General features: G+C 46.8%; 2 protein-coding genes, 1 long non-coding RNA gene, 1 other non-coding gene and 1 pseudogene across 6 annotated transcripts in view; 2 read left to right on the top strand and 3 right to left on the bottom strand.

Annotated features, from left to right (window-relative positions):
* Window positions 1-12,255: 12,255 nt before the first annotated feature.
* On the bottom strand, window positions 12,256-39,982 carry LOC134365072 (pleckstrin homology domain-containing family M member 1-like; the record flags this gene model as incomplete). The annotated part of the gene is made up of 5 exons (XM_063081263.1): window positions 12,256-13,528; window positions 17,530-17,929; window positions 24,771-25,397; window positions 27,343-27,590; window positions 39,860-39,982. Coding segments are annotated over 5 exons (1,575 nt in total), but the record flags the coding sequence as incomplete, so codon positions are not given.
* LOC134365313 (small nucleolar RNA SNORA70) lies at window positions 32,658-32,789 on the bottom strand. Its single transcript, XR_010022018.1, has one exon. It is a non-coding gene; the product is annotated as a small nucleolar RNA SNORA70 (small nucleolar RNA).
* Window positions 39,983-53,628: 13,646 nt separating the features above from the next.
* LOC134364856 (leucine-rich repeat-containing protein 37B-like) lies at window positions 53,629-65,588 on the bottom strand. Its single transcript, XM_063081032.1, has 3 exons — window positions 64,969-65,588; window positions 58,013-58,311; window positions 53,629-54,162 (listed from the first exon to the last, which is right to left on the bottom strand). The coding sequence occupies exons 1-3, from the start codon at window positions 65,048-65,050 to the stop codon at window positions 54,028-54,030; spliced, it is 516 nt and encodes a 171-aa protein (XP_062937102.1). The 5' UTR covers window positions 65,051-65,588; the 3' UTR covers window positions 53,629-54,027.
* LOC134365024 (vigilin-like) lies at window positions 54,719-57,341 on the top strand (annotated as a pseudogene).
* A 103-nt stretch (window positions 65,589-65,691) lies between the features above and the next one.
* LOC134364857 (uncharacterized) overlaps window positions 65,692-71,477 on the top strand; it is a 12,940-nt gene continuing 7,154 nt past the window's right edge. For 2 of the 3 annotated variants that reach the window (XR_010021904.1, XR_010021903.1), the window contains exons 1-2: window positions 65,692-66,484; window positions 66,701-67,000. This is a non-coding gene — a long non-coding RNA (uncharacterized LOC134364857). The remainder of the gene's footprint in view (window positions 66,485-66,700; window positions 67,001-71,477) is intronic. The other variant, XR_010021902.1, reaches the window with a different exon arrangement.

A 71,477-nucleotide genomic window follows, 5' to 3' on the forward strand; every position in this document is an offset into this window, starting at 1 on the left:
AGGGAACGATGTGAGCAAAAACCTGGATGTTAGAAGAGCACAGGCTGAAGCTGGATGAAGGAAAGGCCTTGAATGCCAGGCTAGGGGCACGGATTGAACTTGGGAGGCATTTGTGGATGGTGCAGAGCCACGGATGGGTCATCAGATTTGAGCTCCTGGGGGCTGATACTACCTGTCACAGGGGCCCTGACCCACTGCTCCCCCCCACCCCATCTCCCTGGCCTGCCCTGGGTGCCCACAGGTCCCTTTTCCTTCGGTTCATTTCAGACAAGGCTGGAGTTTTCCAATAGAAATGCTTACTCAGAAACAGAGGGCAAGTGAACACACAGATGTGATTACAGAGTTTAGCTTTCCCCTGACAAAGTACAGAAAGCTTGGTTACCTCTGACATCCAGGATACTCTGGGCATAACCTCCCCTCTGACAGCTGAGCCTGGGCTGGGGGATGGACAACAGTGTCCACGCTGTGGGACTCGCAGGCCCTCCAGCGTCCATTCCTGCCCTGACCCCTGCCCTGCCCTGACTAGTTCTTGCTCTGCAGCTGCACTGGCTCAGGGCAAGTGGGGTGACACCCTCAAGCCTCACCCCCTAAACTTCTTCACTGTTTCTCAGCCTCTAAAGGGTAGGCTCAGGTGCCGATCAAAGGTGTGGACTCTGAGTTAGCCGCACGTGTGTTTGAACTCCACCTCTGTCCCTGAGCCTTAGTTTCCTCTCTGCAAAAGGGAACTAGTAAGCTCCATCTCAGAGGATCCTGTTTGTGATATACAGGCACAGGGTGTATGCAATAAATGGTGACAATGATGATGACGAAGATGATGATGAAGGAGATGAAAGAACCGATCAGGGAAGGAAGCAATGAGCCAGCAGTCTTTTCCCTTCGATTGCTCTGGCCAGGCTGGGAAGATGCAGGTGAAGGGATGTCACGACAGAGCGTGGAGGTCCCAGGCAGCACCAGTCCCAAACCATGCTCCTGGTCTTTGAGCTCACCTCACCCAGCTGGACCCAGGGCACCCCACCATGGACACTCATGGTGTCATCCGTCTTAGAGTTCCCCAAATTAAGGGTGTGGTGGTCTCTGGGTCATGCCAGAAAGCCCCAGAAAGTCAGACTGTGGCGATAATGCCCTGGGTGGACCCCCTCTGAGCCTCAGTTTCTCCATCAGTTAGGGGATCCTGGTCAGATTCTTGGGGGGGGGGGAGCAGCAGCTACCAGAGAAGCAGCCTCTTAATGTTTCTGCAAAGTTCTGGGTGGCTGGACTAGGTCTGATGAATGGGGCAGGGATGGCGGGGAGGGGTGGGAGTGGGAGGGAGACTCAAGCCAGAGGTCACCAAGCTTAAATGATCCCCTCTCAGCAAAATAATTTGAGGATGTATCTCAATAACTGTATGAAATACTCAGTTTCATTTGTTATTAGGGAAATGCTGATCAAAACCATAATGAAATACCACTTCGTACCCATGAACATGGCTATAATCAAAAAGACAATAACAAGCGTGGTCCAGAATGTAAAGAAATCGGACCCTCATTCATAGCTGGTGGGAATGTAACATGGTGCAGCCACTTTGGAAAACAGTCTTGCAGTTTCTTACAAAGCTAAACATAAACTTATCACACAACCCAGTAATTCCACACAAAGACTTGTAGATGAGTGTTCATAGCAGCATTATTCATAACTTTAAAAACCTAGAAACATCCACATGTTCATCAACTGGTGAACAGATAAACAAGTGTGAAATATCCATACAATGGAATACTACTCAGTAATAAAAGGTGACGAACTACTTAAACATGCTACAACATGGATGAACCTCAAAAACATTATGCTCAGTGAAAGAACCTAGACGCAAAAGATCACATATTGGATGATCCCATTTTTATGAAATTTCCAGAAAAGGCAGAATTCATAAATCCATAAAGACAGAAAACAGATCCGTGGTCAGCTGCGGCTGGGGTAGGAGTGAGGGTGACTGTAATTGGATCCAAAGGAACGTTTGGGGATAATGGAAATCTAAAACTAGATTATGGTAACAATTGTACAACGCTATAAATTTACTAAAAATTGTTGAACAGTACATTTACAATGGCTGAATTTTATGCAGTTATATCTCTTTTAAAAAAAGACAAACGAGGAAGCTTGTTAAGCATTTGTTTAGAAAGGTCTCCAGAAAGTTGTATTAAACGGAAAAAGTGCAGAGAAGTCTACCATTTGCATGTTTTTAAAGAGGAAAAGGTGCGCATATATGAAATTTTACATAGATTTATATTTATACATTTATGCTTACACGGGTACACATGGATTTGCTTGTCTATGCATAGACTCTGGAACGATACTGGTGACACTAGGTGTTTTGGGTGAAGGAATTGGATGGCTCAGAAGACAGTAGTGGGAGAGTGACTTTTATACCTTTACTTTTTAAAAAAATTGTGGTAAAATACACATAGCATAAAATTTACCATCTGAGCCATTTTTAAATGGACAGTTCAGTGATGTTAGATACGTTGTTGTGCAACCATCACCACCGCCCACCTCCAGAGCTCTTTCCATCTTGCAAAAGTGAAACTGTACCCATTAAACAAGTGCTCCCAGTCCCCTTGCCCTCAGCCCCTGGTGACCACTATTCTACTTTCTGTCTCTATGAAGAGGCTACTCTGGGTACCTCATCTCAGTGGACTCACACAGTTCCTGTCTTTTTGTGACTAGCACTATGTCGTCAAGGGTCATCCTTGTAGCATGCCTCAGAGCTGCCTTCCCTTTAAGGCTGAATAATATTCCACGGTAGGTATGTGCCACGCTTTGGTTCTCTATCCATCCCTCCATGGGCACCTGGGTCGCTTCCACCTGTTGGCTAAGGTGAACCCTGCTGTGAATACGGGCATACATATGTCTCTTCGAGATCCTTGTATCTGTACATATTTAAGGCATATGAATACACTACCTATCTGAAACAATAAATTAAAATGTAAAGGGATGAAACACAGCACAAACAGAAATGGAAGTTGTGCTATTTCTTCCCACATCCCCTTTGCAGGCCCCAGGGCGCAGAGCAGATGCGTCCCCTCCCCCGGCGCAGGGGTCGTGCTGAGTCACGCGCCGCGCTCAGGCTGTGCCCTCGCCTGCCCGCCGCCCACCCGCTGTCGGCCCATTGGCCCGGCCGCATTCCTGCGCGCCGCCTGCTGCCGCCCGGGTGACTCACGGCCCAGGCAGCCTAGGAACGCCGCCCGTTCGCAGGATAAGGCTGCGGCTCGCCCCGCCACGTCCCGGGGCTCCTCTCAGCCGCTGGCTTTCCTATTTGGAAACTCCGAAGACGCCTGGTCTCCTCCCTGGTCCCCAGCAGGCCAGGAATCCTAGGGACGAGGCGCCCTGTCTGTGCGGGGACCCGCAGGCCTTAGGAGAGAACGGATCCATACTGCCCTACTCCAGTTCCAGAATCCACAAATGCCTGAAAACCAAACTTCCAGGATGGCAAAGTCTGACTGGAACTAACATGGGACTAAGTTAGAGTCTTTATTTATCCCTCTTAAGGTGAATACTCATATGTTAGCTGCAGCAATGTATATGTTTGATTACAAAATGCTGTCCCGGGCCTCCTGCGGGTCCTATAGGACATACAAGTCACGGGCCAAATTTCCTTTCTAAATCTGAAAAATTCTGAATTCCAAAATATATCTGGCCCCCAGGATTTTAGATAAGTGACTGGATCCGTGTTGTACCCATTTTACAGAGCAGAGTCAAGTCATAGCTGGGAATGGGCTGGTGGGCTGGAAATGGATCTCAGCCTGAGTTCATCTCTCTCCCTGAGGCTGCTGCCCACCAGCTCTGCCCACCCTCTCTGTACTATCCCCTCTTCTGTCCCTCCTCTGGGAAGCTTTTCTTGTGCATCCCAGTCAAAGCTATTGTCTTTCTTGGCAAATGACCTTTCCCTGTTAGGTCCCAGAGCCCAGCCCAGTGCCCACCAGTCACGGGCACTCATTGGAGGAAAGGGATCTCGGTGATTAAGCAAGTCAACTCGGGGCTTCAACTACTGAGGACCTAGTCTTTGTTTAGTCACTGTTCAGTTGTGTGACCTTGGGCAGGTTACTTATCCCTTCTGTGCCTCAGTTTCCTCATCTGTAAAGGGGTACAATAACAATACCCCATCATTGTTGGTGTGAGGATTAGAGAACATGGCTTGCCATAGGGCTTCCAGATAAAATACAGGACACTCATATGGCATGGGACATGCTTACGCTAAAAAGTTATTCATTGTTTACCTGAAATTCAAATGTAACTGGGCATCCTGTATTCTTGTTTGCTAAATCTGCAACTTTAGCCTGGCACAGAGTTAATCCCCAGTATATGTTAGCTGGTATACTTGACTGACATGAAAGGCTTTTTATCATAGTATTTATAAGTGCCTAATCTTCCCCACTAGATTAAAAAATGCCTCGAGAGCATTCATTCATTCACTTAATTATTATTGGGCACCTCCTATATGCAAGTCACAGGTTCAAGTCTTGGGGATATGCCAGTGGACTGGGTCTCTGCCTTCATGGAGCATCCAGTCTGGCCAGGAAGATGAATATTATACACCAGTTCCCCAGAAGGGATAATAACCCTTGATACAAGTCCAGAGGAGAAGTCCGAGCTGCAGTGATGCTCTATGATGGGGCCTGAGCTGGTCTGGGGGTGCCCAGACCTCATGCTGTTCCATCTCTTCCATCACGCCTGCTCTTGGTACCCTCCGAGGGTGCCTGGACAGTGGTGCTGATAGAGAAGGTCTCGGCAAGGATGCTCCAATCCTGGGAAGGGTCGATGTGTCCAGTGGGGTCCTCAGCAGTGGAGCAGGTTGTGAGGTGGCAGGTCTAGCTGAGGAGAGGCCCAGCGTGAGATCAAGGTGGATCTGGGCTGAATCACTGCCGTCATCTCAGGAACAGTTCCTGTAGATGCGTCCAGCCAGCAGGCTCTGGGTGGGACCAAGAGCAGGGGTTTGGGGTGAATGGCTTATCTGGTGATGTTGGGGGAGAAGAGGGTCTTAAAGATCAGCTGACTTGACATTTGATGGATGAGGAAACTGAGCGCTTGAGAGGGAAGTGACTTGTGAAGGTCACACAGATCTTTCCTGGTGGTGCTGCCACTAAAACCCAGGCTGACTCAGGCCAGAGTCCCTGCCCCACCCCCTCCCCCGGGGATCGTGTTAAAGGAGAAGGGCTCTGTGAGTTCACGGCCCTTCCCTCAAACTGGGAATCCCCACAGTGGGGTCACCTGGGATCCCACGTCCCCCTCTCTCCCACATCCCCTAGGCAAGTTTCAGTGTGTTTCAGGCTTTCGCTCAGGGCCCCCAGGCCTCTATCTGCCTCTCCAAGCATGGGAGTCACTAAAAGCCAACCTCAAATGACAAGTGAGAAAGTTGGCCTTGAAAAAGTTTCACTTCCCAAGGGCTGTGGTGGCTGCAATATGGGCAGCGGGATCTGACCTCCCTAATGCCTCCTCCCAGCTCCTTGAGAACCCTGTCCAGGCTCACTGAGTGCAGGACCCCCTCCTCCCTGGCCCAAGGTGCTGATTCAGGCCCGAGCCATGGAGAAGGGGCTCCCCGAGCATGCACAGACCAGCCCCCAGAACCACCTCTCCAGCCCAGCAGTCCCTGACCCTCTGTGTGACCAGGCTGCAGTATACGACCAACAGGACAGCACTTTTACCTTCCTAGCATGACTCCTCCCTGTCCCATCTCCATGCCTACATCCACTGCTTTAATGATGACCCTCCCCTCCCTCTCCTGGCAGCCTGGTGTCATGTGAAGTCCTATGACCTAATGCCATCAGACATCCTGAGTTCACCTTCCTTTTTTTTTTTTTAAAGATGACTGGTAAGGGGATCTTAACCCTTGACTTGGTATTGTCAGCACTGCGCTCTCCCAAGTGAGCCAACCGGCCATCCCTATATAGGGACCTGAACCCGTGGCCTTGGTGTCGTCAGCATCACACTCTCCCAAGTGAGCCACGGGCCGGCCCTCTGAGTTCATCTTCTGAGGCCGCCACTCCTAGCTGTGTTTGGCAATTCTAAAATATGCCCACAAATTCTTTGGCACTCCTCCCATTGAGAAGTAGGGTCTATGTTTTCTCTCCTTGCAGTGGAGCCCACCTTATAGAGGACAATGACAATAGGGTAGGGCAGAGGAAATGCTGTGTGACTTCCAAGGCTAGGTCTTAAGGACAATTCGGCTCCCTTCAAGTTCTTCAGGGACACCCATCACTGGAGCCCTAAACTGCCATGTTGCGAGCAAGCCCGGGCCAGTGCAGGTGTCTGGCCAGCACTCCCAGCCAGGACCCCTGCCGGCAGCCAGCGTCAATGGCAGACGGTGAGGGGAGCTGTGCTTAGAGAGAAAGCATGAGCCAGAGGAGCCTGCCAGGAATGCTGGGAGCTTGTTGGTCAGGACCTACTAAGGGCTGGGACCCCGACTTGACCCAAGTCTGGTTTGCAGGTCCAGGAACTCAACACTGTCAGGGTCTCCAGAGATGAATGAGCTCGGGGCACCAGACCACCCCTTATCTCCCGACCTGGGCTCACAAATAATGACAGTGACCCTAGCCCTAGGGGCTGGTCCAGCTCTTCAGCCAGCATCCTCCCTCTCTCCCCACAGCCTCCAGCCCAGGCAAAGTGCTCTCACCAGCCGTGGGTTGGAAGGGACCAGTGGTCTGGGCTGTTAAACTATACCAGCTCTCTAATCTCATTTGTGTTTCCTTGATTTGTTTATAAATCAGATCTCTCCACAGTAGAGTGTGAGCTCCACGACAATATGAAGACAGGGATGTCTATCTTTGTCGTAATCTGCTGCGTCCTCAGCACCTACAGCATAGTAGGTGGGTGGACAGTGTGCCAGCACTGTGGGGCCAGACCAGCTACACACTGGGTGCTGCCTCCTCCTCTGTGAGATAAGAGCTGAGCCACTGCCTACCCATCAGGTGTGTGGTGAGCATGACTTGAGAGGAAAGAACCCACTTCTAGGGCCCATGCCTAGTACATCACGGATGCGCAAGTGGGGACTGCTGGGACTGTTACCTTTATCGGTGTCACAGAGCCACAGGGTGAGTACCCACCAACCAAGAAGATAAATTCAGTCTTCCTAATGCCCCTTGGCTCTGGCTTGGTGAAGATTCCTGACCTGGGAGCACTGTGATCCTCCAAGCAGATGAGGAACCTCCTTGCGTCTCCCATCTCCTCTTGCGTGTACCCACTGCCAGCCCTGGCACATTGACTGCTTGTTGGTCTGTGAAATTCCAGGGTCTAGCCCCACTCCTGCCCAGTGCCGGGGAATGGATAATGAGGGGACTGAGTTGCTCAGAGCTTCCTCTGAGATCACCTGATACCCTCCCATCCATCAGACTTTGTCCTGAAATGCCACCGCCTCCCCCATCACATGGTAAGGATGAATGTTCTGTAACAGCCAAGATGGTGGATCATAGGGCCAGTTTCTTCTCCTTTCCCTCCCAGGGGGTGGGAGTCTCATGCTGAACTTATTAGGACAAAGGAGACTGTAGTGTTAACGGGGTCCCTCCTGCACACCCGGATAAGGTAGCAGTGGCCTTCTGGGAGGTACCTGCTTTCTCCACAGCAAACACAGCAGAGAGACCATGGGGGTGCCTGGCGGCTAATCCGGCACCCCAGGTTCCCCACAACCCTCCTGGTGGTTGAAGGGCAATGTTGGTGCTGTTGGGGAGGGCCTCTCTGATGCCCGCAGAGATTATCTACTGAGGAGCAGGGATGAGGAGGTGGGCACCTGCCCCCTGTGCCTGTCAGCTGCTCATGGCTGGGTCCGCCCAGCCTCGGGCCCTGGGCTGCGAAGGGATCCCTCCCTCCAAGTGAGGGAAGGAGGGAGTGGGTGGGGGGTGCCTAGTGCTGCTGGCTGGAAAGAGCTGGGCAAAAACCCTCCATTTGGGCAGTTTGGGGGTTCAAGGAAGTTCCAGAAAAGCTAGTTGACTTCTCACCCTCCTTGGGGCCCTCTCTCCCTCCAGAATGTCGTCCACCACCCACACCCCACGGTCTCCACACCCTTCTTAAGGTTAAGCCCACCCAACCCCCCAGCCGGTCCGTCCTTCCACCTCAGCCAGTTGGAACGTCTGCCAGGTGTGGCCTCAGCTTGGCCACCTCCCCATCCAGGCTTCCCTCTGAACTCCTTTGCAGCCCTTTCTGGGGGCCTTGGGGTTCTCAGCATGTCCCCTCCCTCCTGGCCCTGGTTGAGACTTCCCAGCAGCCCTTTACAGAGGAAGCACTTCAGGGCAGGGACGAGGAGGTGGGCATCCTTCTTGTTCCCTTCTGCAGCTTCCTAACCATTCCCCCTTCTTCCTCCTTCAACCCTCGGCTCCTTTGAACACACACCAACCTCCTCTGTCCCACCAGTGCTGGCGTCCACCACTTCCCCGCCACTCCACCTCACTGGGGGGCGTTAGCTCCCGGCTTGCTGCCTGCTCCAGCACCCATGCGATGCCCGTCGGCGCCTGACCTCCTCTCCTCCAGACATCCCTTTCTCCACTCCGCCCGGCTGCCCACTGCCATGGCCACACCCTAGACCTTGTCCTCATTGCTACCAGTGCCGTCCCTGAGTATCCGCCCTGACCATGCCTCTTACCCTCCCAGTTCACTTTCTCAGGTGCAGACTCCTTTTCCTAAAGTCCCACTTTCTCATGGGCCATCATGCTGCCCTTTTTCTCTTCCCTGCCTTCCCACCTTGCAGTTTAGGGTTGATTATTCTCTTGCAACAACCCCAGTTCTTGTTTCCTGCTCCCTTTGTCCTCTTTGCCTGGCAGAACCTCACTGTGGCTGAAGCCAATTGTCCCCTTTCTCTCCACCTGCACCATCCCACAGCTGTGCTGCCTGGGTGCACCTTAATCTCAAATGTGCACTTGACACTGCCTGGAAATGGTTCCATGTTCCTGGTGTGGGCACTGACAGAGCTGGTTGGATACGGGTGGTGGGGGTGAAAGGAAGAAAGGACACAGGAAGGACTTAGAAATTTCGGGCTGGAGCAACAGGGTGCATGGTGGTGTGGTTTTCGAGAGAGAGGGGGAGGAACAGGTTCCGAAGAGAAACTAAGGCTTCGGCAGTTGATCCTGACGGATTTACTTCCCACATAGATCTCAAGCCAATGCCGATCTTTCCATCTCCGCTGCCTCTAGTGTGGCCCAGTGGTCTTGTTAAAACTTCAGTCACAATACATTGTAAAACCTTCCAATGGATTCACATCTCACTGTAGAATTAATCCAAATGTCTACGAGCCTCGCCCAGTCTGGCTTGTGGCTTCCTCTTCTACCTCGTGCCTTCCACTCCCCACTTCACCCCCACTGAACATTCCAGTTCTCCAGCAACACTGATGGCCTTTCTTCTGTTTCTCCAGTGCCCAGGCCCTGTCCCACCCCAGCCCCTTAGCACTTGCTTTGTACCCTGCCTATCGTGCTCTTTCCATGGCTGGTGCTTTCTCAGCTGTCACCTTCACAGACAGCCTTCCCTGACCAGCCATCCAGTGCAGCTCCACCAGTCATCCCCGTCACTCACCACTGCATCACTCTGTTATGTTTTTTACCGAATTTAGCATAATGTCAGATTACGTTGTTGGTTTCTTTATGAGTTTATTTCTCCCTTCTCCCCGATGAAAGGGGCCTTGTTTGTCTTGCTTTATATTCCTGCACTTGGCACATACTAAGCACCCAATATATATTTGTTAAATGTATGAATGAATGAAAGAATGGATGGATGGATGGATTCCTTTCTCAAGGGTTGCTGTGAGGATGAGGTGTGATACTGGGTGGGAGATCACCATGGAAACTGGCCCGCCCGAGCTGCATATGGCAGGTGTTTTGCTCCAGCACCACACCTGGTGCATAGTAGGTACTCAGTAAGTGCTGATGAATGAATTCATGCCACACGAGGCAGGACTGAATGTGAAGGAATTACAGACAAAGCACCAGGGGCAGTGGGGTCTCACAACAGGAAAGGCATCAGGGAGGATGAGGGCTCCACTGCCCTCCCTGCCCTGTCCTGCCCTGCTGGCCTCATCCCCTGAGTCCTTGCCTGTCCACTCCACTGCATCCCATCTCCCCCCGTATCCTGCTGTCTCCCACCTCCAGGCCTTTCTTCACCAGGTACCTGCCTCCTAGACTGCCTTTGAAGGGCCAGCTTCCACTTAGCCCTCATGTCTCAGCTCAGCTATTACCCAATGTTTGTGCAGATGTTGGGCAGGCACCGGGAAAACAGCTGAGGAGAAGGCAGAGGTCCCTGCCCTTATGGAGCTCACGTTCTAGTGGGACAGAGAGCAAACTGATGTCCTCTGGTCTCCCACAGGCCTCTGTGGCCCTCCCCCACCACATGCACCACTCTGCATTGTGAATTTCTATCTGTATCTGCCTCCTTATAAAAGATAGGAAGGCCAGGATTCCTGTCTTTTCCATCTTCGTCTGACCAGCACCAGGCCGGCACTGGGTGGTAATGTGCCTGTGGATTGAATTCCCTAGGTGCAAAGGTGAGGCTGAGGGATGGCATGGGCCAAGGCACGGAGCTGAGTAAGTGGCTGCATATTTGGGGAGAGCATGGGGTATGGGGGGGTGAAGGGACACATTTGCCATGCCACATCTTGGAGGGCAGTACAGGTTTCAAACAGGGTTCTGTAGTACTTTTCTTGCTAAGGGCATATGATCTGATTTACAGATCACAAAGGGAGCCATAGCCTCAGTAGCACATGAAGTCACATCACAACAAGTTGATCCCCTCCCCCTGCCCTGCTGACCACTTGTCAAAGTTTAAAACAGTGTCCCTTTCTCATCCAGCAAGTGACTAGCTTAGGGAACCTGTTATGCTACCAAGAGATTAAGTAGAAGTTGGAGGTGCTCTTATGGGTGACCTATCCATATAGGGTGGTAGAAGGAACTGGGATGACTTGGGGACATCCCTAACCTTTGAGGCTGACGTCATGGTGATAACCACTCACCCACAACACATCTTGTCGTGCCAGTTCTCCATAAAGATGGATGAGGTCCCCAACATAGGGTTGCATGTCTGATGTTCTTACGAGCATGCAAAAGGAACTAGGCCTTCCCAGGAAACTGCAGAGAAACAGAATTATTTAGAGAGCTGTTCAGTCTTTCATTCAGCCAGTAAGTAGACAGGAAGAGCCTCCTCCTATGAGCCAAGTACAGTGCCAGTCACTAAAGGAATAACTAACCATATAAATAGCCAAAATAGGATATAATTAGCATTGGACGTGTGAGTGTTCATGAGTGGGATGGTGCAGAAGGGGTGGAGTTAACCTCGCCTGGAGCGTGGCATCACATACGAGGAGGTGTTTGAGCTGGGCACTGAAGGAGGGCAGTGTGATCATCAGGTGGAAGGGAATTCCAGGGAACAGCGTGTACAGACACCTGGGGGTACAAAAAGGTGTGTGTGCAATGGCAGGACTTGTTCAGGGAGCAGCAGGCAGCTGAGTGTGGCTCCATTTGTCACACTCACTCAGCATGTCCATGCTGGGCCACTTCATCCCACTGACCAAGCCCATCATCTGCTTAGGTGATTTATGGAGGAGGAAGCTGATGCTGAGAGGCTCGGTAACTTGCCTTAAGACCCACAGCCAGTGGCAGAGCTCAGATTCAGACTCAAGTTGATTAGCCTCCCAAATCTGTGCTGCTAACCCCCAAGCTGAACTGCCTCTGTAACATGATGCAGGACCTACTGAGCCAGCCATGGCAATCTGGACTTGATCCCAGAGGGCAGAGTTCTCCCAAATGCCTGCCATTTGCACTGTGCCTTCAAGATACCTGTCATAGCCTCAAACTTTCATTTTCTTAATGTCTTCTTTAAATGTTTCACTTTTTACACACTTAAATTTAACTAATTTTTATTTTTAAATTTTTTTTAAAGGTGACCAGTGCACACTGAAAAATATAAAACATTGCTGAGAGAAATTAAGGAAGACCTAAGTAAATAGAGAGATATAATGTCTTCATGGATCAGAAGATTCAATATGAGGATACTTCAAAAAGTCTGTGGAAAATAGAATTAAAAGATAACATGGGGGCTGGATGATTAGCTCAGCTAGTTAGAGCACAGCCTTATCAACATTCATGGATTTGGATCCCCATACTGGCCAGCCACCAAAAAAAAAAAAAAAAAAAAGATAATATGAAAATATGAATCTTTTTTTTTTTTTTAAAGATGACCAGTAAAGGGATCTTAACCCTTGACTTGGTGTTGTCAGCACCACGCTCTCCCAAGTAAGCCACGGGCCAGCCCAAATTTAAGTAATTTTTAATTGATGTATTATATACATATGAAGAATTACGCACATCAATTACTTTTCTCAAGTGTGAAAAACTAATTTTTCACCCAGATCAAAAACAGAATATTATGAGCCCTCAGCAACCTCCTCCCAGGCACAACCCTGAAGGGTTATCACTCTCTGAGTTTTAAAAGCATGGACTAGTTTTGTCTGCTTTTGCATTTTATATAAATGGAACCATACAGATGGTTCTTTTTTTGTGTCTAGTTTCTTTAGCTCTACATTTATATAGTTTAATTAGTTCATTCTGACTTTCATACAGTATTCCATTATGTGAATATACCACAATGTATTTATCCATTCTACTGCTGATGGACATATAGTGTTTTCAATTTTGGGCTATTATGAATAAAGCTGCTGTGAACACTCTTGTGCATGACTTTTGGCGAACGCCATGTACTCGTTTCTACTGGGATTATACCTAGGAGTTGGATTCCTGGGTTATAGGGTGGTATGGCTATGTTTAGCTTCAGCAGACATGGCCAGTTTCCCAAAGCAGTTGTTGCAGTTTACATCCTCACTAGCAGTAAATGAGAGTTCCAGTCACTTTACATCCTTGCCAACACTTAATACTGTAATCTTTCATTTTAGCCCTGGTGGGCATATAGTGATATTACCTTGCGGTTTTAAATTGCATTTCTCTGATGACTAATGAAATTACATACTTTTCATATATTTATTGTCCACTGACATATCCTTTTTTGTGAAGTATTAAGTCTTTTGCCCATTTTTCTATTTTTTATTTTTATTGATGTTTTTAAAGTTCTTTATATATGCTGGATGTTAGTCCTTTGATGAATATATGATTTGCAATATATTCTCCAAAATAAATTTATTTTATGGAACATTATTACCATAACTAGAAACTCACTATCATGTCACAGGTAGTAGGTAACTGTAAAATAAATAAAATAAAAATAAGATCATGTTTTTTGTACATTCTAGCTAGATATCTTACTGGCTGGCAGCTGTGGCTGGAGTCCTGACCCATGCTAATAGGAGAGATTAGCAAGTGAAAAAGAGGTGTTAAGGACCACATGCAGACTTTCTCCTTTATGTAATCAGAAGGCTGCACAAAGTTAGAAAAGACACAACTTTCTCTTCTTGCAACTGCATGTTAATTATCACCTCAGTGTACCTTTGGTACACTGTATAGACGGTCCCTAAATGCCCTATAATTAGTCGGTTCTCCACATCCGAGGGTTCCACATCCATGGATTCAACCAAGTGCTGCAAAAAAAATATTAAAAAAAAAAAAAAGACAACAATAAAAAATAATACAATTAAAAAATAATTCAAAAGAAAACAATACAGTATAACTATTTACATAGCATTTACATTGTATTAGGTACTATAAGTAATCTAGTGATGATTTAAAATATACAAGAGGCTGTGCGTAGGTGATATGCAAAACTACGCCATATTATATCAGGGATTTGAGCATCCACAGGTTTTGGTATACATAGGGGGTCCTGGAACCAGTCTCCCTCAGATACTGAGTGACAACTATGTGTCATGTGCCCACTTAGTCTTAGATTTTGGGAAACACAGCTGTATGGGATGTGGATGCAATGAGGGTTTTAACGTGGGGTTGATATAACGAGAGTGACTTTTTAGAGACATCATTTAGGAGGCAGTGTGGACAGAAGCACAAGTGAAGGTGGGGAACTCAACACTAGAACAGTTGAGAAGGTCCAGGCGGTAAGTGTCGAGGGTCCAAACTAGGGTGAGCCAGGGACTGGGATGGGATGGGGATTGGAAAGACAGGAGATAGAATCCTGGCAATGAAGTGACTGGTTGATGTGTAAGAGAAGAAAGGGAGCCATCTAGGGTGACTCTGGGATTCCTTTTTTTTTTTTTTTTAAAGATGACGGGTAAGGGGATCCCAACCCTTGACTTGGTGTTGTCAGCACCACGCTCTCCCAAGTGAGCTAACCAACCATCCCTATATAGGGATCTGAACCCGTGGCCTTGGTGTTATCAGCACTGCACTCTCCCGAGTGAGCCATGGGCTGGCCCTGACTCTGGGATTTCTAAGTTGGGGGATTGGGAGGAAAGAGGTGGCAAAGACAGGAGAAGGAAATTGTGGGAAGGAAGGAGATGATGAAATCAGTCTGGGGTAAGTTGAATTTGCAGTGTTCACAGGACCTCAGAGTGAGAGTCTTTCATTCTTTCATTCATTCATTCCACACATATTTACCAAGCATGTACAGGTGCCGGGGTTGCAGCATTCCACCAGACAGGCAAGACTCCTGCTCCGATGGAGCTTAGCGTTTGTGGGAAAGACAGACAATGGGAAGGACAGACAAAGACAAGCAAGCAGAAAGGAAGCGGTGGGAGGTGTGCACGGGCTCAGGGCTCCAGGCTGAGGGTGGATGTGGGGCGCGGCAGCGCAGGGCAGCAGTTAAAGCTGTCTGGGAGTGAACTGAGCAGAGGGGAGAGCAGCATGCCCTCGTCCAGGAGCAGCAGGGGAAGGAGCGCCAGCAAAGAGACACTGAGGAGAACCAGAGGGGAAGGGCAGTCACAGGTCTCAGGAAGTGTTTCAAAGATAGGGACAGCTGACACATCCATTCATCTACTCAATCACTTCAATTGGCCCCTTCCGTGTGCCAGGCTCCCGCAATCAGCTTGATGAGAAGTCTCTGTGGGGGACAGGTGTGCGGCCTACAAATTAGGCAAGGCTGCATGAGAAAGAGTCTATTACGAAGCACACACAACATGCATTGTGGGGCACAGAGGATGGTGACTCACATTTTTTGAAACTACTATGTGCTGGGTCCTGGGGAAGCCTCCATGGAGGAGCAAGCACAGAGGTCAAGAATGGGGGCAAGGGCAGGTGACACGGAGGGAATAGCTCCAGCAAGGCATGGAGGTGGGAACCTGTGGGCGTGGCCGGCAGCCGTGGAGCGCGAAGAGGGGCTGAATTCTGAAGGTGATGGGGCCAGTGCAGGTTCTGAGGAGAGCACCTGCTACTCAGCACGTGCCACCGAGCGGGCGAGAGCCACAGGGGCTGAATCCCAGGGCCCCTGGGAATGCCACGGGCGGGGCTGCCTTGCCTGCTCCCAGCCGTTAGCAGGTGCCCACCCTGCACCCTTCACAAATGCCGGATCCACACAGCAGAGGGCATGCTGGATAAGGGCATGCTGGATAAGGGCATGCTGGATAAGGGCATGCTGGATAAGGCCCTGAGTGAAGCCAGGGGCGCAGTGGGGAGGGCGTCTGGCAAGGAGACCTGTGAGAGAGGAATATAGAGTACAGGGGCAAAGAGGGCTTAGCACAAGCTCCAGGGTCTGGGGGAGTTCTCTTGGACAAAGGGGAGGGGAACTGAGGGCAACTGTTGGGGATGAGGAAGAGGCGCGGGGCAGGGGTGCCAAGGCCTAGTCCTACAGCCTGAGCTCAGAGCCACCTTCTGAGTGGGAGCCCCAGGCTGACCGAGGGCCACCCTCTGCCGACCCCAGCCCACCTCTTCTGTGTCCAGGCCTCACCTTGCCTCCTCCTCGACTACACGTCATCGGCCTCATCCTGTAGCCTCGGAGCTGAGGGCTGAACTGAAACCTGGGGGTTGGGGTCCAGAGAGGGACAAGACTTCAGGGTTCTCTTTGCCCTAGGCACAGTGTAACCCAAAGCTCCGTCTACCTGTCCTTGGGGTTCTGTTTGGAATCACCCCTTGGCAAAAGGCCTCTGGCGCCCCCTCCTGGCAGCTCTATTTAGAGAATCCCAATCCCTTCAAGGCAGACACCCACCAGTAAGGCCTGAAAATATCTAGGACTAGCTCCAGGTTTCAGAGAGGTGGCAGAGCCTGGTCCGGGCGGAGGTCTGGCTTGTGATATTTACCTGGACCTCAGAAGCTTCCTAATCAGTCCCCTCCCTTCATTCTTCACCCACAACTGGGAGAATCTCTTTAAAAGCATATCCGTGGAACACTACTTAGCAATAACAATGAACTAGTGATACCCACAAAAGCTGGAGTGGACCTTAAGGGTATCATGAAATTTTATTCTCTCTCCCCTCAGTTTGGCACCAACCCTGACCCACACTCTCACCTTCCCTCCTGTGCACTTTCTCTGTAGGTCCCCCTGCCCTGGCTGGGCAGCTGGGGCTTCAGTTACAGAAGGGGTGGATACCGCACATGTACCTTTCCTACCGACACTCAATAAAAGTCAATAACTTTGTCGGAGAAACTTCAAAGGCCACACAAGCATAAATGAAAAAGGTAAAGAGCTGGAGTTCACAGCCTTTGACTGCCACTTCATTGGCCTAAGAGTTCTCAAGCCTCTCCAACCATGGCTCTCTCAAGGAGATGCCCAGGACTGGCTCCCCTCCAGTTTTCAACAGACTGTATTGTCCAACAGAAATGCAATGCCAGCCACATATGTAACTTTTAATGTTCTAGTAGCCATATTAAAAAAACTAAAAAGATGGGCTTGCTGGTTAGCTCAGATAGAGCACTGTGTTGGTAACACCAAGGTCAAGGGTTCAGATTCTGGTACCAGCCAGTGACCAAAAAAAAAAAAAAAAAAAAAGTAAAAAGAAACAGGTGAAATTAGTTTTAATAATACATTTTATCTAACTCAATATATCCAAAATATTTTCATTTTAACATGTGATCAATAAAAAATTATTAATGAGATTTAACATTCTTTTTTTCACACTAAGTTGTCAAAACCCAGTGCTTATTTTACACAGCACATCTCAATTAATTTGGACTAGCCACATTTTAATTGCTCAATAGCCAAGTGTAGCTAGTAGCTGCCACACCAGACAGAGCAGTTCTAAAACCCAGTTCATGTCATAAAGTGAGTATTTTCAAAGCCTGGTATTTTTTGAAAATATTAATTTAATAATAAGTACTAAGGAGGAAACTGAGGCAGAGAGAGGTGAAGTGACTTGCCTAAGGCCTTATATGTTGGTAACTGAGATTAGTTAAGGGCCAAGACTGCGGTCAGATGGGACTGACCTTCTTCACAGGGTCAAGAGTCTCCTGTTGTCCTGTGAAGACAACAGGAGACTCTATGGGAAGTGACCAGCCCAGTGCCTGGCTTGTGTCCACTACTCACCCACCAAGACACATCAGCACCATCGTTTCAATGCTATTAACACTCCCCCACACAAGGATGGGGAGGCTATGGGGAGAAGGCAAGAGACCACTCGGGGTCACTAGCTGGAGAAACCCTGCATCAGCTCGGAGACATTTCCCCATGACCTTCTCCCGAACAGCTTGCCCCACTCACCGGGCTGGTGGGTGAGGAAACCACAAGCTTCGGCCCAGCTCTGTCATCCTCCAGGGCCTTCTGCAGGCCACTCCGTTGACTGGCTGCTCTGGTTGCCTCTCCCGGTACTAGAAGGCTGCTGGCATGGCTCTCTGCAGGGACAGCTGGGGCAGTACCTGGCTGCTGCAAATCCAGGGTGCCAGGCACATGGGAAAGCAGCTGCTGCTTGTGGCCACCATCGCGAGGCCCAGAGGATGCTTGGGCAGGAAGGAGCTCTGCCGGCACATCAAAGTGTAGGTGTGTGTTGGTGTCGAGGCCGTGGCGGGACAGCGAGGTTTGGAGCGTGGGAATCTCCAATTCTTGGCTCAGTCTGTTGGTTGGCACAGAGTTTACCTGGGCTTTGCTGAATTCTGAGAACACTCTGGAAGTTTTTAAATAAAGAAACTTGTGTGACAGGATGTCAGGCTACAATGTCCAAGGCAATTGGGGCAGGAGTAAGAATAGAAAACTGCTGTTTTATGATTTAAAACAAACAAACACCACCCTCTTAATGCACACACAGCTCTCCTCTAACACTCCCACCAGCGGTTCTTCCTGGTCAGGACTTGCACAGATTGTGAACAGTGAACAGTGAGTTGCAGAGCCCAGGATGTCAGGTGGAAAAGCTCACAAAGCAGAGACAGAGGACTTGGTGTGAATGGGAACTGAATGCCATTCTGAACAGGTTAACTGTGGGCTGGGAGAGTCTACTCAGCCAAAAAAAATGGTTGTGTGGGCAATATTTCCCCAAATACCATCTACAGCAGAGCCTCCGTGAACAGAGCATCTCAGGCCGGGGCTCCCCAACAGCATAAGCAAGGTGTGCAAGGGTGTATACAAGTAAACATGGGGTGTCCACCTTCTCCTCCCAGTGGGACTGTCACTCCTTGTCTCCTCTGGTGCTTCCTGGGGCCACAGGGAGACAATGTTACTGCCTTTGTACACATACATGCTGCACACACACACCGCACAGAAACATATCTCTGGGCTTTCTGGAATATGCACTGGCTAGTGACTGCTCCTCCATCTCCTGAGGCTTTTGAGAATCCACGTTCCATTTCTAAAATAAACCCATTTGCTGTTTCCTCTCCTGCTTATAAGTGAAGTCTGTCATGGACAAATGCAGGTGCAGGCGGCAATAAAGCTGTCTGAAGCCTAAGAGACTGCACACATCTGCCCTAAAGGCTTAAAGTAGGTCCAGGAGATACACAAGTTCCCCTTAATTTGGGTTTATGGAAATGAGGATTTTAGAACTCAAGTTGCTAACCTGATTGTCTTCTCACTGAGCTCTGCTCTTACTCATAACCCCAAACATTTCAAGATATTAATTACAGTAAAAAATAACCCATAAAATTATGAGCAATTAATTTTCAACATGGACACCAAGACATTTCAATGGAGAAAGAATAGTCTTTTCAACGAACATTGCTGGGATAAGTGCATAGTCACATGCAAAAGAATAAAGTTGGACCGCTGTCTCACACCATATACAAAAATTAACTCAAAATGGATCAAAGACACAAATACAAGTGCAAAAACTACAAAACTTTTAGAACAAAATATAGGTATAGATTTCATGTCTTTGGATTAGGCAATGGTTTCCTAGATATAACATCTAAACCATAAGCAACCAATTAAAAAATAGATAAATTGAACTTCATCAAAATTAAAAACTTTTGTGCTTCAAAGGACACTATCAAGAAAGTGAAAAGACAACCCACAGAATGGGGGGAAATATTTGTAAATCACATATAAAGGTCTAGTATCCAGAATATATAAAGAACTCTTACAACTCAATAATAAAAAAGACAAATAACAAATTTTAAAATGGGCAAAGGATTTGAATAGACATTTCTCCAAAGAACATACACAAATGGCCAGTAAGCACTTCAAAAAATGCCCAACATCAACAGTCATCAGGGAAATGCGAATCAACTGCAGTGAGACATCGCTAACCCACCAGGATGGCTGTAATAAAAAGACAGAGAGTGACAGCTGTTGGCACATTTTTATGTGGAGAAGTTAAATCTCTTATACAACACATTAGAGATGGGAACATAAAATGGCACAGCTGCTGTGGAGAACAGTTTGGTAGTTCCTCAAGAAGTTAAACATAGTACACTAGGGTCAAAGGTTCAGATCCCTACACCTGCCAGCCATCAAAAAAAAAAAAAAGTTAGTTAAACATAGTTAACAGATGACCCAGCAATTCTACCTCTACCTGTACACTTAAGAGAATTAAAAACATGTGTCCACACAAAAATTTGTTCGTGAATGTTCATAGCAAAATTACTCATAATGGACAAAAAGTGGTGGGAAATAGTCCATTAACTGATGAATGGAGAAACAAATTGTGGAATACCCATACAACGAAATATTACTCAGCCACGATACATGCTACAACATGAATGAACCTTGAAAATATTATACTAGGTGAAGGAAACCAGTCACAAAAAGCCATGTACTGTATCATTCCATTTATATGAAATGTCCCGAATAGGCAAATCCATAGCTAAAAGTAAGGGTTTCCTTATAGGGTGATAAAAATGTTCTTAAATTAGATAGTAGCAATGTTGCACAACCTCGTGCATGTACTAAATACCACTGAATTATACACTTTAAGATGGTGAATTTTAGGATATATGAATCCTACCTTGATAAAAAAAAAAGAAATAGGTAACCAATCAGAAAAGGTGGAAAGGTGTTTGTGGAATAGTTATGGGGGGCAGCAGGCCCATGCTGGTTCTTGCTGAAAGGTCTCACTCTAAACACAGACCGATGAATACGCAAGAGTGCAACTTTCAGGGAGTGAGCAACGTTGAATTCTAGAAACAAAGGGGTTGTTTTCACAGGCAGAGAAGGAAAGGACATTTGCTAACCAATTGGATGTGTCCAAACCACTGTGACGGAATGCGGCCACTTTCAGAAATAAACTAGGGAGGCAGATTTTTGACAAATGTTCTGTGAGGTCCCAGTTCCTCAAGGGCATCAGGGAGGCAGTGTAGTGAATGATTAAGAGCCAGGGCTCCTGAGTCCATCTAGGTTCTTAAAGATCATGGACTTTGATTCTCTTATCTATAAAACAGGAATAGTAATAGCACCCACCTTTTATGGCTGTGACAGAGACCTAATGAGATAATATAGGCAAAATGCTTAGTAGAGTGGCACAAAATAAGTAATAAATGTTAACCTCAACTTGTTAAGGTAGCTGTTTTTATTATCATTGATAACATTGCTTAGTTTTGTACACAAGTATAAAACTTTAGGTAAAAAAGCCAAATTTATAGAAATGCTCATTAGCATTATCAAAATAATGATCAATTATAAATGAATCCTAATCTATAAGAAAGATCTTAATATCAAAGTAGACTGGGTGTTAGAATAGGTGAGTGACACTGCCTAAAGAAATGCCCCCAAGCAGCAAGAAGCTTGTGTGATAACTTGGAGCTTCCACCAAATCAGAATTCAGGTCAAGGTGAAATCAAGTTCATAAAGCTTCACCAGAATCAGTACTGGTCTTTAGGGCCCGATGAAAATAAGAGACATGTGCATCAAGTGGAAAAAAGTACAAGAGACGAGATTCTGAATGAAAAGCAAAAGAAAGAAAAGTCAGGAGACAATGCAACATAGAAATGAAACTGTGAAATGGCTGCAATCCTCCCTCTTCTGTTTGGCTCAGGGCAGTGTTTTTCAAAAACTTTCTATTCAAAAATTTTAAAACACTGTGTTTTCATTTAGAAAACAATCTGAGAAAAAGTATATGTCCTATAGACACATGTGTATATGTGTACATACATGGGTGTGCAATAACTAAAAAGCTTGGCCTGGAGAATCTGGAGGCCACTTTATAAAGTAGTCATGCCAAGTGAGTTGGAGCCTGCAGTTTTCCCGAACAACTATTTTGGCACACAAGGGCCACTGCAAAAAGCACAGAGGTGGGCTACATATGCTAAGAATCATTTTCCCCCAGGGAAGGATTCATGACAATGATATCTGACAAATATTAACAACCAAAGGCTTTGCAGCAGTTCATATAGGGCTGGCTGGTTAGCTCACTTGGATAGAGCATAGTGTTATAACACCAAGGTCAAGAGTTCAGACCCCCTTACCGGCCAGCCCTATACAAACAAAATGGGCAAAAGCAGTTTATATGGAGACAACTAGTAGGAGAACTGATGTCACAGGTACCTAGTAATAAAATGACATTACCACCTATTGAGCACAATTGATACCTACATGCCAGGCACTGGTCTACACACTTTACATATCTTCACTCAATTAATCCTCCCAGCATTACTCTGAAGAATTATCTTATCTCCATCTTACAGATGGGGACATCAGATCAGAAAGGCTGAGCAATTTGCCCAAGGTCGCAAAGCTGGTAAATGGAAGACTCAGGCAGTGCTGGCTCCTGAGTGACTTTTTTTCTTTTTTGATGCTGGCTGGCACTGGGATTGAATTCCAGACCTTGGTGTTATGAACACCACATTCTCACCAACTGATCTAACCAGTCAACTCTGAGTCCACATTCTTAACCACTAGACTCTACCTATGCACCTTGGTGATACTTATAATACAGACCCAATGCATGCAAAAGCAACTACTCAGAATAGCCAATCATCTAGTCACAAGGCAAACTGCAATTTAGTTTCTGCAAAACAGAACCCCTTATATTAATAAATTTCATTTTGAATGTTATGTGTTTTGTACTTTATGCTAATTTGTAGATGTTTTAATTTTATATTTGAAACGATAAGCACAAGGTATTTATGCCTAATTTCAAGCTACAAATATTTAAGCAATATAATAACAACAAGTGAACTTTAAGTGTTAGTGAGAATCTTTTACCCTTAAAATATATGCTCCAAGAAATGCTGGTCTCTGTGGATGCTCAAAGACCAGCTTCGAGGCTCAGCTCTAAGAATGATGGTACTGGACGTGTGGTTGTGCATCTGTGTTTCATGTTTCCCAGTTCCTCACCTCACTGTACAGTATTCATCTATACATCCTGACCCTTGCCCCTTGAGTTCCCCCATAACACCCAGGATAACACTTCCCACACAGGGTGGATGGTTATTGATTTGATGACCCTATGCTGGAATTTCTAGTCACAATACTCATGAGAGATAAAGGCAAGGCACATGACAAAGAGAAGGCTGGCTGGTCTGTGAAGGAGACAGAGATACATTAAGAGCTAAGACAGGTGAGTGAGCCTAAGTTACACCATGCGCCTAAGTCATGCCAGGAGGCAAGGACTGCTCCTCTCCAGTGTGTTCTATCTAAATTCCTCCATTTGACATCTGAAAATTCCATCTAATATGCTCAGTGCTCAGAAGCCATTTCTGGGGCCTACCATTCTCATGTGTGCAACTGACTGACAGGCATCTGATTTGATTCTCAAACAGCCCTATGAGGGTATCTCGATATTAAAGATGAAGAAACAGAGCTTCAGAAAGAGTTAGCAATTTGCCTGACACTACTGGACTTGCAAGTGGTGGAACAGGACTCAAAAACAGGTCTGCTCCAAGCCCAGCCTGTAATAGCACCCAATCCTGGTGCTATTCTCACGCTGCGTGGGAAACCTGGAAGGAACTGAACGTGGGCGGAGAGGTGAGGGGGGCAGCAGGAATGGAAAAGAAGGTCTTAAACTCAGGCTGATGGAACATGGGCCTGACTGAAGGAGGCTCTTAATAAAAGGTTATCATTTTTCACCTATCAGATAAGCAAATATCCAAAAGTCTGATAATACCTTCTGTTGGCAAGGCTGAGAGGACATAGGTATATTCCCGTGGAGTGTGAATAGGCAGCACAGGTTGAATATCCCTTATCACAAATGCTTGGGACCAGAAGTGTTTTCAGATTTTTATTTATTTTGGACTTTGGAATATTTGCAAATCCTTAATGGTAGAGCATCTGTAATCCAAAAATCTGAAATCTGAAATGCTCCAATGAGCATTTTGTCTGAGTGTCATATTGGCACTCAAAAAGTTTCGGATTTTGGAACATTGCAGATTTTGGATTTTTGGGTTAGGGATGCTCAACCTACGTCTGTGAAAATTACAAATTAATTTATCCTTTGGCTCAGCAATTCTGTTTCAGGGAGTTTAATGAACAGAGATACTTGCACAGAACTAGGAGACCATATACATGAGATTATTTAGGGAAACACTGAACTCCACTGTCCATTAAATACAGGGCCAATTAAAAAAACTAAGGTACAGCACCCAGCTGCAAACCAAAAACTAAGGTACATTCATACAATGAAACAATGTGCAATGGAAAAAAAAAAAAAAGAATGAAGAAGCTGTGATATGAATAGATCTCCAAATAAGCTACAGAACAGTGTATAGATACTACTTTTTGTGGAAAAGATGGGTGGGGGAATAAGAAATAAGGAAGAAATATTTAAATCTGTATATTGGTATTTGTTCCAGATGCACTTAGAAACTTTGGAAGAATATGTAAGAAATTAATAATTACAGTCACAGGGATGGAAAGGAAAAAGAACAGGGTGGATAGGGGACATGGATGGGAAAGACCTCTCACTGTACATGTTTTAGTTTTTTTAACCATAAAAATAGATTACCTATTTAAAAATTAATTATTATTTTTTAAATTTGGTGGCAGGCCTGTACCTTTGACCTTGGTGTCACCAGCACCATGCTGTATCAAGTGACCTAACTGGCCGGCCACCAAAAATTAATTTTTGAGGAAGGCTGTGTATAGAAGGCTCTGCCCAGCCTCCCTGTCCAGTCGAGTTAGTCTGCTGCACATACTCTTGCACACACTCGCTTGTCCCCAGTATATACCACCCCTCTAAGCATCACTCAGGTTTTAGCTATCCCAGGTCTTCTGTGAAGTCACACCTGCATGCATTATGCTTTACTGCATTTGTCAGAAGTTGTACATATGCTCTGAACCATTAGTCTCCTTCCCCCTGGATGAAGAAGACAGTAGTATCTTCTTCAGAGACTAAGTGGCTTGTCAAAGGCCACCCAGGGGCAGAGCTGCAGCGTGAGCCAGCTTGAGCCCTTCTAAATCCTTCCTTCCTGCTGTGTCCATGCTGCCTCCATTGCAGCTCCCAGCAACTCCAGTCTCCAAAGAGAAACACAGTCTGCTTTGACTTTCTTTATACGCTGATGGAGTTCAGTGGCAGACAATCATGTGCAACAGAAAGGAAGGGAGTAGAGAGGGAGGGCAGGGGGGGTGGGAGGAACACTCACTCTTGAAGAGATCGGTCTGAATCATCAGCATTGGCTATACCCAGGTCTGAGTCATAGGACATGGGCTCCTCGGAATGGTCTGGACTCTTGGAGCCATTCTCTTGGAGTAGGCAGCTATCAGAGTTTAGGCTGCAGAACAGCTGTGACAAACCGGCTGTGTCCAGGCTGAGCGAGGAGGCAGTGAGCTTCCTACTCTGCTGGATCTTATGGCCTGAGTGCTGGACTTCAATGTCCTCTAAACCTGAGGAATGGGAAACTGAATCCAGAGACTCCTTTCGCTGTAGTTCTGCGCCAGAGGTAGTGAGAGGGTCAAGCTCAGAGAGTGGGCAAAGCCCAGAGAGGGCCAATGGGGTGAGCGTCCACTCATTTAAGATGGCAGACTTGTAGGAGAGTTCAAAGGACAAGGACGTCAGCCCCTGCAGGAAGCTGAGGAGGAACTCGCCCTCCTCGGCGTCTCGAAGCAGGGCTGTGGGCTGATAGTACTCGCACAGCCGGGCCTGCTCCTGGAGGAGCAGTTTCAGGTAGCACTCCATCAGGCCGTCGTTGAGGGCCAGCCGCAGCCACGCCCGGCAGCGGCCCACGTCTGTGTTGACAAAGATCAGATGCTCCAATTCTGAGATGATGTGTCTGGGAAGGCAAAGAACAGACTCGTTTCAAAAAACTACCTCAAATCACTGAAATCACTGAGATATTGTTTTAGCCACTGGGTAGCAAGAACCAATAATAATGACTACAAATATATATACAGGCATGAAAAATTCTTGGATGATAGTGTAAGGGGAATACAGAAATATTAAACTATAACTCCCAATTTTTGAGGTTATGTCATGAAGGATAATTTCCGTATTCATTAAAACTACCCCTTGCTGGGCCGGCCCGTGGCTCACTCGGGAGAGTGCGGTGCTGATAAGACCAAGGCCATGGGTTCGGATCCTATATAGGGATGGCCGGTTAGCTCACTGGCTGAGCGTGGTGCTGACAACACCAAGTCAGGGGTTAAGATCCCCTTACCGGTCATCTTGGGAAAAAACAAACAAACAACAACAACAAAAAAACTACCCCTTGGACCCCTGCCATCACCTGCTCATTCAATACATGTTTGCTGAACCCCTAGGTACAAGCTCCTGAGAGCTGTGATAAAGACATGGTCCCTGCCCTCAGTCCAAGTAACTGCCTTTCAAGGACACATTGAGGCGAGCCCTTCTGTTGGTAGAGACGGAGTGGCAGGTTGGGTAATCATTCCTGGGTGGGAATAAGAAAAATGCCATAGAAAGGGCAATATCTGAGCCAGGCCCTGAGGGATTTCAAGAGGCAAAGATGGAAGGAGATCCTGCTAGGCATAAGAAACAGACAGAAAAAAGGCATAAAGGGTAGGAGAACAACTGGCCTGCAGCAGGAGTGGGGAGCACTCCAATTACCACATGTGGAGGAAGAGTGGGTGATTCGGTTGCAAGATCAGGTAATGGAGGGTCTCGAATATCAACAGCTGGGGCAACGCACGACAATGGTTCCCACGCCTGGCTGTGCATGAATCCCCTGGGGAACTTGATCAGGATACAGATTCTGGGGAATCAGACCCCAGGCTAGCATTTGGGAGCCTGTGGGCTGGAGGTTTTTGCACAGAACCACAACTATGTACACTTGAGGTTGGATTACTCTGGATAAGGAGATCAGACCCCAGGTGCACCAAACTCGGTTCCTGAATCCCTCAGTCTGATGTAAATGCCCCTCTGAACTACCAGAGTCCTCTGTGCCTGTTCCTCCGTGGGAGTACAGACCACACTCTACTGGACTTGGGCTGAGCTCCAGGTAGCTTAAACTCAGTAAATGTTGACTAGCTGACTGACCTAAGGAAAGACAGAGTGAGATAAGGGGAACAATAAGAAAGCCACTGTCACCCAGGAGAGACGTATGAACCTGAGACAGGGCAGTGGCAGTAGGCATGGAAAGGAAGACCAGAGACTGACAAGGCACCGTTGGGATGAGGGTGGCATTTATTAGCTCTTAGAGACACAGTGCCAGGTACTTGCTCAAAAGCCTGGGTAATTAGGGGCAAGGCCAAAAAGACAAGTGTCCCAGGGTGAGTATTCAGATGCTCTACCAAAATCCCACTTTTACTTAAAAACAAAAACAAAAACCCATACCTCATTATGAATACAATATTTAGAACACAGATGTTCAAATATTCTAGGGCAGGGCAAGCAAACTTTTTCTGTAAAGAGCCAGATAGCAAATATTTTAGGCTCTGCAGGCCATACAACCTCTGTTGCAACACCTAACTCTACCACAGTGTGGTAAGAAAGGCTGCTCCTACTAAAGGCAACCCAGCCCAGGGGCTGAAAGCAGCCACAAGCTCTTGCCTGAGGACCGAGGGTCTCAAGATCTGCACGCACAGCAGCTGGGAAGCCTGGGCTAGAGGTGCACCTTTCTATGAGACACTCTCCACCCCACCTCAGCCTGTGTCTGCACTAGAACACAGGGTGTGTCTGCTGGCTTCCCACACAGCTGGAGAGGAATAGCCAACTGTCCCACACCCTGAAACTCCTCCCAATATTTCTCCAGGTGATCTCACTTGTGGGTGACAGCTTTCAGAAGGGGCCAGAAGACAGGCTGAGGCAGAGGTTTCTGGTGGGCACATTTCTTCTTCTTTCCTCCAGCTGCAGCTCGGATGTGCTTGGCATGAAGGCCGTGGATAAACACGGCCTCCAGGGCACTGCACATGGTGTTGGCGTCTCCGTCTTCACTAGTGACCACCGTGTCCAGGGACACATACTGCTTCTGCAATGACTTCACGGATCCCACTAGCTTCTTCTTGATGACCTAGGCAGTGTCAAACAGAACACAGGCTTTAGAGGAAAATCTTACGGAGAGACCCTGGAATGTGATTCTGCCTATTGCCAAATATATGTGCAACCACAAGAGCACACACATCTATGTATGCATCTATAGATGCCTTCTGCAAAATTAGCACGTTAATTATAGCAAATAGAGACAAAGCATAGAGAAGAAAAGGAAAATCACACACTTACACCACCCAGAGATAAACACTGTCTCGCTCTTTTACTGTTGTTTTGCATATGCTTCATTGTGGATCCTTTCTGTTTTCTCAGTGAACTTAGAGCCATATGAACTTGTTTTCAAATACTGGCTCCATCACAGTTACAGCTATGGGAGCTTGGGTAAGTCCATCTAGGACAGGGGTGAGACTTCCCCCCTTATTTACATAATCAAGGTTCTGCAGAGAATAAGCTAAGAGGCAAAAGCTGCTGCTTTAGAACAATAACAACATCAAGAAAACAGGAGCATCATCTACATTAAGAAAGACCCCAGGCCCAGGAGCCACAGGCCTAGGCTCCGTCACAGCTCTGTCAGTAACCTGGGTCGCTTCAGACATTTCACTTAACTTCTCTGAGCCTCAATTTCCTCATCTGTTAAACGGAAATAATACTTCTTGATCTACAGCACTGGGGGGATTGCTCTTATATTTTATTCATCTTTGTGTCATCACTTGGCACTGTGCCTGGCACATATAAGTACTCAATAAATTTTAAATATATACACCACAAAATATACATAAAGTGTTCTAGCTGGTTAGCCCAGTTGGCTAGAGTAGGTGCTGATGACACCAAGGTCCAGGGTTCAATTCCTGTACTGGCCATCTGCCAAAAAAAATTAGATTAAATTAAATTTAAAAACCCTACTTCTTTAGTCCAGGGTTCGATCTTCTATACTGGCCAGCTTCAAAAAAAAAAAAAAGAAAAGAAAAGAAAAGAAAGAGAGAGAAAGAAAGAAAAGTTTTAAAAAGTACATAAAGTCATTAGGAAATACAGAGTAAAAACTGTTCAATAATAATTATAAGTATGTCAAACTTACATAACTGTTTGGAAGAGGACTGAAAGGGTTTGCAGAAAAACTGGTTTGAATTGTTGGGTGATAGGATTATGAATAAATGTTTACTCTTTCATTTTGATTTTAACCAAAACTAAATGTTGATATTCTTTGAAATGTTAAATTTGTTTTTTTAAATAACAGCTTTAATGTCATAAAATTCACCCATTTAAAGTGTACCATTCAGGCTGGCTGGTTAACTCACTCTGTAGAGTGTGGCTCTGATAACACCAAGGTCAAGGGTTCAGATCCCCTTACCAGACAGCAGCAGGAGAAAAAAAAGTATACAGTTCTATAGTTTTAGTATATTCTAAACAGAATTGTGCGAACATCACCATTATCTAATTTTAGAAGATTTTCATCATCTTGAAAAAGAAAACACTGTGTATGAGTGATTGCCAGGGGCTGGGAGAGAGGGGACTAGGGACTGACTGCTATTCACTAGTCTACTTTCTGTCTCTACGGATTTGCCTATTCTGTACATTTCACATAAATGGAATCATGAAACGTGACCTTTTGTTTGGCTCCTCTGATTTATCATAATGTTTTCAAGGTTCATCCACAATGTAGCATGTATCAGAACTTCATTCCTTTTTACTGCCAAATAATATTCCATGCATGGATACACCACATTTTATTTATCTATTCATCAATTAATAGACATTTGAGTTGTTTCCACTCTGGCTATTACAAATAATGCTGCTACAAACATTTAGGTACAAGTTTTTGTGTGGACATATGTTTTTAATTCTCTTGGATGCATAACTAGGAGTAGAATTTTGGATCATATGGTGACTATATTTAACCTGTTGAAGAACTGCCAGACTGTTTTACAAAGCAGCTGCCCCATTTCTCATTCCCACCAGCTATGTATTTCTCCACATCCTCACCAACAGTCATTACTGTCTAGTTTTTTTAAAAAATTACCATAGCCATTCCAGTGGTTGAGAAGTAGTAGCTCATCATGGTCTTGATTGGCATTTCCCTGATAGCTAATGATGTTAAGCATCCTTCCATTTGTTGTCCATTTGTATATCTTCTTTGGAGAGATATCTATTCAAATCCTTTGCCCATTTTATAATTGGATTATTTGTCTTTCTATTGGTGAGTTGTAAGAATTCTTAATATATTAGGATACTAGACCCTTATCAGACATATGATTTGTAAATTTCTTCTCTCATTCTATGAGTTGTCTTTTCACTTTCCTGATAGTGTCCTCTGAAGCTCAAAAGTCTTTAATCTTGAAGAAGTACAATTTTAAGTGTTCTTTTAAGTGCAAGGTATTATTAATATATAAAAGTACAAACACACTTCTTTCAACTGAGTATCTACTATGTGTTGGGCTAGGGGATGCAGAGATAAATATGGCATACCCTCAAGGAGTCAGTCCTTGTTAGAAGGCTGAGCTGGCCCAGGGCTCTGCCCCAGCTATGGAGGGCCCTGGGGTGGGATGGGGGTGTTGTGGCAGGGGGCAGTTTGTATGAAAGCCAGCTGTGAAACAGGTGGAGCTGTACTCTCCAGTGCCAGGAGGGGGAAAGGGACATGTCTGACGGCTACGGTTCCTTTCAAGCAGAAAGTTCTCTGAATGGGGAACAGCAGTGGGAAAAAAGGGAAATACTGGCTTCTCCCCCAAAGCAACCTCAGGATTCCACTGAGGGACAAGCCCAAAAGCTGCCTGAGCTCCTGCCTCTCAAAGGAGGTGACAGAGCTCAGTCCATGGAGTGCCCAAGACAGCCCAGGGCCCAGCAGAGTGCAAAAGGCTCTTCGAGAGGGTCTGAGGGGGCTCTGGTGAACTGGTCACAAACAACTATGTTTGAAAAATCCTGGAAAACAGTAAATGTTCAAAGGTTTGTGTAAGCTACCAACTTATCCCCATTACTGAAACAACAAACCAGTGCCTGGGAGTATCTGTTTCTGACCAATTCAATGCATTGGCCAAACTGTGACCAAATCACAGCCTAAGGGAAGAGAGCTGAAAGGCTGAATGGAAATCCTTGGTCTTCAAGTAAGCTATCTTAAATTTGCAATTTTAAAAAATAAATTCTCAGGACCGGCCCGTGGCTCACTTGGGAGAGTGTGGTGCTGATAACACCAAGGCCACAGGTTCGGATCCCTATATAGGGATGGCCGGTTAGCTCACTTGTGAGAGTGTGGTGCTGACAACACCACGTCAAGGGTTAAGATCCTCTTACCGGTCATCTTTTAAAATAAAACAAACAAACGAACAAACAAATAAATAAATAAAAATAAAAATAAATTCTCATTTTATCACCAATAAGATGATCTAGAAAGGGCAGGATCTCCTCCTGACATATGAGGTGCTCAGTTTCCCTGGGGTTGGGTTTCAGGGACTCCCCTGGGTCTCAAACCATCCCCCTAGGACTCAAACCCCTCCTCTGAGTTCTGAGCAACTGTTGCTTATTGCACCTATTTTCAGCACAAGCACATGGAGACTGAGACTGCAGGAGGCAGATTTATGTAATTCCTGTGGCTGAGCATGCTCAGTAGAAAGAAGCTTATCTTATGAATGACCTTCCACTGGAGGTGCTAGAGAGCACCTAGCATATTTCAACTGTATTTGTTGGAATTTAATCAATGAGCATGCTCCAAAGAGACCACTGAGCATGTGCAAGTCTTTGTTACATAACCTGTTACATAATGGGGAACCACTCCCCCTTAGATGAATATTCATTAGATAGTGTGAATATGTATAGATAGTCAAACTATAAAAGTTAAATCCAGGAAGAAGGCAGGACTGCTGCTCACTCTCTCTGGAGCCAGCCCACACTTCACCTGTGAGGTGTGTGTTTCATGCTTTTTCTGTTAAACCTGCCTTTAGCCGGCTGCTGCTCACTGTCTCAAGCAAGCCTGCACTTTGCCTGTGAAGTGTGTATTTGTTACTTTTGTATCAAACTTGCTGCAGCTGCAGCTCACTCTCTGGAGCCAGCCCACACTTTCCCTATGAAGTGTGTATTTCTTATTCTTCACATTAAACCTGTTTTCACTTTTCACTTTCTGTTCAAACTCTGCTCTTGAATTCTTTTCTATGGCAGAGTCAAGAACCTGGGGAGGACAAGGTAGGTTGAGGTCAGCTATCCGACCTCCCCAAACCCTCTCCTCTGGTATCACTCAGAGTCTGCTTCTGCTATAACTTTCTCAGCCTGAGGCCTGTCTTTCCAAACAGTGACCATTCATTTCAAACTGAGAAAAATCAATTAAATGGCTGTCCTCTGCAGTCCTTCCCAACCCATGATCCTTCCTTGCCCACCTACTGGGATGGCAGGCGGGGATCCAGTCCATTCTCCACCACTGAGAGCATTTCCACTCATGCAGCAGCTCTTGAGGTGAATCACATGACACCCGCAGGGACAGAAGGTGGCCAGATGAGCCAGCTTCCACCTCACTCCCCAGCCAGAGTCCCCTCCCAGTGCTGCAGTGAGCAGGACTGAAGCCATGATGGGACCTAAAGCAGCAAGGGCTATGGGCATATTTTAAAAGGACACAGTTTTCTTCTTGGCATGCACTTCTCTGAGTTCCCTCTTTTCCTATAGTTATTTGATATTTACATATTTTTGGACAGGAAGTAGGATTTATTAGCGGGCACGAGTAAGGAGGAGGCAGCACAGTGGAAGCCCTCAGGAGAGCAGGGCCCGCCTCTTGTCCAGGGGGACATGGTTGGGGATGTAGTTAATCCCACAACCATCTGGGATGAGCTGCTTCTCAATGACCATGTCTTCAGATTCATCCACATTAAACTTGGTAAAGCCCCACTTCTTTGAGAAGTGGATCTTCTGGCAGCCAGGGAACTTGCACTTAGCCCTGTGTAGGGCCTCAATCACATGCTCCTCGTTCTGCAGCTTGGTGTGGATGGACATGATGACTTGGCCAATGTGAACCCTGGCCACTGTGCCCTGCGGCTTTAGAAAGCACTGCACATACCTGTCTGGATTCTAGACTGGGGACAGCTCTAGGTCAGAGACATAAACGTCCATTGGAAAGGGCTGTCTCCAATGTCCCTTAGGGCAACCCATACAAGCAACAGGCTGCATACACTACCGAGGCTGCTATTTGCAGCCATTGCACACTGGATCCACACAAAGAAAGGAGCACAGTCGGCTTGACTGGCTGCTAAGGTTATTTATATTTAGAACCTTGGTTATGGGACAAGGTGACATTATTTACATAAATGTAAAGTTGTTTTCCAGCCAGCCTGGAGTTGCAAACTTGCCAGGAGGCAAGTACCATCTAGACCCTGAGAAACCAAGACAGACATCCATAAAGCTATGCTGATCCCACCCCTCCAGCCGGACCCAGAGATAACAGCAAGGACGGGAGCAGAAACCCAGAGGTAGCCTTTGCGAGACCTTGCACTTGGCTCCTTGCACAAAGCCCCCACAGCTCATGTCCCATACCCTCCTGCTTTTCATTTCCCATGTTCCATTTCCTCAGCCCCCTCTTAAAAAACCCATCAGTGGATCTGAGTCTTGGAGATGGCTTTAGTCTGGCCATTCTCCTTCATGTTTACGAGAGAGGTAGGTTAGCCTCACATCTCTCCTCAGGTCACTGGTATTCCTGAATAAAAGCCAACTCCCATGTTCACCAACATTTGACTTTTGAGTGGTTTGCTTTTGAAAAGGGGGCAGGCAGCCAGACCTGGACCTGGTAACAGGTGGGTCCAGAGTGGGTGGTGAGGGCTGTTTACTCCACACCAAAACCAGCACAGAAAACCAGGGCCCTGTGGGATTAAGAGGGTGGGGGTGTGTGTGAGGGGAGTGGGCATGAATGAAAGGCTGATTCAAATACAGAGCTGAAGTTGTGACAGGGAACACTGCAGCTGAAGGTGCCAAGAACCTGCAGGGACCAGGAAGCAGGAGCTCACAATTCACATTCAGGGCCTCTGCCCCTCTACCCCACTCTCGTCCTAGTCCCTGCTCTACCACCTCAGTGGTGAAAAGTACAACTGGAACAGCTTCAAACGGGGAGGACTCTCCTGCCACACTTGTCCTTCAGGCTGTGAGGGTCTAGCCTGTGCATCACGGGAACATGTCTCCATGGAACCACTGAGGGTTCTAATTGCAATATGCTATTAACCAATGTTAAATAAAAATTATAGAAGGCCGCTGTTTTGGACTAAGTTCCTACAGTAGGCACCAACAGACAAGACTAAAAATCAAAATGAAGTCACCCCTGCTAAATTCCATGTCACTTAGGTTGTGGTCTGACATTCTGAAAAATCAGGAGAAAGAGACAACCGGCAATTTCTTGAACAGGACAGTTTAAATCTGCAATAGGAGGGCCGGCCCGTGGCTCGGGAGAGTGCGGTGCTGATAACACCAAGGCCACGGGTTCGGATCCTATATAGGGATGGCCGGTTAGCTCACAGGCTGAGCGTGGTGCTGACAACACCAAGCAAAGGGTTGAGATCCCCTTACCAGTCATCTTTGTAAAAATAAATAAGTAAATAAATAAATAAATAAATCTGTAATAGGTGAGATAATGAAGTTCATTTTGCTTTAATCCTCACAGAAAAGAGACAGCCAGAAGTATCCTGATGTAAACTAGTCAGTTATTTTTCTATTGTTCTGTCTTCCTGTCCCCACCTCATAAGAAAAGTAACTTTGAAATGACTGAGCTGCTTTCTTGTTTCTGCTGTCTTCAGCCTTTTCCTATCTAAAAAAATCAACCCGTTATGCTCAGCTCACTGGGACATTTATTCTATTTTATGGAATGAAAGGCTGTTTACAATAGAGATCTTTAACTAAATCTTTTGTAATTGTGTCATCTGACACCAGCTAGGCATGCTAGGACATGGTTCCAGATCTCTCGGATGGAGAGTAAGAATGTGTAAAAGGCCTAGCACAAAATGGTATCTGTAACCCCACAATGCCATTGCCTAAATGAGTGTGCAAGAGTAGCTGAAGTCAGTACATTGTTAAATCCCTCAGGGCACCTGGCTTCCTCAACGGGATGGGTGGGGTGGGGGCTTTGGTGCGAGCCTGAGGGGGCTGCTGGTTGGCCTGGCCTCACCCCAGCAACTTGGGCCGACCTGGACTGGGCAGCCACATTTACATTTAAATAAATATCCAGCTCCTGCTGACCATCAGGGAACCGAAAACATACTAACAACAAAAAAATGGTTATGGCTGTCTCTGCTCTCAAATAATTATGGCCCAAAGAAGTTAACACAACCAAGGAAAGTTACATACGTACTGCCTCATTTCTACTCCTCCTCGTCACCCTAGGACTGATAAGGAAATGGACGCTGACCCAGGTCCAGGACCTTCCCAAGATCCCAGGGCTGACAGCGGTCTGGCCCTACCACTGCTCCCAGAGCGATGCCAGCCCCAGCTCCAGGGAAACCCAGACTCCTGAGTGAGTGCCATCACCTCAGAGCTAGGACACAAGGGGTGGACTGGGAGGAGGACACTTCAGCTGGGGACCCAGGGCAGGGGGTGCAGGGGAACATCAAGGCCAGTCTGGCAGGAAAGGTTTCCAGGAAAGCCCTGGAGCATGAGGTTTGGAAAGGGTGGCCCTCAGTGGTGGAAGATGCTGATTCAGTCTCTGACTTGGGGTTGGCAGAGGGTAAATAGGACAGAATCAGGACCCAGAGCTCACCTCCCTAAGTCAGGCCACCCAGAAGGAGGGAGGTATGTTAGTGGAGAGTGGCCCCTGCAGAGCCAGCTCTGGGCAGGGGGCTGAAGACACCAGGAAGAGCCCTTGCCCTTGGCTGCAGCCCAGGCTGCCTTCCTCACCCCTCACTGCATTCTCTGCTCCCACTTCCCTGGGGATTCCAGGGCCCTCCTCTGGAGACCAGCTCCACACTCTGGCCACCAGGGCCACCAGAAAAGGGGTGTGTGCCATGGTCAAACAGACTCACTCTGGGAAACAGCCTGGTCCTGGAAGCTGGGCTGCTTCAAAGCTACCCTTGTGCAGCTCAGCAGGCAAAGTCCAGGCTCCCTGGCTCCAAGACCCTGGGCTCTAATCCCAATCAACAATTCCAGCTCCCTAAGACCTCTCAGGCCTGCTCTTCCAGACAGAGCCCTGAAGCTCCAAAGCTGCCTTTCCCTCAGCCAGCTCCAAGGCCAGGAGCCTAAGGGCTTAGACCCCAGCAATCTGAATAATAGCTTGGGTCCATAAAGGCTCATTATCTAATTAGCTCAGAGTAACAGAGTATTAATGGGGGTTCTGGGATATATCAGGAAGTGTGTGCTCTGGCCAAAGTCTGCTAAAAAAACCAAAGTAAATTGAAGCTAAGAGAAGTCAGAGCAGCGCCAGACAATAGACAAGGAACTGCCACCTAAAACAAAGTATCAGAAAAGACATAAAATGACTGACAACAGCTCAGAGGAATCCAGGAGAAGAGCCACTTGACAATTCACAAAACAGGACCAAGACTTTGGGGTTCAGGCCACAATTCAGGACAGCTTTTTTTGGAGGAAGCCAAAGCACCCTACCTATTCGAGCCTGTTCCATAATGCTCAGGGAGGCAGGAATCTGATGTCCATGATGTAAGAACTCACTGGAGAAGCCTGAACAAGGCTTTGGGTCTCCTGCCCACTGGATGAGCACGCCATCATCCACCTGGCTGGCCCAGACCCCAAATGAACCATCATATGGGACTGGCTTCACTTTCTGTCCTCAGAACACTCTTCATTGACACCAAGAACCAAACCGAAGAGAGGTGTGCCTTCAAGGAGAGCTACGTTAAAGAGTGTAAGAGAGAACTTGGGCAGCACTACCAAAGGGCTCTTCACACATCACTGGTGAAAGTTCAACAGCGGAAACCTGACTTCTGCCATTTAGGAAAGCCCAGCTCACATGTAATTTACCTCACCCCTATGGATTGATTCAACGTTCCACAGCTCTCCAGAGTGAACAAAGCAAGCTACTCGGATCTCATTCTCTAACCTCATTTAATTCTTACAACAATCCTGTGAGAGACAGATGATTATCCCTATTTTACAGAGGAGAAAACTGAGGCACAATAGAAGCAAGTCTCGGCTAAGGCACAGGATTCTCTGGTTTCCTCATTCCAATTCCTGTGCTTTTCACTGGATCAAAATGTCTCAGGTCTTTGGCTTGAAGAATTTCAGGTAAACTATTACTTACAGAGTCTGCAGAGGTACTCAGAAAATCCATTTCATTAAATAAGGTCTAAAACCAGTAAGAAACACTCTTGCCAATCAGACTTATAGCCGCAGCCAGCTGAGTCCGGGTCCTTTCCATGGTACCCAAGTTTCAGAGCTGTCCTTCCTTAAATGCTCCACAGAGTTAGGAAGGAATCGTACTGGTTGTTTTTCTTCATTATACTGCTTGGCCTTCTGTGTATGCCCAATTTTACTTCCTCCAGAGACCAAGGAAGAAAGAAAAGAGAAGAATGAGACTTACATTAAAAGAAGAAATGGATGACCTGGCTTCACCACTCTCAAAACACTCACTCCATCAGTAAACAGCAAACTCTTCTCCTTAGGGACTTGTCAAGCACTCCCAACAGCCTTCCTGCTTCTGCGTGAATCGTGTACCTGGCTGTTCAGAACAGCCTGGCATTTAAGCCATCCAGCTGCTATACCAACTGATGAGTCATGTTTTTTCAGTTGGAAAAGAATGACAAAGTTATCTTCTGATTCAGACAGGCAGCTGATCTTTCAGACATGTGAGTGCTGAATGAGTAAAAAGCACCTCCTTCCACCTGAAGAAAGTTGGGTTTCTAGACAAGTGTCCTGGGAAGGGTAAGACGAGGGGGCAGGTGAGAGGGGAGAGAAAGGAGGCCTTTGAAGCAATTAAATATCAGCTGGAGGATGAGAAACTTCTAGCTTGTGATTCCAAAACCAAGGGCTAGTGGGTGAGGGCAGGATTGTGAAGTCAGTGAAAACTGGGTATCTTTCTTTCTTCTCTCCTTCCTTCTCTCCAATAACACCCATCTGCCCCATATTCTTGTCCCACATTCCATAGGATTCTAAGGACAAAACTCTAAATGAATGAAAATGAGAACTCTGCCTGACTCACTCACTACTCCATTTCTAGTACCTTAGAACAGTGCCTGGCACACAGTGGGACTCAAAAAATACTTGTTGAGTGGATTGATGAATAAAATGAAAACAAGGCACAAGGCAGGTATCTCCATTCACAGACCGTGGGAAGTTGAGGTGTACGACTATTAAGTGGTGGGGCCACTGCGGAACTCCTCCCATGAAACCAAGCTGCCAATACGCTGAAAGCCATTCTCTGAAGAGTAATCGTAAGAGTATCTTACCTTAATGCGAAGGTAGAAAGACATTCAATTTTCAAAGGGATTAGACTATAAATGGCAAGCAAAGACAATGGGTCCACATAGGGGCCCTTCATAACTGCTGTCAAATGGGTGACACTTCTGAAGCCAGGTCATCAGAATTTGGAAGAAATGTACACTAAAAACCCCCAGGAGACTATAAATGCTGAGCATGGGAACTGGGTACCTCAGGAATGTCACCCTACCTCAGCTACTCTGAGATAACTCAGCTCCCTGTGTTCATGGAACCCAAATGCCCAAAACTCAGTGATCCAGCACCCGCAAAAAGAAGGAGCAATTCAACAGCCTCTGTACTCACCCAGGCCTCAGCCTCCCCAGGGCCCATACTCTTCACAACAAGTAACGTCACCTCTGGTACTCATCACAACTGCTGTGTTCAGCGTTGGGACTGATCTACAATCAGCTCTGGCAGGGAGGAGGACCGAGAGAGGGTCATTTACAAGTGCCAGGTCAATACACATGGATAAGGTTCTGCAACCATAGCCAACTCCACACAGAATCTCCTAGAGATTCTCTAGGGCCAGAATACCAACCAAAAGGAAGTAATGGCTTCTACTGCCCCAGGTTGAGTGAGCCAGACAAGTGGCCATGTCTCAATTTCTGGGTATTTGAATGACACCAGGAGCCAGCACAAGTAACTTAATATGAATTCCAGAAACGTGATCCCCAGGCACAGGGGTCAAACACCAGGAAAAACTCCTGACCCAAGAGTGGGGGGCGGAATCTCTAGTTCTCCACACTTATTTACCACCTAAGGCCCTGTACACACCCATCAAGCTGCTCAATCTCTAACTGCCTGGCTCTGACCAAGCACTCTGACCAAATCTGGCTGTTGAGAGGTAGCTGGTGGGGTTGGCAGGGAACTGTACGCTAAGTTCTCAGATTGAATGGGAGCTGTGACAAGGGAAGAATGGGTACAGAGTTGGGGTGAAGAGTTGTGGGGGGACAGCAGAGGTGAAAGGACATAGAGATCTCATTTTTAATAAGATTGGGTGTGGGTGGTAGGAACTGAGGCAGCAAGGGTTGGGGGCGGTTTAGCAAAGACTTAGGGATGGGTGTCCTCAGGATGACAGCAGAGGGAAAGGAAATATGTGGTGGGCTAGGAAGTCAGGGGACCAGTCTGAAGACAGGAAGACACATGTTAAGACTTGAGATGAGAGGGCCGGCCTGTGGCTCACTTGGGAGTGTGGTGCTGATAACACCAAGGCCACGGGTTCGGATCCCTGTGTAGGGATGGCCGGTTAGCTCACTTGGGAGAGCGTGGTGCTGACAACACCAAGTGAAGGGTTACCGGTCAGCTTAAAAAAAAAAGAAAGAAAGACTTGAGATGAGGGTGAAATCAGAGTCATCAAGAAGAAAGGGGAGAGCGTACGAGACACCAGCTTTGGCGGTGGGTCTTAAACGCGAGGGGGCAGAGGTAGGGTGTTTGGGATGAGCAGACCTGGGGGAACTGAGCAGGAAGGTGTGGGCAACTGGGATAAGAAAGCTGAGCCAGAAAAGGGGGACCAGAAGGCTGGGTCTGGGGAAGGTCTGCGTGGAGCACTAGAATCTCCAGAAGAGTCGGGGGCTGAGAATGAGGTGCGTTAGGGGCAGGCGAAGGGACGTGGCTGAAATCGCGGTGGGAGCTGGGGTAACGTGGGGTCACGAGTGAGGCTGCGTTTACGCAAGACCGGGGGTGAGCGGATGGGGGTAAGCGCTGAGGTCGGGTCACGGGTGGGAGAAGATGGAGGGGACGGGCCAGCAGGGTCGGGGTGGCGCGGGCACGGGCTGGGCTGGGGAGGGTCGAGGGCTCTGAACAGTCTCAAGGCACCCAGGGCTCTGGAGCCATCACGGAGAAGGCTGGAGGCCCACCGCCCGCTCGCGTCTCGGCCCCGCGGCCCCAGCGCCTCCCTCCTCGGCCCGCGAAACTCACCGAAGGGAGCGGGGAGCTGGGCGGGGGGCGCTCCGGGCGGCAGCAGCCCCTCAGCCTGCCAGCGGGACGCGGCGGCCTCCAAGCCTCTGACAACAGGAAGCGGAGCGCGCGACGCCGACGCCATCACGTTGGCTCGGCGCTCCTGCCCCGCCCCCGGGCCGCGGAGCCAATCGCAGGGCCCGGAGGAGCCGCGGGGCGGGGCCAACTGCTCTTGGAAGCCCGAGGGGCCGAGTGCCGGGAGCCGTTGACTGGTCCAGGTGGCCCGGGTCCCTAGGACGCCAGCCCGGCGCGAAGAGGCGAGGCCACCAGCGCCGGACAGAGAGCCATCCCGGAGGAAAGCAGAGCTTTTTTATTATATGAGCCAACAGAATGTAAGCCATTTTTTGTTTAAGCATGTTGTAGATGGATTTCTTTCAAATGGAACGTAAAAACCCCTAATATCTCTTTGAACTTGGGCGAGTTATCTATCCCCAGCCTCAGTTTCCTCATCTATTAATTGGGGAGAATAAGAGCTACTTCACAGGTAGTTATAAGATTTAAATGAGATCAAGGCACACACACTCAATATATGATCACTGTTAGTGATATAATAATTATATTTGTGGGAGACACAGGATTTATTTGCTCTGCAAACAGTGCTTGGCGCACACATGCATTCGGAGGCCCGCTGCCGTAACTGGCCCTCCAAGGAGCTGTAGTCACCGGTTGGAAATCACTGCTCGGGGGTTGCTTTTGAGCAGGGCATCTTGTATGCTCCTGTCCCCTTTTGGTCTGTGTATGTTCTTTCTCTAACAGCATAGTTTGGTGTTGCCCAGTTCCTCCCACCCCACACCCACCTTAACTGGCCTGGAGACAGGTTACTTCCAGGCAGGATCCCCGTCCTCTATAACCCTGATTCTCAGACTCGCTCAGGAAGCAGGGTGCTTGGAAGTTGTGCATTCTGCACAACACTTATTTCTTTTAGAGAACCAGGAACAGCCTTACCAAGAGGAACTATGGCTGCTGTTTATTCATGCAGAATAAAATCACAATCATTCACACACATTTCTCAGGGAAAAAAAGATGTTGTATTAGTGAGTTTCGTGTTGCTTATCACAAAATACACAGAACTGGGTAATTATAAAGAAAAACTAAATTTATTGTTTACAGTTTCTGAACCTGGGAAGTCCAAAGTTCACCTGGTGGTTGTGACAGTGACCCAGGGGTCTCACATTGCAAGATGGTGGAAGCAGAGAGAGACAGACTCTCCTCTTAAAGCCCTCAGGACCACACCCCTGACCACCATTTTTAATCCATTCACTATGCATGGTCTTACAGTCCAATCACCTCTTCAAGGCCCCACCTTTCAATTACCATAATAGGATTTCTCACCCTCTTTACATTCACAGTGGGGGCTAAGTTTCTAATACATAAAACTTGGGGGACACAGTTCAAGTTCCAGTGAGGTTTTGGGGGACATAATTCAATCTACTACAGATGTCAACCAGTGCATGACAGCTGGTTGTTTTTCCTTTCACATTCCTCTGCTATTTATTAACTCACTTTGTTGCCTATGAGCTCATAAGAACAGAGATGGTAGCAAGAGCTCAAAAGTGAAGCTGTAAAAAAAACTTAAATGTAAAATTGTTGGGGAAAAATAGGAAAATGTCAGGGCCCCTCGGATGTTCAGAACCTTGCTGAGCATTTGCTGTAAATATCCTCAGGTGTTCCTTGTTACTACTTAATGTAAGTTGTGTATGGGCACCCAGGTGTCCAGGGTTGTGGACTTAAGTATAAAAGACTAACAACTCTGCTCCATAGTGCTTCTCAGAACTCTCAGACAAGCCACTAGGATAGTTGCTCCTAGATCTGAATAAAACCCATTCGGGCCGGCCGCGTGGCTCACTCAGGAGAGTGCGGTGCTAGGAGCGCAGCGGTGGCCCTGTGAGGGCGGAGGCCGCGGGTTCAGATCCTACATAGGGATGGCCAGTGCACTCACTGGCTGAGCAGAGTGTGGGCGACACCAAGCCAAGGGTTACAATCCCCTTACTGGTCCCCCCCCTCAAAAAACCCATTCATTTTTCTATATCTATGGCTCCCAGAACCTTTTTTTTCTATTATCTACCTCACAGACCTGCATGTGGAGGGTTTGTAACTCAATCTGTGCAACAGACTCAAAGGGTCTGTTAGCCCTAGCTTTACAAAAATCATACGTATTAACTTACTTTGTTTCAGGCAAACTGTAAAACAATTTCCTGTGAACCACTGTCTAGGTATAGGGACCCCATTATAGGGAGTCCTAATTCCCAACTTGCTTTTTTATTTCTATGTTTTAGGTGGCTGGCCGGTACAGGGATACAAACCCTTTGACCTTGGTGCTATAACACAATGCTCTAATCAACTAAGCCAACCAGCTAGCCATAAATACTAAATATTTCCTGAATTAAATTGAATGTCACACTGCTGGTTAGTTGTTAGCTTGGGTTTTTTTCTTTACCTTTTTCTTTTTGGTGGCTGGCTGGTACGAGAATCCAAACCCTTCATCCTAGTGTTACAACTTGGCACTCTAAAGAGCTGAGCTAACTGGCTAGCCCTTTCCAATTTGTTTTATAAATTATTTATTTTTATTTTTAACTATTTTTGGTGGCTGGCTGGTAGAGGGAACCAACCCTTGTTCTTAGCAGTATAAGACCATGAATTTAATTTTTAAATATGTAATACAAGCATATGATATAAAATTTAAAAGGTACAAAAGGGTATATGGTGCTGAAACCTCCCATTGTCCTTCCCGAAGGCCACCATTACTACCAGTTTCTTGTGTGTCCTTCCAGAGGTGTTGTACACCAGCATTGTCCAACAGAGCCAAATGATGAAAACAGTTTACCGTGCTGCCTACTATGGTAGCCGTTAGCCACATGTGGCTTGAGCACTTGAAATGTGACTTAGGAGCTGACTTTTACATTTTATTTAATTTGTATTAATTTAAATTTAAGTGTATATTCAAATATAGCCACCTGGGGCTAGTGGCTACTGTATTGGGCCATGCAGCTCTGTATTTCTGTACAGATGATGCACAGCACACAGTCGTATACTATAGACACACTAACTACACTTTACTTTGTTTGCTCAACAAACTGCCTATACGTCTTTGACAAAGATTGTTCGTCAGCCTCATTTCTTTTTTTGGGGGGGCGGCTGGCTTCAGTCTGCCTCATATTGAAAATTCCTGCATAGTATCCTCTTGTAATCCACCAAGGTGATCCCTTACCCAGCCTGGAGAGCCACGGGCCATAACTTTTCCTAACAAGCTCTGCAATCTTCCACGTATGTCATAACCAGGACACCTTGCAACAACCCTAGTTCCCCACCCACTTTTATCCACCCGGGCCTCAGACAGCTTGACATTGAATAGTCCCTTTGGGGGCATGAGGGAAATAATTAACATGAGTCACTGTCCTAAAATACACTCTTCACCCATATGGCCCGTGCCTGGACTTCAGTGGCAATGATAGCGTTCTTCAGGGTTAATCACAGCTCTCCTTAAGTGGTTCTCCTTTAAAGTGCAAAGTCTCCTGGGAAGGGCAGCAATTAAGGTAAAGTATCTGGAGCTGATCTTGCTTTTGCCCTGATGAGAGGGGCAAGAGGCTTTGTGGAGCAGTGGGGGCTCTGATGATGGATCTCACTGCCTCAGAATTGCCCTTCAGTCCATGTGGATCCCTGAGTAGGTTTGTGCCTTTAGACAGCCTTCCTCTTAGGATACTGCAGGTGATGAGAATTCTTCCAGTTGCAATGGCCTCTAGAGAAAACTCACTAATCTTTTTTGGTATTTAGCCCTGAATAAGCCCTTTCTTCTGGAGGTCCCCACGGGGACCAACAGCATCTCAGTTCCTCCGGAATTTCAGGATCCAGAGCCGGTAGAGCCTGTTGCCCCCAGGAGTGAGAGGCCCTGACTCCAGTGTGGGAGGTGGCAGGTGGCAGTGGCAGTGTTACCTGTGTGCAGACTCCGAGGTGAGAATCCAGTCTTCCTTGCACCACCCTGTCCTGCCTCCTCCACCCTCATCTGCCAGAGAACCTCTGCTTCCTCCCTGTCCTAGGCATCATATCTCAGTAGTTTAGTGAGCATAAAATAAAATGGCTTGTTAAAATAGGTCCTTTTTTTCTTGGCGATTGGCTCGGGAGGGGCAGCAGATGGGTAGGAAGAGAGGTTTTGTGGATCAGCCATTTAAATAAGCATCTCAGTGATGTTTGAGGATAGAAGTCCATAGACTATGTTTGCAGAAATTGTATTTCCCGGGCCGAGCCCGTGGTGCACTCGGGAGAGTGCGGCGCTTGGGAGCATGCTGACGCTCCCGCCGCGGGTTCGGATCCTATATAGGGATGGCCGGTGCGCTCACTGGCTGAGTGCCGGTCACGAAAAAAGACAAAAAAATAAAATTTAAAAAATAAAATAAAAAATAAAAAGAAAAAGAAATTGTATTTCCTTCTGGACACCTTGTCTCTGGCAGCCCATTTGAATGGGGGCTACATTTTCTCTGATAGTCTATGGCCTGCAGACCACCTAGATTTTATTCTAGTGATAACATTCCAGAACAAACTAATGATCAATTCCACACATTTCTCCAGTCACCTCTGGGGATGACTGCATGCCATCAGCAACGTGCACCTCACCTGTTGCCCAGCTATAATGACACCTTCCTGGGACTCTGACTTAGCTAGGTCTCTACCATGTCACTCCACAGAGACCCCTCTTCTTGGACACCCATAAGCCTACACCTCCTTGCCACACCTGGATATGGAGGTGTGCTGCAGAGTGTTGGCACCCATTCCCACCCCTGTCTATGAAGGTGCCAGAAGTCCAGGAACCACACTTCAAGACTCCCTTGCCAGCAGGGTGCTACCAATAAAATGTACTAATGTGAAATCTGGGAGGTGGAGAGGGGGTAGAAGTCATCCTCTACAGAAGCAGACATGCATGCTGCAGGGGCTAGCCGGACTCCACATTCGCCACGAGTCACCAGCCTGGGGTTGCTATGGTGTAGCAAGTTTTATCTTTTGTCCAATCTTCAATAAGTTCCTCTTTTCTATCTGAGACCTCATCATCTGCATGTTCTTTACTGTCCACATTTCTATCAACATTCTGGTCACTCTAAAATATTCCAAACTTTCCCTCATCTTTTTATCTTCTTCTAAGTGTTGCTTTGTGTTGCTTCACCTCCTATGGATTTGTCACCCCTCTTCTCCTGGGTGATGGAGACGCAAAGGATTACTCAAAGCCTATCTCTTCTGAGCAGTGAGAGACCCCAAAGTGGTTAATTTCCCTTGGGAATTCTCGAACAAGAGAAATCCCTTCCTTGGGAAATTAACCCCAAATTGGGGTTTTCTTCCTGCATTTATTTTCCAGACCAGGAAGAGACATAGGTGGGGTTATAGTTTAATAATATAGGCTGGTAACTTTCAGTGAAACAAGCCAGATGACATTCCAGTAAGGCTATCAACAAAAGCTTGATCTTAGCAAACATTCCTTCTCCATCCAGCAATTTTCCAGTATCTTTACATTTCAATCAGTAACTAGTCTGTCCTTGAGCCTTGTGCCACAAATTTTTATCTTACACCAGAGACTTTATAGCCTGAGGAAAATTTCCAGTCCTCCACAAGGTCAATATTTGAAACTGCAAGGCTTTGGAAAACCAGGCCTTGTGAAGTATATTTGCTTTAAGAATATTCCACATCTGAGTCCTCCAAACTCCTCCAAATTTTGTCCATTACCCAGTTCCAAACCTGCATCCACATTTTCAGGTATCTGTATAGCAACACCCCACTCCTTGGTACCAATTTTCTGTATTAGTCTGTTTTATGTTGCTATAACAGAAATACTTGAGACTGGGTAATTTATGAACAACAGAGATTTGGCTTATGATTCTCGGACAGCTGCATCTGCCACAGGCCTCAGGCTGCTTCTACTCATGGTGGAGAGTGGCAGGCTGCTGGTGGGTACAAGCAGATCACATGGCGAGAGGAAGCAAGAGAGAGAGGAGGTGCCAGGGTCTTTTTTTTTTTTTTTTAAGATGGCTGGTAAGGGGATCTTAACCATTGACTTGGTATTGTCAGTGCCACGCTCTCCCAAGTGAGCCAACCAGCCATCCCTATATAGGGATCCAAACCCGTGGCCTTGGTGTTATCAGCACCACACCCTCCCAAGTGAGCCATGGGCTGATCCAAGGGTCTTTTAAACAACCAGCTCTTGTGGGAACAAATAGAGCGAGAACTCACTCATTACTCCCCCTACCCAGGGAGAGCATCAATTCATTCATGAGGGATCCACTCCCATGACTCAGTTTCCAACACTGCCACATTGGGGATCAAATTTCCACAAGTTCTGGGAGGACAATACATCCAAACTCTATAACTAAGCCTCAGCTTGTGTACCAACTTTTAAATAGTGTAAATATGCCAAAATAGGAACCTGAAGTTACCTGGAGTCCCAGTCTAGACTTTGGAAAGCCCAGCAATACAGGATCTCTGTTCTTGGTTTCTTGTCAGCTCCATGCTCATGTCCAATACTCATTAAAACCAATACCCAGCCTATTATAGAGTTTGTGCTGGCATGAGAGTTTCTGTCCTTGTGACTTAGTAGAATGAAAGTGCCTAGTACTGTACCTGGCCCAGAGCTGGTTGTCAATAAACAGTAGCTGCCATCCTCCTTACCGTAAGTATTATTGCTGTTGACTCTTTGATGGCAACCACAGTTTATACTTCTTTATGTGCCTATAACCTACAGCAGGGCAGTGTAATGGTTAAGAGGCTTTGGCGTCTAGCAGCCTGTTAGACAGTGAGTTCAAGTCTAACACCCTAACTCATCATGGTGGATGGATGCCCTTAGGCACTTGGGCAGGTGACCTACATTGTTTTAGCCCTGGTTCGTCATCTATCAAATGATGATAAATAATACTATGATTCCATGGGTTTTTTGAGCTAAATGATTTAAGACTGCAAAATGCCTAAGCCAGCCAGGGCTTGGTACCAACTATGCAAATTGTAATTAAGATGCTGCTGCTAATTCCTATTATTATTACTATTTAGTCCTGTGCTTTAAACTCAGTAAGTATTTTTTGGCTCTCTGAAGTCACCATTTAGAGAAATACTGTTTTTCATTCTCAGTAAGACATTTTGGGAGGTAAGTTGGGCAGGCTTCAAGTGAACAGATATCTCTTGCCCAGCATCAGCAAGCTGATCAACCAGATGAGGAGCTGATGGGCTGTCCCCAGTGTGTCTCGCTGCTCCTCGGGGGCTCCACGCCATTCCCCTGTGGCTGGCACCATTCCTCATCCATGTTACTGAACTGCCAACACTGATTTGTGCTCAGATAGGTGGATTCTAGTTCATTCAGATTTTCTTTTACTAATATGTTTAACTTTCACTGACTTTTTCTTTGAAAATGGAGTCAGGAAGCCTTTCAGCTTCTGCAAATTGTACTTGCATTATCACTTCAAATCATGCTGCGATGGGTCTGCATGGGGTGAGACAGGAAGTGGGTAGGTGTGGTGCTGGTGCACATGGAGGGAGCCGGGCAGCACACGCATGACCCGCAATAGGGTCAGGAGAGGCGAGGGCACTGCATGTGACCGGAGAAGTCACCCCACCCAAATGTATGTTGGAATAAAGGCCCACGGAGGGCAATCTTGGGAAATCACTGCTCTCACACACTCTTCTTTATCCCATCCCTCCAGTACCTCCCTGCTAGCTATACAACGGTTGGGATTTTTAAAAGGAGAAATAAAAAACCAATGCGAATTTTCTACCAGCTTGTAAGGGTGGAGAACTCCTTACCAAGGCAGGACACACATTCATGCATGAGTCTGAGGGCTTGGGACAAAAGAAAGGACGTGGCCCCTCAGCACAGGTAGGCTCAGTGATCCGAATACTCTGACAACCTCAAAGACCAAAGACCAAAGAGGGGGGCCAGAAGGCGGCTGATCCCCTGTGGGCAGGAGGTCAAGTATGTTGTAAGTGACTAGTTCTTGATAAACCAGGGGAGAGAGCACAAAGCAACTGGTATCTGATTTAAAAATCTACGCCCCTTGAGGATGACATATTTTTAAGGTTCCAAGAAACTGATTAGATTGGGAAACGAAGGAGAGAAGCCCTGTTCATCCTTTGCCTGCATTGCCTCTGTGGGACCACTGGCTCCCGTGAGAGATCCCACCTTCAATCCTGCTTTGCTTGCCCATGGCCCTGGTTATTTCTATATAAATATTTAACTATTTACATTTTAGTTTCTTACCATATAGCTAGAATTGCTTATGAATTTTATGTTTCAATAAAAAAAGTATTTTACATGCAGTGCTGAAAGGTGAGAAAATAAGATTTGCAGGTGGCCTGAGGCAGGACGGGGTCACTCTGTGTTCCCCTCGGGCACCTCGCTTTCCTCTCCCTCGTCAGGCATATCTATGAACATGGAGTCCTCTGTTCCGGCTGATTCAGGGAGCGCCCTAGGCTAAGAAGAACAATGTGAAGGCTTTTACTCTTGAAAACAGCAACAGGCTGGCCAGTTAACTCAGCTGCTCAGAGCGCAGCCTCACATCACCAAGGTCCTGGGTTCAGATTCCCTTACTGACCAGCCACCAAAAAAATAAAATTAAAATAAAGCTTTTCATTATCTCCTCATTGTAGATACAAATTTTAAATTGTTCCTAATCGTTTACCCTCTATTCTTGTACATTTCATCCTCATCAGAAGATGTCTTTTCATGCAGTTTTTTGGTCATGTTTTTCTGGTGGGTAGCTCTCAGCAGTTTATATATATCCCTAAGCCAAAGAGGCTTCCTTAACTGGAAAAGGCCCTTCTAGAAAATAAAAGGGGAAATATTAATTCTGCATTTCCCCTGCTATCTCTGGGCACAGGAGTGAATCCTTTTCAAATTTACCTGAGAGTGATTTTTCTCTGAGAATTTCCTATGCCGCAGAAATGTGAAACAGCCCCTTGGGAGAAAACACATGCACAAGACAATTAGCCATGCCGTTTTCCATGTCTCTCACAATGTACATCTCTGGTCTTATTAGGACTAAATGTGCACCTCAGTCCATAATCACGAGTAAATCACCACAGACCAGGGAACTTCAAAAAAGTTTCATGCATGCTGGGCTTCCAGAAGCTCTTGTCTGTCCTAAAGGTCCTCACAACGTCTCTGGGGAGAACTGTGTATGCAGCATGGGGTACAGGCAGGACTGTCAGCCCCATATACTCCCTTGACCAAGTGCCCTCGAGCAGTGAACAAAGCGCACAGCCACACTGGGCAGAAGTGTCTGCTGTCTCCAGAAGCATTTTACATCAGTCCCTTTCAGACTGTCTCACAAGCGTCATCTGCTGGGGGGTGGGGGATGAGGTGCCTCTGTCTTCCTAGCTGCTTTATCCTAGAAGTTGAATCACATCAAGCAAATGCCTGGGTTCAACTAGCCAGGTTATCTACTCCATTGATTTTAATACTGCAGGCTGTCACTGATGAGTGAGTGGGTGGTGGAACCAGTTTAAAGGACATGACTAGCACTAAAACACAAGATATTCTTTCTGAGTACAAACAGAATAGGAAAAATCAGAGTGCGTCATTTCAGAAACTACCTGTGTCTATATATGTGTGTACTGATTCGGGACATAAAATGTAGCTCGCAGCCCAAGCACAGTAAAACCAATGGAGAAATCCCCAGCTAGGAAAAGAATCAGCCTCTTCTGATACTCACTACAGTGTGATCACGGGGCAAGATATTTTCCCTTTCTCCTTCTCCATTTCCTTATAATAAAAGGAAGAGACAAACTACTGCCTGAGGTCTCTCCTAGTTAAGCACTGTGAGGTTTGGATAAAAGGAATAGAGAGTGGGGCCCCAAATCCAGTAGGATGAGAAGGTAGGTTTTCCTGCCACTTTAGAAGAAGGACTCATGTATTCTACCTTCTGTGAGCCTTGAATTACCTCCATATCATGTGGCCTTCCCTACCCCTCTCCAGAGCCTCCAAGAAGGCCTCTGGCCTGGCCTGGTGCCCACTCCCCAGCAGAAGGAACAGGCACCACCAAAGCCTCTCCCCCTGATCCTTTCTTGGCAGGACAGCAGGTGCATCCTTACTAGTCACTGCTAACTCAGCTCTGCCTGGGGAACTACTGTTGCTGGGGTCAGGCAGAGCTCTGGGTTAAGGAAGTACTCTTCCTGCCTCTGGCAGTTTTCTCACTGCAATTGAGGGATTGAAACATACATTTTAAGATCTCCTCTAGTTCTAAAATTCTAGTTGAAAGATTTCCAGATTAATACTTACCTTGGGGATCATTCGTTAATATCTTCTTCTTCTTTTTTTTTTTTTAAAGATGACTGGTAAGGGGATCCTAACCCTTGACTTGGTGTTGTCAGCACCACGCTCACCCAGTGTGCCAACCAGCCATCCCTAAATGGGATCCAAACCCATGGCCCTGGTATTATCAGCACCACACCCTCCCGAGTGAGCCAAGGGCTGGCCCTTTAACATCTTCTGATGCTGATTTATGAGAATAAATCTGTTTCAGAAAAAAACAGGATCGTGATTATCCATCACAGTCACCACTATCTCCAAAACTTTGTTCATTCCTTTTATTTATTTTAAGTCTTATCTACCCGGTGAAGTAATTTTTTTGCGACTAGGAACTCTATCCTGTTCAATATTGGAAGTAATAGGAGAATTCAGTAAGGTGGCTAGGTGCAAAATCAAGCCATCAGTGCACAAACCTCAATAGCTTTCCTGTGTACCCCCAATAATTAATTAGAAAATGGAAGAATGATCCCATTTACAGCAACAATAAAAATGTTAAGTACCTAGAAATAAATTTAACAAAAGATGTGTAAGATCTGTGTGATGAAAACACTAAAATTCTTCTCAATGATGTTAAGAAGATATAAATACGTGGCATGAGATACCATGGTCCTAGAATGTTGTAAAGATGTCAATTCTCAAATTAATCTACAAATTCAATGTAATCCTCTTCAAATCCTGAGACAGTTTTTTTTTTTTTTTTAACAAAAATTGACCACTTGACATTTGGTAGAGAAAATGGGCAAGAATAGCTATGAAATGTATGAAAAAGAAGACCAAAGAGCACGAGCTTGCCCTACCAAACATATACCTCAAAATATGTTATAAAGCAACTGGAATTCTGTAGTGTGATCCTGGTACTGGCACAGGAAAAGACAACTGGGTCAACAGAAGAGAAGAGTCCAGGTAAAGATGGTATTTTAGATCACTGAAGAAAGAATGGACTGTACAATATGAATTGTCTTAAAGGAATTGAATATTCATGAAGGGAAAATTAAGTTAGATTCCCTACTATTCCCAACCATACTAAAAAACAAAGAAATAAAACAAATTCCGGATGGATTGAAAAATACCAATAACATAATGCTACAAAAGTACTAAAAGAAAATATCAGAGACTATTCCATCAAGTGACAAAGGCCTCTAATAAGACTCTCACCCTGTAAGCCACAGGCTAGGGCCGCAGATGCGACAGCATAGACGATGAATTCCCTACTCTTCACAGCCTTTGGCCCTTTCTCCACTGGATTGTCTTCTTCTTGCTGGATTGTAAAACTCTTTATATTAAATATATTAATCCTTCCAATGGTTTTCATTGTACTTCCATGTTTCAAATATTTCCTAGTGTTTCTTTTTTGTCTTTAAGGAGGCAAAACAGAGTGGCAGGGAGGTGCGCAGGCTTTGCAGTCAGGGGAATCTGGGTTCTGCTTTTGGTTTTGCAATGGTGGCCTTAAATTGATGTCCTTCCTCTGTAGAGTGGGATGATAATATCCTCCTCACAGGACTGTTGTGAGGATTAAATCATATGATACATGGAAAATTCTTTGTCCTGGGCTCGGCATATTAACTGCTGAGTTTGCTGGTGGTGTCGCAGACAAGGCGGGCAAATCTAGCAAAGGTTTCTGCTGTGATATCAGGCTTAGAAAGCTCTTCTCCACTGCAAGATTATAAATACTACTGCTTCTATTTTCTTCTAATATTTTTACATTTTCTTTTTTTACATTTGCTGAAATATGTTGAAGGTGAGAATAGGGGTCTGCCGTTATTGCTCCTTAAATAGTTAGGTATTCTGTTAGCATTTATTCATTTTCCCCCACTGCTTAGAATATTAAAAGGTGACATTTCAAAAGTCTTAGGAACACACAGGTCTGTCTATTGCTGGACTCTACTTACTACTTCAAAGAAACACTAGGTTGCATTATTCCTCATTGTGGAACTGACATAATGCCTCGTCTCTCTCTTCCTTTGCACACCTCTATTGTCTACTACAGGTGAAACACTGCGTGCTCCCTGTCTGCACATAGCTTACCATCTAAGTGAGGAAAGGAAATAATGACAACGTGTAAATAAACACAGATATAGGTTACATTGTATACAGAAACTAAAAGCAATATAGGAGTTGATAGAAATTTCAAAAACAAAAAAGGCCACATGCCACCAGGACATGCAGAAGGTACTGACTGGGCTGATGGCTAATGACCATCTTCCCAGAGGCCTCTGCAAACTGACCCCAGCTGGCTCCTGCCTCCTAGGCCTTAGGCTCAGAAATCAGACTCTGTCCTCACCAAGAGAGAACTCCCTCCTTCCGCTCAGAGCAGTCTCACCTTATCGATATCACAGGGCTGACTGAAAATGACAATGCTAGATTACAACTTGACAATGAGAAATATATCTTATTTCACAGACAGAACACCTGTGTCTACACAATCAGTGAATCACCCCTCTGGAGACCGGGGCCTCCGCGGCACACCGAAGCAAAACCTGAAGGCTAATGTGAGAACAGAATCAGAAAAGGAACCGGCTGACTCCAGTATTTAATGGAAAGGGCTGAGGTGGCCGGACTCACCCATCCCCCCAGGCGCAGCCTTGCCAGGCCGACCCCACGTCTGCCGCCTGAAGTGCCACCTCAACTCACGCACAATGTCAGGTGGGCACTGCCCTTGCTGGGCTCTTCCTCGCCTTGTCTGTGCTGTCACTACGGACCAGCCCTCTGTACATGGACATGTTTCTCTTTAGATACGTTAATACGTCCTGTGCGGCTCTGCTCACGTCTGTAGACCAGGGACCTTACACCTCTGCTCTGCTCCGCTATGTGTGGACCTTGGTGTTTCTCTCTTGGATAGCCATCTTTTAAAAAAAGTTTTACCACATTTTTAAGTTCTCAGGGGAGGGGGAATGCCTCACTATGGACTCCAAGAAATGGTGACAAATCTCACGGAGGGACTAGGCCCAGGAGGGCTGGAGTATTCAGGGATGGCTTCGTGAAGAAAGAGGAACTTGAGGTGGCTTTTGACAGACTCACAGGACTTCCACAGGCAGAGTGACATGCGGGAATTTTAGATGGGCAAAGGCACAGACACAAGTAGGAATGGGCCTGGTGTGACGGGTGTGGTGGGGGCTGCTTTGGCTGGAATGGAGGCTGCCATGATGGCAGAAAAGGTAAATGAGGTAAATGAGGTTGGGCTGGTAGAGTCAAGATTGTCAGCTTCTTAAATCACTGTTTTCATATGCCAGGACCTGCCTGCTGGGAAAATAAGCTGTTTTATAACTGAACAAAAGGTAAACAGAGGCAAGCTCCAGGAAGGCTCCTGTGAATACGACATGCCTTAGAGTAGCCTAATGCAGGATTTGGCTGCAGGGCTTTACCTGAGCCTATTTAGGCAACGCCTTACACACTGGAGAAGAAGGATGCTGTGTCAATCTGATGAACCTCCAGGACAACACTGCTATCTGTTGGCCCCTTCCTTTCTCCCCAGGATGATGACAGCTCCATGAGGGTTAAGATTATACATCTCTTGTCATTTTAGTAACAGGGAAAGAACTCAGTGGCAGAATGAGGGTGGTTGGTGTGTACATAAAATAGCTGACATACTTTTAAGTTGGCAAAATTTCACTATCGTATCAACTCTGGCTTCTTAAACTTCAGAAAATAGTCTAGTGGCTTGTTATTTTGGTCTTAATTCCACAGAGATCTCCTGGGAGTGGGGTTCCTGTAAGAGTCCCTGGAATAGGCTTTGCAATAAGAGAACAAAGCACACCTCAGTCTCAGTGACTGAAGAGGAATGTCATACAGTAGTAGGTGGGAAAATGGCTTTGATTTTCACTTTGTGGGTTCAGATTCTATTATAAAGACAGGATGTATTCTAGAAACCTGAATCAATTGTTGTTCTTACCACAGTGAGACAGAAAATCATAACAAATATCATCACAATGACAGTCCCAGATATTGCCAAGATGAGTTTGTGGTCATGGCCATATCCTGGAACATATTTAGTGAGCTAAAGAAAAAGAATGAAAATCATCTTTATAAAACAAAGAGATAGGATGAAAGCTGGGATGGCTGGGTAGCTCACTCGGGAGGGCATGGTGCTTATGACACCACGGTGAAGGGTTCAGATCCCTGTACTGGCCACCCACCAAAAAACAAAAAAGAAAGAAAGGGAGGAAAGCTAACTATTCAAAACCCCTGTCTTGGGCTGGCTGGTTAGTTCAAGTTGGTTAGAACATGGTGTTGTTAATGCCAAGGTCAAGGATTCGGACCCCAGTAGGCACCAGCTGCCAAAAAAAAAGAGAAAAACCACCAAACAAACAAACAAAAAATGTAAAACCAACTCTTCCAGATGAGTAGCTTACAGGTTCTTAAAGAACATACTGAGAAGTGTAGCCTCTTCTCATTTACCAAGATGGCAGGTCCTCTCTGTTTTGCCACAGTTCCTACCTTGTGAGCTTGGTTTCCTTGTGCTAGTAAGAGTGGAACAGCAAAAGCGGGCAAGCTGACAGGCGGCCTCGGGACGGACTTCCTGGCTACTGACCGTTTAGCTCTGCTCACCTGGATGGTGTATGGGCGTGAGATCAATCATGAGCTCTGTTGCAGTTTTGACCGGAGAGAATTCTGCTGAACACCGAAGTGGACTGGTTTCGCAACAAATCATAGTTGCCACTTTAAATTCAGAAGAGAATGACCCACCAACCTACAAGGATCCTTCCCTCCACTTTCTGAGAAAGCAGGGTGCTTGGTAAGTGCCCAGGAATCTGCTGGAGCCTAGAGTAACAAGATCCGGCCCATCAAGTCTTCCGTCATCACTTGGGTGTTCCATGTACCTCTGGAAGAGAGGAAATATAAGGACATGAACCAATTTGGAGAAGGTGAACAAGCAAAAATCTGCCTTGAGATCATGCAGAGGACTGGTGCTCACCTGGAGCTGTCTTTGGCCAAAGACCAAGGCCTGTCCATCGTGGTCTCTAGGAAGCTGGATGCCGTCATGAAAGGCTGGAAGGACATAGTTGCTAGACTGCAGACTCAGGCCTCAGCCACTGTTCCCATTCTCAAAGAACACCACCGCTTTGTCATTGGCAAAAACGGAGAGAAATTTCAAGACTTGAAGCTACAAACTGCAACCAAAATCCAGATCCCATGCCCAGATGACCCGAGCAATTATATCAAGATTAATGGCACCAAGGAGGGCATCAAAAAAGCTCGCCATGAAGTCTTACACATCTCTGCTGAGCAGGACAAACATTCTGTGGAGAGGCTAGAAGTGCAGAAGGCCTTCCACTCCTTCATCACTGGGCCGTATGATAGACTCGTCAGCGAGATCATGCAGGAGACAGGGACGCACATCAACATCCCGCCACCCAGCGTCAACCGGACAGAAATTGTCTTCACTGAAGAGAAGGAGCAGTTGGCTCAGGCTGTGGCTGGCATCAGGAAGATTTATGAGGAAAAGAAAACGAAGACCACAAGCATTGTGGTGGAGGTGAAGAAATCCCAGCACAAGTATGTCATTGGGCCCAAGGGCAATTCATTGCAAGAGACCCTGGAAAGAACTGGAGTTTCTGTTGATATCCCACCCTCAGACAGCATTTCCGAGACTGTGATTCTTCAAGGTGAGCCTGAAAAGTGAGGGCAGGCGTTGACTGAAGTCTATGCCAAGGTAAATGGTTTTACGGTCTCCTCTGTCTCTGCTCCTTTCTGGCTTCACCGTTTCATCAGTGGCAAAAAAGGGCAGAACCTGGCCAAAATCACTCAGCAGATGCCAAACGTTCATATCGAGTTCATGGAAGGTGAGGAGAAGATCACCCTGGAAGGCTCCACAGAGAACGTCAGTGTGGCTGAGGAACAGATCGAAGGCATGGTCAAAGATCTGATGAATCAGATGGACTCTGTGGAGATCAGCATTGACCACGAGTTCCACAGGCACCGCTCCAGGCAGAGCGGAGCCAACACAAACAGAATCAAAGACAAGTGCAAGGTGTCCGTGCGCATCCCTCCTGACAGTGAGAAAAGCAACCTGAGCCGCATTGACGGGGACCCACAGGGCGTGCAGCAGGCCAAGCGCGAGCTGCTGGAGCTCGCCTCTTGCATGGAAAATGAGCGTACCAAGGCTCTAATCATTGACCAAAGATTTCATCGCACAATCATTGGGCAGAAGGGTGAATGGATCCGTGAAATTCGTGACAAATTCCCAGAGGTTATCACCAACTTTCCAGACCCAGCACAAAAAAGTGATATTGTCCAACTCAGGGAACCTAAGAATGATGTGGAAAAATGCACAAAATACATGCAGAAGATGGTGGCCGATCTGGTGGAAAGTAGCTATTCAATTTCTGTTCCGATCTTCAAACAGTTTCACAAGAATATCATTGGGAATGTAGGTGAAAGGATCAAAAAGATCCATGAAGAAAGACAGCAACATCAAGATTGCCCTTCCAGCAGAGAACAGCAGTTCAGAGACCACTGTCATCATAGGCAAGCGAGCCAACTGCGAAGTGGCCCAGAGCTGGATTCTGTCCATTTAGAAGGATCCGGCCAACATAGCCAGGGTGGAGGTCTCCATCCCCGCCAAGCTGCACAACTCCCTCATCGGCACCTAGGGCCATCTGATCTGCTCCACCATGGAGGAGTGTGGTGGGGTCCACATTCGCTTCCCCATGGAAGCTTCAGGAAGCGATATCGTTGTCATCAGGGGCCCTTCCTCAGATGTGGAGAAGGCCAGGAAGCAGCTGCTGCACCTGGTGGAGGAGAAGCAAACCAAGAGCTTCACTGCTCCACGCCAAGCCAGAATATTACAAATTCCTCATTGACAAAAGGGGTGGCAAAATCTGCAAGGTGCATGACAACACTGGAGGCCACGTCATATTCCCAGCAGCTGAGGACAAGGACCAGGACTTGATCACCATCATAGGAAAGGAGGATGCTGTCTGCGAGGCACAGAAGGAGCTGGATGCATTGATCCACAACTTGGATAATGTGGTTGAAGACTATATGCTGGTGGACCCCGAGCACCACTGCCATTTTGTCATCAGAAGAGGCCAGGTCTTGCAGGAGATTGCTGAAGAGGATAGTGGGGTGATGGTCAGCTTCCCGCGCTCTGGCACACAGAGTGACAAAGTCACCCTCAAGGGCACCAAGGGTTGCATGGAGGCAGCCAAGAAATGCATTCAGGAGACTTGGTAGGCCCCTGGGAGGCTTGGAGTGGGGTTCTACCCACTGCACCCCCCATGGCAACTCAGCAAAGCAGGTGGGTGAGTGTTGCCTCCTTCCCGCAGGGAGGCCATTCCTTCATGCAGACCCAACAGGTTCAAGAAGTCTTTCTGGTGCCCTGTCTCCCTTTCTCAGCCTTTCGTTTTTTCTGACAGTCTGTGAGAATGCTGCCTTTGAAAGCAGCATTTTTAAAAAATGAAAATACAGTTTACCTAAGGGGTAAGCATGCGTGAAGGGAAGAAAATGGGCTGAGGGAAAGAAGATGCCAAAGTGAATCTGTGGATAAATGGTTGGATGACGGCTGTGCTAACCTTCTGATTGGATCATTATCCAACATATGCATGTATTGAAACAAACTGCAACCTCTAAATGTGTATAATTAAAATAATAAATGAAAAAAAAAGAACATAGTAAATCTATTGTGTTATGTAATCTTACTATTAAGCATTTTCTTCTACAATTTATCTTGTGTGTTAGGTCTGCTTTATTCTCTGAGCAAAGTGGGAGACCACTATCTTGGTCAAAGTTACATGAGCAAGACAAGATATGGACTAGGAGCCTCTGGTCTTCCTGCTTGGGCACTTTAATGGCATATCCTAAATGATGGAAAATTCGGGGTCTCATGTTTCAGCAGTTGTCCTTACCTCAGGTGACTCCTGGTCTTTCTGTTCACCCTGGGCTTCTGGGCTCGCATTGATGTAGTTCTCAGTTTTCCTTTGGTCCGGATCCCATTCTGCCTTGGACGCCTTTGCTTCCTGCTGCTCACTGAGAAGCTTCATCAGGAAGCCTGTTCTGGAGATGAGCTTGGCACAAGCCATTTGTGTGTGGGGCTCAGAGCAGTCTGTTTTCAAAGTCCACATAACATGAGAAATGAACCTTCTCATGTCATTGTTGGAGAAGAAGGATCCTAGCTGCTGGTTTAGCAGAAATTCAAATTGGTCACCTGGGGATGAAAGCGAGGGGTAAGTGAAGACTTTGTGCTTGGGGGTAAGTCAGTCTCCAGTGCTGTTTCACTAAATTGTTTAGTACTTGGCACTGACTTTACTGCAGTCACAGGAGAATCTGCAGCAGAATTCTTGTGGTGCTCTGATCCCTCTTGATGCTCTGACCCCTCAATGATGCTCTGATCCCTCACTTGTTTGACGTGCCTGTTCTCTCTGCCTCTTGGCCCTTTTGAGGACTCTGTACGCTCTCTGCAGCCTTTTCCCTACCCTCTCAAGATTGCCAGGATGTTCTCCTGTGATTGGGCAGTTTCTAACTTCTTTGAAAAGATTTGGCATTTTAATTTGGGACCTAAAAGACTAGACTGCATAAGCAGGGCAGTTTTCTCTTTCTTTTCAACCTCATCAATTTTTTCTTGAATTTCTGTAGCTAACAACGTTTCCAGAAAATAGAGCTTCCTCAGTTTACTTTTGTAGGGTGAATTGTTCAATTCAGGTATAAGAGAGGGTCTATTTTTATTTCTTTTCAAATAACCCATGGGCATATCTTCATCCTGTACATTTGAAAAAAGAATTTTAATGAATGGTAATAATGTTGATTGTATATCTTCTAGGTTTCCCTCTGATAGATAAGATAATAGGTAATTTAGTGCATGTATAATTTCACTTTTATCATTTAGGTCTAGCTGCTCATTCATATTTGCCCAGTTCATGCCAGTTTTGTCTGAGGATGCCTTCTCTGGCTCAATTGTCAGCTCAGTGCTTGTGTTCTTCTTCTGAGCTTTTAATAGTTTCATGAAAGCTCCTTCAGGATTTCTTATAGATGCCTCCTCACCTGCCAAAAGAGAAGAGACTGCTTTTGATAAGGATGATGGAGCAGCTTTTTGTCAGGCCACAGCTATACATCCCAGTCAAATAAATTAGGAGTCAGCAAATATATGAGTGCCATTTAGAGATGAGGAAAATAAACCAACAATTAAATCTATGAAATAGCAACAACAGAAGGACAAAAAGGCATCATTTGAAAAAGTGGCCACCTACTCAGAACATTCCATTTAGATTATTCCATTGGTCCCCAATGGCTAATTGCCCAGTACTCATGCCCAAGGCTGGAAGACAAATATTCTCCAGTCAGCTGGCCTCTCTGCAGACCTTCCATGTCTCCTCACATTCAAGTGCCCCATACTGTCCTGCCTCATGTCCAGATGTAGTGCAAGTCTTCCTCTGTCCCCCTCTTTAGTGTGCTTTTGGTCTCACTACCATCACAGGTGACCATGATGAAAGACAGTCATCTGAGGGGAAAAAGGGCAGAGACGCTAAAGCACAAACCCCATTCCTCCTACTAACAGGCCCTCATCTGGACATCCTTCTCCACCTACCCACCCAGTTCCTTCACTGGGTCCCTGTTCCTGTATAGCATAGCCCCCATCTCAGAAGTCTCACTTTGGGATGAGAGTACACAGGGAGAAGGCAGACTTCTAAGAAGAGTCTGGATAAGCCCCCATTCTAGAGTCCCTTTCTCAATTCTTGTTGGCTGTGGTAAGTATTAGAAATTACTCTGGACATAAAAAAACAGCTTAGTTTAAACCTGCATTATGTGGTGAAACAATAACAGAGATCACCTTGGCCAAATCTGGGCAATTTGAGCATTTAAAAGCATAACGATGATAATAAGGTACAACATAGTGTGAAGGATACATTAGTTCATAATGATAATCAAAGATAAAAGGGTGGGGAGCTCTTCTCTAACAGAATAGTGCCGGCTAGTAAATGTAAAAGGAATGATAGAATTAGAAAAGTGCCATTTTGCAACCACCAATATAACACTTCGTTCACACAAGGATTATCATTGATGCAAAGTTGGGTGAAAAGGCGTTTGACAGTAGGATCGTAACTGATCTCAAAGTATCACCGCACAAACTATTTATTAATTACCAAGGGGGAAAATAACTTTACAATGGAGAGATCTGTAAGATACCACCTTAATCAAGTGATCAACCAGCATTATAGGCCATTTAGAGTCATGAGTTAGGAAGGATACATTGCCTATGTAGTATTCTTACCAAAAATATTTAACCTGAATCTAATCAGGAGGAAACACACAAATCCAGGTTGTGGGACAACTTACAAGACAACTGTCTTAAACTCTTCAAAAGTGCCACTGTCATAAAAGACCAAAAAGAAGTAGGGAAATGCTTTAGACTAAAGGAAACAAAGACATAACATGCAATACCTGATCTTTGATTGGATCCTGGATCAAACAAAACAGATTTAAAGAACATTACTCTTTTCTGACCAAGATGGAGTTACAGAGACCAATTTAACCTCCCACCTGAAAGAACTGAAAAACTAGACAAAATATACAAAACAACAATTCTCAAGACATTAGACATCAGGCAACGACAGACAGTGATCTCAAAGAGATGGGAAATAAACGAAGTAAGCCCTGTGACTGCCTTGAGAGAGTTTCCAGGCTGTGGTGCAAGGGTGGGGGAGACACAGGCAGAGACTTGCGGACTCCTTGATTAAGGAAATGGAGCTGAGAATCCAGGAAAACTGAGGTGACCAGAATTCACAAAGTAGAGTACTAGAGAGAAAAGAAGTGCACAGAGAAGGAACTCTGGAGTTATGCAGAGGGATCTCTTGAGCGTTCAGCAAAGTACTGATCAGTGCATGTGTATGAGGAAACTACTTAAGGCCAGGAAAAGAACCACTTGAAAGCATTAGACAGGCATGGTGCTGATAACACCAAGGTCAAGTGTCCAGATCACCATACTGGCCATCTGTAAAAACAAAACAAAACACAATTAAAAAAGTATAAGGGGCTGGCTCATGGCTCACGTGGGAGAGTGTGGTGCTGATAAAACCAAGGCCATGGGTTCAGATCCATATATAGGGATGGCCAATTAGCTCACTTGGGAGAGCATAGTGCTGACAACACTAAGTTAAGGGTTAGGATCCCCTTACTGGTCATCTTTAAAAAAAATAAAAGTGTAAGAAGAATAATTGAATTATATGCAGGGTTAGGAATAGTGCCTGTTCCCATGACAGGCTGGAAAACCTCATGAGTCAAGGGGCATTGGGTACTGAGAAATGTCTTGCCTTAACAGTTGTGAATAATGAGCTCTACACTAAAGGCTACTATGTGATCCCACCTAATAAATCTTAAAAGTTAGACCCAAAAGGATAAAATTGTTTTGAGTAACCTAACTTTACCCAGAATATGCTCAAGCATATTTACAGGAATATAAAAATATACAGCACCCAACAAACTAAAGTTCACAATGTCTGGAATCAAATTAAAAATTACCAACAGGGTTCAATTCCTGCACCATCCAGCCATGGAGCAGGGGGAGGGAAATTACCAAGCATGCCAAGAAGCAAGAAAATAGGACTCATACCAAGGGGAAAAAATCAATCAAAACTAACCCAGAACCTACAGGTATGTTAGGATGAGCAGACAAAAACTTTAGGACAGTTATTATAAATGTATTTGGCATATGTTAAAAAACTTAAAGACTGAAAAAGTTAAATAAAGACACAGAATATATAAAACAGACTCAAAGTGAACTAGAGACTGAAAACTACAATGTTTAGATGAAAAATCCATGTTATGGGATTAATGGCAGATTAGACATTGCAGAAGAAAAGATCAGTGAACATAAAGGCAAAGCAACAGAAGCTATGTAAAATGGAACACAAAGAGAAAAACCCCAAAACCACCACAACAGAAATGAACAGAGCAGCAGTGAGGTGTGCGTCAATGTCAAGTGGCCCCGCATAAGTATACATGGAGCACATACAGGAGAGGAGACAAACTAGGAACAATAGAAGGGAACTTCTTCAACTTGACAAATGACATCTACAGAAAACCTACAGCTAACATATTTAATAGTGAAAGAAAAATGCTTCCCCCGCCAAGGTCAGGAAAAAGGCGAGGATGTCTGTTCCCACCACTTCCGTTCAATATTGTACTGAAGGTTCATACCAGTGCAATAGGGCAAGAAAAAGAAATAAAAGGTACCCAGAATGGAAAGGAAGAAGTAAAATTGTCTTTCTTCACAGATAACATGCATGTAGAAAACCTGAGGGAATCTATAAGAAGACTACTAGAACTAATAAGTGAGTTTGTAAAGGTTGCAGGTATAAGATCGATACACAGAAAAAACCCCAATTAATCCTTAATATCTAGCAGTGAATAATCAGAAATTGAAATTTTAAAAATACCTTACAAAATAGCAAAAATACTTAGACATAAATCTGACAAAAAAGGTAAGATTTGCACACTGAAAAATATAAAACATTGCTGAGAGAAATTAAGGAAGACCTAAATAAATGGAGAGAGATAATGTGTTCATGGATCAGAAGATTCAATATGAGGATACTTCAAAAAGTTTGTGGAAAAATAGAATTAAAAGATAACATGGGGGGGCTGGATGGTTAGCTCAGCTGTTTAGAGCACAGCCTTATCAACATGCATGGGTTTGGATCCCCATATCGGCCAGCCACCAAAAAAAAAAAAGAAAAGAAAAAAAAGAAAGATAATATGAATCTTTACATGAAATTTTTGAAGCCCCTCATATTAATAAGATGTCAGTTCCCAAATTGCAGGGTTTTCTGTGGAAACTGACAAGCTTATTCTAAAATTCAAATGGAAAAATCTCCTAGAATAACCAAGACAACTTTGAAAACTTGGAGGACTGACACTGTCTGATTTTAAGACTTATTAGGAATCTACACTTTCAATGTATTGTTATATTGCTATAAAGACAAGCAAATAGATCAAAGAACAGAATAGAAAGTCCAGAAGTACATAAGTACATAGATAAGAACAACTTATTTTGGGCCAGCCCCGTGGCTCACTCGGGAGAGTGCAGCGCTGGGAGCGCCGAGGCCACAGGTTCGGATCCTATATAGGGATGGCCAGTGCACTCACTGACTGAGCGCCATGCGGGCGACACCAAGCCAAGGGTTATGATCCCCTTACCAGTCACACACACACAAAAAAGAACAACTTATTTTGAGGTTCAAAGATAGTTCAGTGGAGCAAGAATAGTATTTTCAACAAATGGTGCTGGAAAAATTGAATATTCACATGTAAAGAGTGAACTTCAATCCATACTACATACAAACATGAGCTCAACTCAGTTCATAGACCTAAATATAAAACCTAAAACTATAACACTTATAGAAGAAAACACAGGAGAAAATCTTTGTGACCATGGATTAGATAAGATTTCAGAGACACAAACCCGAAGGCATGGAATACTGTTCAGCAATAAACTACTGATACAGACGACAACATAGATAAATCTTAAAATAATCATGCCAAGTGAAAGAATCCAGTTAAAAAAGAGTACATACTGTATGATTCCATTTATATAAATTCTACAAAATGCAAACTAATCTATAGTAACAGAGAGCAGATAAAAGTTTACATAGGGATTGGTGAGAACAAGGAGGGAGGGGAGGGAGAAATTACAAAGAGACATGAGGAAACTTTGAGATGATGAACATTTGATTTTGGTGACAGCTTAATGGTGCATACATATATCTATACAGATTATTTACTTTATGTGGATTATACCTTAAAAAGCTGTTTAAAATGAATGATATAATTGAGACAACTGGGGGAATTTGAATATCAACTTTTTATTAAGTAACATTGTACAGGAAATTAATTCTTTGGTGTGTTAATCGTTATTGTAGTTATATAGGGAAATATCCTTGCATTTAGGCACAAAGTACTATTATATTTTTGAAATGGCCCATCCAGAAAGAAAGAGAGAGAGACAGACAGAAAGAAAAGAGAATGTTAACAATTGAATCCACATGAAGGATACAAGGGTGTCCATTGTACTTCCTCTTTCATCTTTCTAGTGGGTTTAAATTTTTTCAAAAGAAAAATTTGAGCAAAAAAGATACCCAAACTATTGATTAGCTTATTATTACGGTTTACTGGGTGCAGTTTCAGGGAGACAAAAACTGTGTCTGTGACTGGAGTAAATCCTCCAGGTTAACTTTAAGCAGGATAGCATGGTGATTAGGAATACAGATTCCATAACCAGACGAGGCTCGAATCCTAGCTCTGCTAATAATGTGACCTCGGGCTAACTGCTTAATCTCTGTTGCTCAGCCTCTCTGTTATAACAGCACCTACCTCTGATGAGTTTTTAGGAAAAAATGTATCAATACCTGAAAAGGGCCTGCCACATGGTTAAGTGCTCGATAAATGTTAATTAGTAACTTGCAGAGGCTGCCTGAAAAGTAATCATGCTCTCCCACCTTGGGTGCTTTCTCTGAGTCCTCCAAAATGATGACTTTATTAGGACCACATTATGACTGTCAAAACAGAAGTGTGTTTCACGGGTCCATGAAGGCTGAGTTGGCAGTACAATGTAAAGAGTTTTAGATTAAAACTGCATCCAATAAGTTGGCCTGACACATTTTTCAAACCCCTAGAAGGGTAATTATGTGTGACTAATATTATTGCTCTGGGTCTGGTGGAAGCTTCTGATCTTCATATAGAAAGAACGGACCCAAAAGTGTAATTCAGCATTTTATGTCTATGGCAGCCTCAACTCAGACGCAAAGTATTTGCTGTTCCTTTCCTGTCCCAACTTTTTATTTTGGAAAATTTCAAATCTACAGAATCTTACCTTTGAGTCTGATTCTGATCCCAATCTTGCACTGGAGCCACGTCTGGGAGCCTTTGTGGCCGAGACAGCGTCTGATTGTCATCCCAATCTTGCACTGGAGCCACGTCTGGGAGCCTTTGTGGCCGAGCCAGCTTGTCACGCAGATCCCGATGCAGAACCGCAAACCGATCCGGCTCTGGGGGCAGCTCTCGAGCTGAATCCGGGCCCAGCGATGGAATCAGCTTCTTGGCCACCTCCTGAGACCGGACTAACATCTGGAAGGCAGAAGAGGATCCCAGGTAACCAAAGCCCCCCGGGGCTGCGGGGGGTGTGAGCGCATGCGGTGACCCAGCTCGCAGGTCAGAGGAGCGCGATGACCCCGGGCTCAGTCAGCCCTGGGGGGACGGAGGTCAGCTGCACAGGGTCCTGGGCCCACTCTGGAGGATGAGCCACCTGGACTAGCAGCCACAACGGTTACCATGTGAGAAGCCAGGAGCCCAGAGGCGCAGCCGGGACGTGACGTGCGGAAGCTCTGGGGCGTAGCGACCCAGGCCAACGGCACCGGCGCCGCACGCCCAGCGGAGCCAACCGCCCAACCGTCACCGCAGCCCCGCGACGCGCGCGCCCTGAGCAGCCGTGGCCCCGCCCCCTGCCCGCCCCTTTACTCGGCTCGGGCCCACGTGGGCGCCACAAGGGTGAGCCTTGTCCCACAGTCACGGGGCTCAAGCCTCCGTGCCCCCTGCAGAGGTGACAGTCACCTCCCGCTGGAACAGCCCCTCACATTCTCAGCGAGGCAGGACTTGGGTCGCAGACCCGGGTGGCCCTGGGCCTCCAGCAGCCCATCGGGGTGGGGTCTGCAGGGCATCCACGGGAGCCACAGGGCCTCTCCTCTCGGGACATTCCGAAGTGCTGCTGTGCTTCTGACAGCCCGGACTCCTCTTCCACGCTGAGCCCTGCGAGCTCTTCCCCTCGCCGACTGCTTCCAAGGAAAGCACCTGACCTGCAAAGTGAGCGCCAGTCAGGGCTGCGGGCAGAACACACATGGCTACTTATTCCAGAATATTGCCATTCCTGCCAACTCTCTGTGTCCTTGGTCCCACGTTTGATAATTAGGTCACCACTCTACTAGGTAGGGGCTACCACGGAACCAGCGATGACCCCAACATTTCTGTAGATGGCCTTGGGGGACGGGCAATCCGGGCTGCGCAAGAGTTTGAATGACAGTGAACAGCCCTCTACGTCGGCACAGGAAGACTCCCCCACCCCCGGGCTCGACACAGCCATTAATCTAGAAGCAACAACCCCGCTTCTCAGAGGCCTCTCACATGCACGCCTGGAGAAGGCACTCAGGAAGTTAACGTCAGCAGGTTAAGTAGCTGCCTTGAAACGCTGCTGTGACTGGCACCCTGCTGACCTCCCTCACCCCTCCTTACAGTCTGTTTTATTTCTCCTTCACTGTCCGGCACAACCCCCAGCACGGAAGCTCCAGGAACCGGCTTCACCTTCCTACTCCCGGGCCTCGCGCGCGGCCTGGCACGTAAGTGCTAGTTTGACAGGGAGCTGGTTCCGAGCTCCTCCTCGTCTAGGGGTGGGTCCGTTGTCGCGACCAGGTCTCTGAAATCGGTGTTATTTCCCTCCTTTCACGGTTCACAGGGAGCTGCGCTTCTTAAACTCCGAGGTTTCCTTGACTGCTTTCATTTAGATTGAATTAAAATAATTATTTTACATGGAACAACTCCAAACACATTTTCAGGGCAACACTTGATCTTCTTCCAAGGACGGACGCAGCGTGTGGGTGTCGCGGGCGGCGCGATCGCCGTGCTCTGCGCGCTGTCACTCGCCTGGTCCTCGGCGCCGCCTTCCGGGGACGCGGGCGCCGCCCGGCCGCAAGGAGGCGGAGGAGGGGGACCGGGACCCTCGCCACCCTCGTGGGCTCTGCCACCGCCTCCGGGCGGGCAGCGCGAGGGCCAGCGACGTGCCTCGGGGCGCTCGGGTCCGGGGACAGCGCGGGGCTCCCCGAGGCGGCGCGGGAAGGGACTTGCACGCCCGCTCGGTAACGTGTCGCTTCAGCGTTGGGGGCTGGGAGAGGGGACGAGAGCCCTTAACGGTTTTTTAAAAAAGAAGCTCGGGGCAGGGTGGAAGCGGGTGTGGGAAGCCGTTTGGGGCGAGGGTCGCTCGCGTGTGTGCCGGTGGGGCCGGGCCAGCAGCAGGCTGGGGACAGTGGTGGAAGAATCGGGGTCGCCGAGCTCGGCCTGATCTTGCATTTGAGAAGGAATCTGGTAATAAGAGTGCAGCCGTCGCGGTTCCTGCGGCGTCCACCGCATTACCCTCGTGGCGGCACTTTGGGACCTGCGCGGGTCGCCTGGCTGGGGAGCGGTCAGGCAGCGCCGGGCTCCCGGGGCTCCACGCTGAGGCCGGAGCCGGGAAAGGGAAAAGGAGCCGTTTTCTACGGTGACAGCGGCGGGAGCAGGTCCTGCCGGGCGGCCAGACAGCTGGAGAGATGAACCGAAACGGTGGAAATCTGAGTCTCTTCCATGATATGGAAACAAAACCAAAAACAGCCAGTTGAGTCCAAAAGGGGGGAACAGTACAATTAATAGCTCAGGGTAGCGAACAAATAAAATTCAGTTGGGGGAGGGAAAGGGAGACTAGATCTAGGTACAGTTTAATTCTAAGGCCAAACGCCCGTCTAAGGGCTTGTTTTGACCCCGGCCTTCCAGAGGGTAGGAGAGTAGACCCCGAAGAAGCCCCTTTGTTGCATCCCGGAGACAGAGGTGCTTTTTGGTGAAGGGGACCCGGGATGTTTAAAATGGAGACAACGGCCTCCAAATGCAGTTGTCTTGGGGGCCTTCCATTGTGAGACGCCCCAGCTGCCCAGACCCGGCATCTCCTCAGGTGCGACCTGCCCCTGCAGCACCGTGTAGCAGTGACAGCCTTGGCACTCACTGGCCAAGGGGGAGCGGGTGCTTCTGCTGTCTGCCAGTGTCTGGTCTGGGGGAGAACTGAAACTGGGGGTCCTGAGGAGAGACTGAGCTTTGTGGCCTATGCATACCCCCCTCTTGTGCCAACCCCACTCAGGCACTGCCGTCACTTGACAATCTGCTGGGGGAAGGCCCTGACGGATCTCTCCCTCTCCTCTCTTCTGCCACGGGTGGAAGTGAAGGACAGTAGGGAAGACAGCTGAAGCCTTAACTGGCTTTGGCAGGAGAAGCGCAGGGAACGCCGCCGTCTCATGTCTCCCTATTAGTTCCATGAGGAAGGGGGTGGTAGGGGGAGTATCTCAGCAAAAGCACAGGTGGTCACTGACTGTGCACGATCCTGAGTCTTCCTGGCTCCTGAGCTCTCCTGTGTAGTCAGAATCATCACTATCAGGATGTGTTCCCCACCCCTCCACCCTCTGCTGCCCCAATTTCAGACCTGGGAGGATCCATTGAGTTGGACAGGACAGGACAGGCCAGTAAGGCCAAGGGCCAGAAACTCCTTATAAAGTGTCTATGGGGCAGACACCCAATGTGGAGAATGTTCTGTTGATACTTTGGTGTGACTTACAGGTAGCCCAGCCTGATACGGGGATAGGAGCCTGGCTTTGAGTAGCACAGGTGTCTGGAGCCTGGGCTGAACCAGCAGCCTAGAGAATTCTGCTCAGACAGCTGCAGGCGTTCATGTAAACCTCAAATGACCAGAAAATGGGGATTTCAGGAGGAACACAGGCTTCGTCACTTTGCTGCCTGGCCAAGTTAGAGTGAACACTATGAGGACTTTCCTCTGATAAAAAGGGTCTGCTCCTAACTGTGACTGGGGCAAGAGCAGGGTGGCTCAAGAGGTACATTTCCTGAATTTGCTGAAAAAGGAAAGACTTAGTGGTGAAGCTTTGTAGGATTTTCTGTCAAAAAAAAAGGACAGTAAAGTCGTGTCCGTGCACTCACATGCATGTCTGGGCCCCCAGCCCCTGACTTATACACCCGTGTGTACGTATGCACACCCGGGCACATGTGCATGAGTGTATGTTCAGGCAAGCAGGCACACGCAAAGGCAGGAGGATCCAGCCTCAAGGACAACAGCAAGTGTGATCGGGGTCCTGGGAAGAGGTGCAGAGCGAGAGATCGCATTTGTGGCCCATCTTGGTGCTCCCCAAAGCCTAAGGAAGTGTGTTTACTGAGCCGCCTTATATAAACCTTGGGTGGGGGTGGGGATTCTGAGTTACATGAGATAAGAGCGAATGAGGCACAGTGCTCCAGGGGAAGGGTGAGACTGGGTCAGAATCCTGAGCCTTGGGCATGTGGGTCGAGGATGGAGAAAGGGACCTCGTTCTTGAAAGCCCTCCCCCACCCCAACCCTTGGGCAGCTAGTGCTCTTCCTATGAGGCCTGCTCAGGATGCAGGGGCCAAATCTCAGGGGCTCCTGGATTCAGAAGAGCAAAGCCTGGGATCCTAGCTGCCCTGCTTCCTAGCTCTGTGACTTCGGGGAAATAGCTCAACTTCTCTGTGCCTGTTTCCTCTTCTATAAAATGGGAGCAATGGGACCCATAGCTCCCATGACATGACTTGTGTGAAGTATTGCCAGCACCATGCCTGGCATTTTTGTTGTTTTTTGTTTCTTCTTTCTATTTTTTTATTTAATTTTTATTTTTTGTCTTTATTTTTTAAATTTTAGTGCCTGGCATTTAATAAACACTCAGTAAAGACAATTATTATGATTATTGTTAGTTTTGTTTATTGTATGAACTCTTTCCCAGAACCAAAACATATTTGATCCTCTGACATGGGATCCCTGGACAGAAAAATAGTCATACCTATTTGCAAAACATTTTGTAGTTTTCAAAGCTCTTTCATAAGCAGGATGAAAATTAAGTATCAAATGCCTAATGTGCCAAGCACTGAGCTCCCACCCTCGTGAGGAAGGGTTTGTTGCTACTCCCATTTTGCAGGTGAGGAAACTGAGGCTCAAAGAGGTTGCCTGGGTCATGCAGCTAGGAAGGGGCAGAGCTAATCCTGCCGGCGTGACTCGGGTCTTCACTCTACATGATCCCCTTTCCTCCCCACCACACCTTGGTGAGTAAGAGGAGCAGAGATTCCCCTAGTTTCCTGTTTAGAGGAGAGGAAACTAAGGTTCAGTTTAATGCCCAAGTTCACACATTCAACCAGTGTCTGTTGGGAACCTACTGTGGGCCAGGTACTGTGCCAAGCATCGGGTAAGCAGGGGCATGGCAGAGCTAGAGTCCAGCCCCGGCCCGCAGCCCCTGAGTCCCAGGAACACACTGTGCTCCTCAGAGCCACTAGTCCTGGGGTGCGGGTGGCTGGTTCCATGCGTCTCAGGGACCAGATCAAACCCTCCACACCCTGTCTTCAGAGTCACTGATGGTTCTTCTGGGGCCAGGTGTGCCCTCACCAGCAAGATATCTCCTGGAATGGGGGAAGGGAGTAGAGGGCACCCACCTCTTGCTGGTCCGAGCCAAATTCACAGAGGGGTGCTGGGCCATGGCTGCTGAGTCATCCTCCCCAGGCCCCAGCTCAGCAGTGGAGCAAGAGCAGCCTTGAGCACTAGGGGTGGTTTCAGGGGAAAGGATGAAGCGTGAGAAGTGGGTGCAGACAGAAGCGGCCCACATCCAGTATTCCAGTTTGGGGAAAAGGTATACATGTGTGTACACGCATGTACGCACATATTTAATACAAAGGACTCTCGTGGGATTTCTGAGTAGCGTCCCTTGAACACAGCTCATGATCCTCTCTTGTCAATCAAGATCACACCAGGCACATGGGGTGTCCAGAGTGTTGAACCCCAGCTGGGCAGGCAGGGAAGGTGTCCAGCCTCTGACATGGCAGCTGGGGGGAGCGCCCGGGGGCAGCACCTGCTCACCCTTGCAGCAATAGCTGTATTTCCTACACTTGGGATTCTTTGATGGGTACAATCTAGTCCAAGGGTAGAGAACACTAGATTTCAACAGTTTTCAACAACAAAAGCAACCAGAGTTAGCAAACCCGAGAGCTCATAAGATTGTCATCTGGTTGTGTGGTTACATAATGGCTCAAGGTCGCACCCTCAGCCAATGGGTGGCAGAGGTGACAAGCAAACCCAGGTCTCACTAATGCACCAGCCAGTGCCAATATTTATTAGGCATGTCCTGTATGACTCCTGGTGCTGGTGCAGAAGAGGTTGCTGAGGTGAAGGTAACTCAGTCTCTGCCCTCAGGATGCTGATAGCATCAGTGCACAGGGGAGGTAGTGACACCTTAACTAGGACTTCTTTTTGGGTAGCCAGCACCAGCTGGTGGGGTGTAGGGCTCAGTGGGAACTTGCAGGCCAGCTCTACACCCGAGTTCCTCCTGGGGCTTGCTTTTCGGGGAATGCTGGGCAGAAAGCCCAGGATGTGGAACCTGCATGTTGACAATGGTGCTGCCAGATGGGCAGAGGCCAACACCCATCACTGAGAGGGTTAGGGTTGCCCGCAGGGTTCCTGACTGCAGTTGGAGTCCTCGTCTCCCGGGTTCTCTCCCACTGCTGTCTTTGGGATCTTTTGCAGGAAGCATTTTC

Source organism: Cynocephalus volans, chromosome 16 (assembly GCF_027409185.1).
Source record: "Cynocephalus volans isolate mCynVol1 chromosome 16, mCynVol1.pri, whole genome shotgun sequence".
In the NCBI taxonomy this organism is placed as follows: Eukaryota; Metazoa; Chordata; class Mammalia; order Dermoptera; family Cynocephalidae; genus Cynocephalus; species Cynocephalus volans.

What these genes read in the sequence shown, in the direction of transcription:
- LOC134364856 (XM_063081032.1), bottom strand. Translation starts at nt 65,050, where the DNA reads ATGACAATCAGACGCTGTCTCGGCCACAAAGGCTCCCAGACGTGGCTC. An exon ending in GATCAGAATCAGACTCAAAG is followed by an intron (nt 58,312 to 64,968) that starts GTAAGATTCTGT and finishes TTTCATCCCCAG; the next exon opens with GTGACCAATTTGAATTTCTG. An exon ending in AAGACCAGGAGTCACCTGAG is followed by an intron (nt 54,163 to 58,012) that starts GTAAGGACAACT and finishes CTTTTTCTTTAG; the next exon opens with CTCACTAAATATGTTCCAGG.